Source organism: Rhipicephalus microplus, chromosome X, assembly GCF_043290135.1.
Source record: "Rhipicephalus microplus isolate Deutch F79 chromosome X, USDA_Rmic, whole genome shotgun sequence".
Lineage (NCBI taxonomy): Eukaryota > Metazoa > Arthropoda > Arachnida > Ixodida > Ixodidae > Rhipicephalus > Rhipicephalus microplus.
Window position 1 is genome coordinate 54,673,415 of NC_134710.1, and position 64,365 is coordinate 54,737,779.

The 64,365-nt window shown below is 45.9% G+C and overlaps 1 protein-coding gene and 1 long non-coding RNA gene across 5 annotated transcripts; both read left to right on the top strand.

Moving 5' to 3' along the window:
- Window positions 1-1,089: 1,089 nt before the first annotated feature.
- Window positions 1,090-60,159, top strand: LOC142775313 (uncharacterized). 4 transcript variants are annotated; one of them, XM_075876658.1, is made up of 4 exons: window positions 21,341-21,485; window positions 31,409-31,609; window positions 40,244-40,324; window positions 59,962-60,159. In XM_075876658.1, exons 1-3 carry the CDS (start codon window positions 21,423-21,425, stop codon window positions 40,265-40,267), a joined length of 288 nt encoding a protein of 95 aa, XP_075732773.1. In that variant the 5' UTR covers window positions 21,341-21,422; the 3' UTR covers window positions 40,268-40,324; window positions 59,962-60,159. The 4 variants fall into 4 exon arrangements, 3 of the variants coding, with proteins under 3 accessions (XP_075732773.1, XP_075732772.1, XP_075732774.1); XR_012886734.1 differs by lacking the exons at window positions 21,341-21,485; window positions 40,244-40,324 and adding an exon at window positions 1,090-1,181 and having other exon boundaries at window positions 31,409-31,800; XM_075876659.1 differs by lacking the exons at window positions 40,244-40,324; window positions 59,962-60,159 and adding an exon at window positions 22,750-22,879 and having other exon boundaries at window positions 21,397-21,485; window positions 31,409-31,778.
- LOC142776843 (uncharacterized) lies at window positions 16,797-17,503 on the top strand. Its single transcript, XR_012887835.1, has 2 exons — window positions 16,797-16,863; window positions 17,114-17,503. It is a non-coding gene; the product is annotated as an uncharacterized LOC142776843 (long non-coding RNA).
- Window positions 60,160-64,365: the final 4,206 nt, after the last annotated feature.

Here is a 64,365-nt window from a genome sequence, read left to right on the forward strand (position 1 = left end):
CTTCATAATCCTAAGGCAATCACAGCTCGTTGTCATAACGCTGTTGTATCGGCGGCCGCACCTGGATATGGCCTTGCATTCTTCGTAGCCCCAGTGCATATCCTTCTACACTTCCGTGGTAGAGCACATGTCTATAGACAGAAATAACCACGACGCGAAGTGCGAAGAGAACAACCAGAGGGAGGGTAAGATTTGGTTCATTACATGTGCAATACAACTGATCAGTGCAATCCTTGCAAAGAGCCTACTCATGTGATGGATGAATCCAGTCAACGGTCCAGAAACATCTCTTCCGGCAGAAGCTGGTTGTCCAACTGACTGAGCCCAACTATGAGCAAATGTGTCGGCGTACGCTGTACCATGAGCACTGCGTTAAAATAGGATGAGCAGTTACCTCATCGCAGCAGACAAAGTATTGTCCATCCCTGTAAGTTGAGCACGCCACGCGCAGGCGCAATCAACGCATGCAACATGGTTCCATCTCCTCGGCGCCAAAGGGTTTAAGGATGGCAATGAAAGAATGGAAGGAAAGGAAAGGTAGGGAGGTCAACCATACCAAGATAACCGGTTTGCTACCATGGACGTGGGAAAGGGATGCGGGAGATGGAAAGAAGAAGACGAAAGAGAGCAAAGAAACACAAAGCACAGGACGTGCTCAAGCACCTAGTCAGTAAGAGTACAATAATCTGACGTCGAACATGACATCGCTCTCACAGCCGCTTGACCAGGTCCGTCTTCTTCAAAAACCACAGCAGTCCTTTGTTCGACGACATGCTAGAACAGATTCAACAGACATTTGTCTATTGTCAAGGTGCGCTGTAATGAACGCCAGTGATTGTCTCTGCACATTGTAGACAGGAAAGTCACACAGCCCGTGGCGTATCGTCTCCTCATAGTTGCAGGCATCAAAGAGAGCATTGTCAGCTATTCCAATGCGGAAAGAATCCGATTTCATAAATGCTACACCTAACCATAAACGATAAAGCAGTGTAGCCTCACTCCTGTGGAGTCCACTTGACATATAGAGATACGTCAAAACGCGCAGGCGCTGTTGATGAGTGGACCGGTTGATCTGACCGCTTGGTGGGCATTATAAAGAGAGCGTTATCTCCTGTACAAGCCCTCGAAGGCTGCTGGCCGCGTCAGGCCTTGAAAGTGGTACGGCATCCTCATGTGTGCTGGTATGGCATCCTCAGTTATTTTTGTAATAGATAGCAGGCTGTTTATGTTCGCTCTACTTTATCGGATTTTTGGCTAGTAATCAGGGTGTTCCTCAAGGGTCCATTCTTGGCCCTCTTTATTTTTGATTTACATGAATGACCTTCCCCTTTCAGTTACTAACTCCAAGCCTTTTTTTTTATGCCGATGACACTACCCACTGATAAATCAATTGAATTTTTAACGCTAAAATTACAAAAAGATCTAAATAACATCTTAAGCTGGTGTCTCACGAATTCCCTCAGTATTGAACCTAAGAAAACTAAGTTCATGATATTCCACTCAACCAACAAAGTTCTTCCTTCCCAAATTTCTATTAAACTAAATGGCTCACTCATTAACCCTGACACTGAATGCTCTTTGTTAGGAATCATTCTCGACAGCAACCTAAAATACTCTAACCATGTTACTCATTTACGCAAAAAACTAGCGTTTGGTGTCCGGATTCTATTCAGAGCACGTAACTACTTTACCACTTCAAATCTAATCAAGTTATATTATGCTTTTATTCATAGCCATGATAATTATTGCATCACCACTTAGGAAAACACATACATCACCCACTTATCTCCTATTCAGCACATTGAAAACCAAGCCATTAGACTAAAGACTTTCAGTTCATAACATTCTAGTGCATCATCATTACTTCGCAAGTTCGAGATACTTTCTACTGTTAGTTTATTTAAATACCACCTCATTATCATGCTGTTCAAGTCATTGCACCAGTCCCATCAACCATCTTTTATCCTAATGCTTTGTCTAACTTTAACCGTATACTAGATTCGCTTCAAATAGAATTTTTTTACTACCTACTATCCGCACTAATCTTGGTCTCCCCACTGCATATTTCTCAGCATTAATATTATGAAATTCATTGCCATCTCAGATTAACAACTTTCGACGATTGGCTTATTTAAAAACAACTGTATCCGTATTTGATAAACTACTAGACGTTTTTATCCTCCTATATTGTTTATTCCACTCTTCTTTTTATTTGTTTCTTAATTAGTGTTGGATTTATGAATTTACTAGTCTCTCTGTTTTCACTGTTACTGCTAATTAAGTAATCCCATTTTGAACAGGAGGTCCCCCTGAAGCCTCGTGCTTTCGGACCTCCTCCTGTATATATACTTTGTATGCTGTTCCTTTTTAGGGTCGAAGCTTCTTATAGCGGCACCCGCTCGTCCCTCGTAGTCGTTGTAGTAGTGTGTAACAAGTATAACATTTTGTCCTCCAAGGTGGTGCCGGAGAGAGATTTATTCTGTGCGTTGTTGAACAATAAAAGATTGTGCTCAATGTACATGCCGATGGCTGCTAAGGGGGAATGAGAGACAGGAGAATTCGGCTTTTAGTTAACGCACACGCTGCGAATTTTTTATTGCTCAACAACGCACAAAAGACAAGAAAGGGTTGCTACGTTATACTCTCTGGCCGTAACTTCCTAGGTTTTAGAAAGGTTCAGCGAGCGTTGGGCCGCAGTGCCATGAATACAGTGAACTAGTATATACCATGAACTTGAGGTGGTAAAGGTGGGAAGTAGACACGAAGCGCAAGCCGTAATAAAGTGCGTGTGCCTCCTTTCGTTCAGTCCTTGGAATGACCGCTGGATGGCGGTGCTTCTATATGAGGAATATATGATGAAAAGATGCGAGATGGTGGTACTTGGAGTGTTGAATAGGTGGACGAACGGACACACAGACAGATGCATGTACGGACGCATGGATGGCTGCACGGACGGATGGGCGCATGGACGGACGCAGGAGCGGATGCATGGACGACAGCAGGAACGGACGCACAGATGAACGTGCGGACGCACGAACAGACGCACGGACGGGCGGGTGGACGCACGGGCGGCCACACGGACGCACGCATGGATGGACGGAAGCAAGAACGAATAAACGCCCCTCCGCGGTGGTGTAGTGGCTAAGGTACTCGGCTGCTGACCCGCAGGGCGCGGGTTTGAATCCCGGCTGCGGCGGCTGCATTTCCGATGGAGGCGGAAATGTTGTAGGCCCGTGTGCTCATATTTGGGTGCACGTTAAAGAACCCCAGGTGGTCTAAATTTCCGGAGCCCTCCACTACGGCGTCTCTCATAAAATATAGTGGTTTTGGGACGTTAAACCACACATATAAATCAATCAAGAACGAATAAACGGACGGATGCTTCGCCCCACTATCCATCATTCACTCCGTGGATATGCTGCCATTTTTTCTGTACTGATAACTGAAAATAATCTTGAAACTTGAAACTTGAAAAAAAAAGAGCAGTCCGAAAGGCATTATCGGCATGTTCGTCCCCTATGACGCCGCAGTTACTTGGAAGCCACTGAAACGTCACGTGGTGCCCTTTCTCATGTGATGTGTGAATAAGATGCCAAATTTCAAATGCGAACTGTTCGTATGGCCCGCGACGCAGTGCTGATAACACAGATTGTAGGGCTGTCTTGGAGTCGGTGAAGATCGACCACTGTTGAGGTGGTTACCGATTGTTCAAACAAAGGGCAGCATGCACAACAGCTAGTTCCGCAGCTGTCGACGTCGTGGGTTGGTCAGTCCGGAGGCTGATGGTCATAGCGCTTCCTTGTGCAACCAGTCCATCGGATGAAGGCCGAAAGTTTGTGGAACCACCAGTATATATATGTACACTATCTGCATACCTCTCGTGCAGAAAGCAGCAGAGAGAGTTGCTTCAGCACAGGTGACATCTCAGATTTTTTTTTTTTCGGATTCCTGGCGCCGGGAAGTGAGCTGTGGGTCGAATAAGGCACCACGGGGGCATCGATGGTTTAGACTCCATGGTGAAGCCCGAAGGAAGTTTATCGTATCACTTGGCAACAGTTTTAGCGAACGATGTTTGGCGTCTGTCTGAAGGCAGTGTGGCAAGGTGATGACAGGAAGCACGTGCAGAATGTCTGATGTGCGTTCTCAAGACTTCGACCGTAATGTAAGTCTGCGTTGGATGGTCATGAGCAATCGCAATGGTTGCGTCTGTTGATGCACGTCTGGGTAAGTAAAGTCACACTCTGAGTGCTTGCGCTTGGACTGCCTGCAGAACCCTAATATTTGTTTTGCAAGTATTGCTCACCACAGGCAGGCTATAAATCAGAAAACCGAGAAACAGTGCTCTTCAGGGTTCCAGCATCACGTCCATTGACATCTTCTACGTCTCTTCTACCAAGAACTTGAACAGCTGAGATCTTCCAGATGATGTCGGAGCGGTCGTTTCCTCGAGGTGCCAGCAGATGAAAAGTTCTCGTCTTCGGCTTCCTTGGCGGCAGCAGCAAATGTCGCTCAACAAGCGAGAGGCGAGTGGAAAGAACCAAACGGAACGTAACTGGCGCAGTCGACAAGTGCTGCTTCATGTAGGCCACGTGCGGGCTCCAACAGAGGTCTCTGTCGATGACTACGCCAAGAAACCTGTGAGTTCTGGCGTAACAATGGACCGCCCGTTGATTGAAATGGCATAAGGTTTAATTGGTTTTGGAGTCAAGACCCCTAGTGCACGTTTTTCTGGTGATATGCTCAGGCCTTGTTTGCACAGATAGCTCCCTGTCAAAGTTGCTGCTCTTAGAAACCGCACACATATCTGAGGACGTGGGACTGCCCAAGTCCAGACACAAATGTCATCTGCATATATTGAAGTCTTGATGGTAGTCGGCAAGCATTCAGCTAGGCCAACAATTGCGAGATTGAATAGCATCGGGCTGAGGACTCCGCCTTGAGGGACGCCCCTGGACGTAAGGTCGTGTATAGTTGGGCCATCGTTTTTTGACACAACGAATGACCTTGCAGCCAGATAACTTGCGATCCACGAAAAAGCTCGGCCACTAAGGCCAACGGCCGCAAAAGAATCGCGAATGACCTCGTGTAAAACGTTATCGTATGCGCCATTGACATCAAGAAACAATGCTGCAGATAGGCTCTTAAGGAACTTTTTGTGTTGAACATGTGAAACGAGGTCAACTGCGTTGTCAATGAAAGAACAGTCACGTCGGAAACCGGCCGTATAGTTCGAATAGATCTTCTACTGCTCAATATATTACTCCGTGCGACCAAGGATTATACGTTCCATGACCTTTTCGGCACAGCTGGCCGGTGCTATTGGGCGATTGAAGGCGAGCTCGAGTGGGGATTTAACCTGCTTCAAGAGGGGTACCAAACAGCTTACTTTCCAGTCGCCAGGGACATTGCCATCGTGCATTGAGAAGTTGTGAAGGCTCGACATTTTTTTCCATACCCATTCTCCGAGGTTGCACAACGCTCGGTGTCCCGGAGAAGTAGAACGGCTGCAGCGCTAGAGCGAGTGCTGCCTCGAGCTCTACCATCGTAAAAATGAGATCGCGGCTGTCACAAGAATAGGGGTTGCCACCTCGGGCTGGACAATCCAGATGAGTCGCCTGATTGGCAATCTGCGACATCGTTGCCTTGCTGCCCTTGAAAAAGCGCGAGCGCTCTGAATGAAAACCGCTGTTCCGGAAGACAACGCAAACCTGTACCCCCCCCCCCTTTTTTTTTAATATGAGAAAGTGGCTGGCGGGGGTCTGGTGTCTGACAAAACGTTGTCCAACGTTCTGACGCTAATCAATTCATACGACGTTTGTTCTTCTTTTGCTTCAAATGTCTCAAACGTGGTCCAATCCATGCAGACATCGAAGTGCTATAGGTGCAATAGGCGGTACTTCTTTCGCACCATTCATCATTCGCAGAAGAACCAAGCTGCTAGGAAGATGAATAGAACTGTGCCACTAGTCTCGTTAATTAGATAGGCAATCGTCGGGCTTATTCTAAGGGTGAACGTATGCCCCCCCCCCCCCCCCCCCAAAAAAAAACGCACCACGAAAACACGGACAATTTAGAAATGGTCCCTTTGGCACCCCAGCGAACGCCGGCTGTGATCCAAAGAACGAGGCAGAGCCGAAAGTTCATAACTAAACAAAAATATATTCTCAGATACGGCAAAACAAACAACCCACAAGCATGCACCCTCGGTATTATTCCAATAAACTACGTCACCAATCACAAGATACTCAATACAACAGGCTACACAAGAGTACAAGATACGCTCAAAACAACGGGCACGAACAACAACACGCGCTACAATGCACTCTCATGCATGAACTAACCAAGGCACTTGTATACTGCAATGTGCGTCAAACGTATGCAGTCCAAAGTTCTTGGAACAAAATGCTTCTCTTCAAAGAAACACTCACTCAAAAGTCCAACGCTAGTTGTCGTCCAGCTACGTTCGAGGTTTCTCTTCCAGGAAACTCTCGCGTCGTCAAATGTCCGCACTTCAATAACAAAACTTCTTCACCGGTAACACGTTGGCCACCCACGTACTGCGACTGCAGAAAACGTCTTTCCCAACGGGTGGTAAACATACACTCTTCTCGTGCTTGTAAGACAAGCCTTCAACCGCAGGTGTAAAACACACTTCTTCGTCTCTGCTTGGTCACTGTAGAACAGGCCTCCACCTAGCGGCGGCAAACTCTCTTCATCTCCTCCTGCGACTCCCTCCGCTGCTGACTTATATGCACTATCCACCAGGTTCCCGAAATTTCTAGGCGTTTCGTCAGCGCGCAGCACAGCCGAAGACGGTGAATGGGCGGGATCCTTTCCGAACTATCCGCGACCCACGAAGCAACTAGGGAGTGACTCACTCCTTTCTTCTCGATGTTTCTGGAGTTCGCTCGGTGTTCGGTGTCAGATCTGAGGAGGTTATGTTGGTCGGCGTGGCTACGGCGCTTTTGAGGGGGAGAGGCGGCGTATGTAGAGCCCTTAGGCGCACGCGAGGAGTGTTCTGATGCTTGTTTCTTCTTTACGCCGGCTTCTGTCGCGTCTGCTCGGTGCCTCGATTTCACGTAGCGGTTAGAACTTGGAGGCGCGCATTTTGTTAAGCGCTCGTTTGTGACAAACTTCCAAGGCGAAGTGGCCGAACGAGGGCCGCTTGGAGGCGTCATAGCAGCCTTCGTGAGAGTGATAAGAGCTTAAAGGGGACCAGTGACCGAAAGAAGTCTGTCCGCTGCCTGTTACTCTAAATGATCAAAATGGCTCTGCGCTTTCTTTTGTCAGTGAATTTCGATCATCACTGCTTTCTTTGGGAACGGGCTGCAATGGGTTCTGTATTTCCCGGAAATGTGGTAATTTCGAATAACCATTTTGGTGCGCTCGGGCTGTCTCTTTTAATTCTGGTTGTTTTTCTAAGCTGTGCGACAAGCTATCTTGAGAATATATGAATGGTGGAGAGGAGACTGTAAGGAGTGAGTGCTTACTACATACATTGTACATCGCTCTTATCATAGCCACTCGTGTTGTAGGCTCGTGTGCTCAGATTTGGGTGTAAAGAACCCCAGGTGGTCAAAATTTACGGAGCCATCCACTACGGCGTCTCTCATAATCATATGGTGGTTTTGGGACGTTAAACCCCACATACCAACCACTCGTGCAGCCCCGTATAGCATGCAGAAATTTCATTAAGCGTTTCGTTGTCTGCGTCGTATAAACGTCGCGTTAGGCGCCACAGGTAGACAACAGTGTCCTTCGTCGGTGCTTTCCTGTCGACAAGGGCTGGGAAGCCACGCAACGCCCGCAGCTACGGCACGCATGCGAAGTAATCACATAATGGATTTACCAGTGTTGCCGACATATGCGCAGTCAAGGCTCCCTAGTATTTTCACTCCTTTTTCACAGGGCAAAGTGGCCCGCAATAACATTTCATGTAAATTCACTTCTTTTTCTATTTTCACACGCGTCTTCCACAACAGACTGTAATTTTAGCCTGTGAACTCGATGAATCGTGTTACATAAATTAGAAAGGTCCTTCCTATAACGTCATGCTCTGCTACAAGTGGTCTATTAGGAAAGTTTCAACAGTCGTGAACAACCTAGCATGCCCGATGAGACGTCGAATGCTAAAGCCAAATTAAGGATGTTAGAAACTTAAGACTGCAGGGGTAAAAAAAACCACAGTTGCTTGCTGAACACTATCACCAAGCTTCATTTCCCGTTGGTACTCTACTATGTGCATAACTTGCTGATGACAGACTTAAAAATTGATGACATCGCGCCTCGCAATTTGCCAGTAGTCACACACACACACACACACACACACACACACACACACACACACACACACACACACACACACACACACACACACACACACACACACACACACACACACACACACACACACACACACACACACACACACACACACACACACACACACACACACACACACACACACACACACACACACACACACACACACACACACGCACACGCACACGCACACGCACACACACACACACACACACACACACACACACACACACACACACACACACACACATGCACGCACGCACGCACGCACGCACGCACGCACACGCACACACGAACGCGTGTGAGTAGCACTCAGAAAGAAAAAAAAGCACTCCCGTGACTATATATATGTTGGCCCACCAATGAGCACTAATGCCCTACTCAGGGACGGCAGTAGTTCGCGTGTGACAGGGCAGCCTACCATTATAGCAGTCATTTCTTAACGGAGCAAGAATTATACTCATTTGTTATAGACGTATACCAGAATGACTCAACAATTTATTGATCAATTCCGCATTATGAATCTGATTGATCCACGTATACGGTTGACAATAACGACGATGTCCTCAACATTTTGCGTTTCTATAGCAACTTAGCAAGATACCCCCCAAAAAACGCATTGTGCAAGGTGTGCGTGCACCTGCGGCTCAAACGACCGCCACAGGCTCGACGCAGACGCATGTGCCCAACGGTGTGCCATATACCGCCGCACTGCTTGAGCATATACACTGGTATAGTCCCGATGGAAGAGGCAGGCCCTCTTCCTTCCGTCTGCCTACAGGTGTCGTCCGCTGACTGCGCGATCGATAACGCGACGGCGAAGGGCTGCACGAGAAGCTTGTAACTCAGATACATGTCGGAGCCTGAGCGCGCGTCGCTATTTACGTCCAGTCTACAAAGCCAGCGAAGGGAAGAGAGATAAACAGTGTGGTTTTCGTTCTGATTCGATATGTGGAGTTTAACGTCCCAAAACCACCATATGATTATGAGGGACGCCGTAGTGGAGGGCTCCGGGAATTTCGACCACCTGGGGTTCTTTAACGTGCACCCAAATCTGAGCACACGGGCCTACATTTCCGCCTATCGGAAATGCAGCCGCCACAGTCGGGATTCAAACCCGCGACCTGCGGGTCAGCAGCCGAGTACCTTAGCCACTAGACCACTGCGGCGGGGCACGGTTTTCGTTTTTGAAATCGCGCCCTGGAACCTCGGTGCGGCCGCCCGTGCTGACGCAATCCACTTTCATAACGAGGCTCGCCTGGCTGCGCCGTACAATTGGCGCTGAGCCCACAGCGCTGCCGTTGCGCTGGGCTCCAGTAGCACAAGTCTGCACGTGGCGTGACGCGTAAGGGTTGATCTCTAGTCGACGGTGCTGACCACTAGAAATCTCATTAAAGCCTCACCCGTCTTGATACAGAGCCGTAATGGTGAATATTCTGTCCCATGTTAAACGCGCCTGTAAGGCAGGGCAACTATATATATATACACTCTCAACAACGGAGTATCGTATGACTCTCGCTAATCACTGCATAGGAAGCACTGCATTCTGTGGGTTCCTGAGAAGCACCTTAGAAACATCATATCAATCCTTCATGTAGCTTCAATCAGAAACAGCTTCAATCCTTCATGTAGCTGCACGTGGGTGCTTTATGAAGTATACTCGAGTATTTTGTGGGTACTTTATATATACTGGCGCTTTGCGTTACTTGTAGTGAATTTACTTCAGCCTTGGCCTGTGGTGCTACCCTTTTTGTCTCACCTATTTTCCTGCCTGCAACTTCAATTTTTCTATCTCCTTCCTCCTAAAAAGTAGGCTGACGTTGCGCACCCTATCGGTGGCAGTTGCGAGCACGCTCACAGTCTATTTCCATTCTTGCCTGTCGCAGACGTTCGTTTTCTTATGCAATAATCACACTATTAAATAATCGAAGCGCGGCCGCGCTCGCCCTCGGGGCCCCACGTGACCCGTGTTCTGCTCACTTTGTTCACTGCCATAAGCGGTCGTCAGTTGGCGGCGAGCGAAGGCAAGCCGACACACGAAACGCGAGACTTATTTGCACGCTTCCCTGACGCCGACACGAGGCGTGCTTGCTTGTTTAGGACTCCGGGTTGAGCCCAGATGGTTGGCGGCGGTGGGTACGTGCATTCGCCCGGCCGGCGGCGCCATGAAAGGAGAAAAAAAGAAAAGCAAAAGCGAGCGATAGGGCTAGTTAGCCGCGCGGCTGTTGCGTCAGGGCGTGCCTTGGCCGCGTCAGTGGACGTCTTATTTTAGAAGTGGAGCTTGCACATCGTGAGTATTGCGCGCAGACGCCAGCACAGCAACCCCGCTGTTCGGCAGCAGAAGCATTGAATATACTTATTCTTTTTTTTTTTCTAGGCAGCACTTAAAAATAAAAATAAACATATGGTGCCGCGCTTTTCGGGGCAGTACTCATGGTCACGCAAACCTAATAATTCAAAATTAGGTGGAGGAGCGTGCACTTTTATGGATTCGCCTTGACTCCGTCGAGGAATGTACGTGGTGCAAGGCGGCAAAGAAAAACAGTATATATTGGTTACAGATTGTCGGAGTAAGCATGCGGGTATAATGGTATGTGCGTAGATTCCTTTAACAAAACGCCCCGTGTGCGATTAATGATTCCGTATGTATCTTTATGGGATTCGTATGTTTTCCGTATTTATGCCATGCATTCCCGTAACAATCGTTCGGAAACATATGGAATGACTGGAATGGTAACGCAACGTTGCAAATTGAAAGTGGTGGGGTTTTACGTCCCAAAAACCACAATAAGATCCATAGTATCAAGCTGGTCGAAAAGGCAAGATGGAAACGGAGGAAGAAATGTCGAGAACGGGCGCTGATTTTCAACTAAGATTGTTTATTCAGAAGTGAAACATATATAATCACCAAATATCACATGACATGGGTTGTGGTAGGCTATGCTCTTCCACAACCAAGGCAGAGCAGAGACGACCAGCCGAATAACTACAGCAGTATTGAAACCCCCTTACCATACCCTATTCTCCTAAACCTAGTGTACCTAATGAACTGCAACAAGGAATACAATCACTATTAGCTATCGAACGCTCTAAACACCATGGTATGAGTATGTGAGGGCACCGTACAGCGCTTCAATGAACGCTGATTCTGAGGACTACTGTTCTTTAAATAAATTCTATTGAAAAGCTTCTAACTGCAAGATAGAGTTAGTAATGTTACCATGTATATACGTCTTGTACCCGGCATCTTAGACTGAGGGCACCAGCCACCTTGATCAAATATGCTGCTCGCACCTAATTATGTCATGACCAACAGAACGCTTGGTTAAAAAAATAAAAAAGAGGAAAACGATTCATTTGTGTAAAAGTACCTTGCAGGAGTAGTGCCCTTGAGGCTAGTCATTGAAGCAACAACCAGTGCTGCGGAAGGCTTCGGGAAAACGGCTGTTTTCCTCGTCCACTACGTTCGGTAAAACACACTCTTCCATGAAAATTTCGGAAGGGGAAGGGCACCAATTCCTAGCTGCGAGCCTGAGTCCGTGCACTGTCCTATGTCAGTGCACGTCAAAGAACACCAATGGTCGAAATTTCCGGAGCCCTCCGCTACGGCATATGCCTCAAAAGTTAACCGTATCGTGGTCTTGGCCCGTAAAACCCTCAACACTACCACATTTTGGCTTAATGTCCATCTTGATGAGTGCATCATGTACTTCCTAATGACGTCACATGTAGATCATACCCATATGCAGTGACCAAGATATTCGCGTATCTCTGGAACCACGTGATGTTTCGAAAACGTACTTTTTCGAACGCGCGTTGGGACGATAAAGCTAATGGCATAACATGCTTGAAAATATCATCATCAGAGAAATGTGCGTATGAAATATGAATGCTATATGTATGAGATATCGTCAAGTCGCGAGCTTTAGTGCGCGATTAAAAAATCACAGCATATCCACGGAGTGAATGATGATGAGTGGGGCGAAGCGTCCGTCCATCCATCTGTCCGTGTGTCCGTCCGTCCGTGCATGCATCCATGCGTCCGATCGCGTTCGAGAATCCAGGCGGCCCGCGGGTAACATTGACGAGACGCGAGCCAAGGAAGCCGAGCGCAAGTGTTTCAACGCGCCCGCCGCTGTGCTTCGTCCATGCCCCGCCTACGATCCGCCACGTACGACGACTATCCAGGAGACTGAGAAAGGCACTCGTTCTCCGCGTACTCAGGCACAGCCCGCGCAGCAGCCAATCGGTGAGCAGCGGTACAGCGCCATCTAGAATATTCTCACCCAACTGTAGCTAGTATATACTTCTGTGAGACCACGCTGTCTATATACTGTTCAGGAGATACTGCCTTCTTTTTTTTTCTCGTCTCTTCTTCTCTCGGTTACGCGTGACGCATGGCAAGGTTAGACTAAAGAGAGCTTCGCCCGTAAAAAAAACAAAACATGTTTATGCAGGGGAGCTAACGTGTTCACGAGGTACTTCTAGAAAGCTAGCGTTCCAGTAAATGGGTATATAGTTTGAAGCTTCGCATAGCAGTCACTTAACCATCAGATGGACAGTGTGAAAGATCTCAACGAGTGCAAACCAGTACATTTCCAATTGATCTGCTGATGCACGTTTGGTACCTCGTGTTTGTGCCGTTGTTCTATTTCTATCATTCCGTTGTTCTATGCCAAAACTGACTCGGCCATAGCTGTGGCCAGGGGCAGGAAGTGGCACACCGAACCTGAGCCCCTCCCCCTTCCCCCGAAAAAAAAAATATTTATGCCATGATATATATAAACCAAAATGACACTGAACCACATCTGTCTGTCAGGCTCCACATCAATACCAAGGTGCCCCCGCCCCCAAGAATAAAGAAAAAATTTCTGCCTATATACCTCTTGCTGTGGCGCTATATTGCTGAGCTCAAAGGTTGAGGTGAGCAATAATACGGAAAGACGGGCTAGTTGGTACTGCTGCATAATTGAAGTTTTTGCGCACACACACAAGGACACAGAAGAAGGGAACACAAGGACCAGCGCAGTCCTTGTGTTCCCTTCTTCTGTGTCCTTGTGTGTGTGCGCAAAAACTTCAATTATGTTGAGGTGAGGGTTCTATTTCCGGCCGCACGTGCCGGCTACCTTTCGACAGACGCTGAATGCGAGAACGCTCTAGTAGGCACAAGCTGCAAGCGCAAAAGGTCAAAGTTCAAGTTTTAGCCCCAGTATATCGCACGTCCCTCAGCCTCTGGGGTTGCTTCTGGATCAGCCAATCAAGTTAGCGCGTAAAAGTGAAAATTCACACAACACACTTAGACAGCGGTGGTACAGAAGGCGTTGCAAATTTCCCGCTCGTTGAACCAGGCTGGATGGCCAAAGTGTGTTGTGTGTGCGAGGTCACATTGGATTTATTAATCATCGTAACTTAAGCAAACCACATCACCTCAATTATGACGTTTGAGAGCGTGAAACTTGGTCTGTCCCTTTTTCACAAACCGATCATGGAAAAGGCCGGTTACTGTACTGTATATCACTTGCTTAACGATCTTGAGGGGGAAAACATTATCCCTTCCCGTCGGATGCTAAAGCAGTACTTAGCCGTGCGGTTATATGTGAGTAATTGCATGACATATGAGTGTTTGTTTGTTCTTGCTTGTTTCCTAGGTATGGTGCATCTTTTATTTCGGTTGTTTGTTAAAGTCATCTTGCATGCTCTTATGTGCCAGGAAATCTGTATGGTGTCACTATGCTACAGGTTTTTTTATGAATGTGTTTGGAAAAGTTCTGTATTGTCCGCAAAAAAAGCGTGTCTTCTATGTAAAAAGACATTTTGTTCTGCGGTAAATTTGCAAAACACAAGTCAGCGTTCTATTCGCTTGTTTGTTTGTTTTCTTTTTTTATAGATAATCTGTATACCGATGCACTGCAGTTTTGTGTGTGTGTGTGTGTGTGTGTGTGTGTGTGTGTGTGTGTGTGTGTGTGTGTGTGTGTGTGTGTCGTCTCCTGCCAAATTTTGTAGGGGCTGTGGCCTTTGTCAAGCCGCTATGATAGCCGCTTCTAACTCCTGTTCTATAGCATTTGTTTCAAATGCATGCTGAAATAAAGAATCTGGATCTCGTTCGATTTAAGCTTTACAGCGTCTAATACAACCGTGGGAACTTTTTTTATATCTAACGTGGATACCACAAAAAAGGCTTTTTTCACTTCGTGTAGTTTTTTTTTTCTAAATGATGCGGTCACACTCCATGCCTTGACTGCTAATCTGTAATAATTGGCCTAATCGACCTGGAGCTAATATTACTTTAAAACTTCATACTTTTGGTTGATTGTTAATATTAGCGACTCCTCGTTGGTGTCGTAGGAAATAAGGGTTAAGTGCAGAGTGTATAAGCTATAAGTTCGAATACCAAGGGCGAGGTGCTGCACATGCGCTCAGACACGACAAACCACATTTGGTGCTCGTGAAGGCGTTCAAGCGTTTTCTTCAAGTTTATTGAAAAGGAACACAGCACGACTGTGTAAAAGTACGAGCGTGGTGCGACAGGGCAAGAGCCAGCGGGAGGACTCAATCTTCTTCAAGTCAACTTCTTCGTCATTGTCATCTTGTTTACGATGTTTTCTTAAAGATATGAAGATTTTATTTTATATTTGGTTGTTTCCTTGTTAAACAGGAAAGAATTTTCAATAAAATCACTACTGACAGTGTTACCACAGACCTTGAGCTTGCATTGCTCCTAACTCTAAAAACATATCTAAAAGGAAAACATATCTAAACATATCTAAAAAGGAAAACATGCGAAAAAAATTAAAATCTCAGCCTTCAAACAGCTCTCTAAAAACGCGCTTAAAAAGATATTCAAATCTACTTTCAATGCTGCTCAAGAGGGCCAAACGCGAGTATTATGAAAAACAAATAGATAAGAACGGTAATGATACCAGGAAAAACTGGCAGTTAATAAAATAATTCTTGAACAGCCGCGAGACCACATGCTTATCAAAAATAACGGTTGATGGACGTTCCCTTACCGAGCCACTCGATATCGCTAATGCCTTCAGTGATACTTTTGCATCAAATTCCCCCGATTCACTAGTTGACCTTCATTTTCCCATTCTATCTCGTTCACCTCAGTCTTTTTACTTACGTCCTACATCTGCAGACGAAGTCTTTCAAATCATGTCATCTCTTAAAACCAAAGGGCCAGGCTTAGATTCCATTCACCCGTCTAAGATAAAGCTCGTGGCACGTGAACTGTCTCCTATTTTAGCTGAAATAATTAACAAATTGTTCAAAGCAGGTGCATTTCCTGATGCTTTAAAGGTAGGAAAGATAACACCTGTTTTCAAAAAGGGCGATCGTTTGACAACTAATAATTACCGTCCGATTTGTGTACTTCCTTTCTTTAGCAAAATAATCGAAAAGCTTTTTTACTTGCGTTTGATGTGCTATCTGCTTAAGTTTAACCTACTCTCTCCCCACCAATTTGGTTTTCGACCTGGCTACTCGACAGAGCTCGCCTTGCTCAGCTTTACTGACCGAATTAAACAAGCCATAGACGATGGATTACTTACTGGGGCAGTTTTTATTGACCTCACGAGGGCTTTCGACACAATTAACCACCGGATCCTTCTGTGTAAACTTGAATCTTTCGGAATTGTGGGTCCCGCTTTGCAGTTCATTCGCAATTACTTAACAAATCGCTCACAGCTAGTTTATGTCAATAACATTGCGTCATCTGCTAAGCCAGTTACCATGGGCGTCCCTCAAGGTTCAATCTTAGGCCCTCTTCTATTCCTACTTTTTATTAACGACCTACCTAGTTCCCTTAACCATACTAACTGTCTTCTTTACGCCGATGACACTACTATTTTTACATCCCAAAAAACAACTGCTGAACTTGAAAGTAGCTTAAACTCCGATCTCTGTAATATTTATCAATGGTGTGTTCACAATTATCTTTATATGAATCCCTCTAAAACTACATTTGTGGTGTTTTCATCCGCACAGAACACATTTCCCTCACCAGTTTCCGTATCTCTTAACAACCATATTATTTCCGTATCGGATCACGTGAAGTTATTAGGCGTAATACTAGACAAGCATTTGTACTCTCAGTATTAAAAAAAAAAGCTTCTTTTGGCATTCATGTTCTCATTAAAGACCGCCCTTATTTTCAGTCACGCATTATTTTATCATTATACTATGCATATATTCATAGCCATCTTTCCTATTGCATTTCATCCTGGGGTAATACATATGCCAGTCACCTGGAGCCCCTTCTACATCTTCAGAAACGGGCACTACGTCTGATCGCCTTCGCTCCATTTTACTCGCCTTCTACGCCACTCTTTATTTATTTTTCCGTGCTTCCAATTAATCTTTTATTCATTCTAAAGTTAGCTATATCGATGTACCGCCTCATTTATCATTGTCTATGTGTTTCAGGGCTATCCACACAACATCTTGTCAATACTAATAACACCAGGTTTTTAGCCTGTCACAATTTCCTTCTCCCTAAAGTGCGTAGCAATTATGGAAAACTAACTCTTAAATTTACAGGTGTATTGATTGATTTGTGGGGTTTAACGTCCCAAAACCACCATATGATTATGAGAGACGCCGTAGTGGAGGGCTCCGGAAATTTTGACCACCTGGGGTTCTTTAACGTGCACCCAAATCTGAGCACACGGGCCTACAACATTTCCGCCTCCATCGGAAATGCAGCCGCCACAGCCGGGATTTGGTCCCGCGACCTGCGGGTCAGCAGCCGAGTACCTTAGCCACTAGACCACCGTGGCGGGGCTTACAGGTGTATCCGTATGGAACAACATACCACTTGAAATAAAGTTATGTCCCACATTCTATTCGTTTCGCAAAATGTTTAAAGAGTACCTAATCACAAAACGTGTTTTCTAAACTCTGCCGTCGTGCCTTACTCCTAATTTTAGTATTTCTTTTACTCACTATACCACTTGCTGTTACACAGAACTTTTCTTGCCTTGTTGTTATGAAATTTTAATCATTCTTTGTTTAATTCGTACAAAGTGTTTTTCACTGCTTGCTGCATTGTTATCGCACTTGACTTATTCTCTAACGGAGGTCCCCCCGACAGTTTTCTAACTTCGGGACCTCCTCTGTACTGTAGAATTTTATTCATGTAAATGTATGCATTCCTGAAATAAAGTTTGATTTGATTTGATTTGATTTGAACTGCGGACATTACTAGTACAAGAAACGGTAACGCATGTTTGGCCGATTAACAAAGAATCACTTACATTTTTTTTTTCAAATGATTACTTTTGGGCAAGTACTTTCGAATTGTAGCTGGTGATATGGGCTATCGAACTTCCACTCACTAGATACCTTCTTGCCAAGCTCTCGCTAAAGATGACCTGTCGTTTGAGCTACTTTTCTTTTTTTTTTCTTGTTAACAAATTGCTGTTCTGTGCAATGAAGCATGAAAGTAATTGAAATGCTTACGTATTTTATCGCACCGTTTGGGCATGCATGTCTCCTAACTAACGTCACCCCAAATATTCGGTAAACTGAATATGCCTAGGCAACTCCCAGACTGAAATTTGTAAATTGAAGTATGTGCCGTAATGTATTGAATTGGAAGCTACGCTGTGAATTCTTACAAATTAGGTATTTATTTATTTATTTATTTATTTATTTATTTATTTATTTATTTATTTATTTATTTATTATACATGACTGGAGGCCTGACAGGCCCAAACAGGGGTGAAAATTAAAAGGATTAGATGTAATTTGGGCTCGGAAAACAAATAATGCCTAGATGGAAAAGCGTATATATATATATATATATATATATATATATATATATATATATATATATATATATATATATATATATATATATATATATATATATATATATATATATATATATATATATAACGAAGGTGTAAAACTTCATTTACATAGAACAAAATCAAAGCTTGGGACCTCTCGTACAAGTTGTGCAACGCTTGGAGTAATCAAACTGAATTGTTATAATTACGCGATTTGTCAAGGACGTTTTAAAAAAAAGTTATCTAAAAACAGAGAAACATGTGGTATATTTATTCAATCGGCCTTCCCAACAGGCCCCGCAACACAGCTTCAAGTCAATGTCTGTACCTCTACAGGTGCCAACTGGCCTCCTCATTGGTTCAGCTACGAATGCAGAAACGGGGACGAGGAGTTTATGAATGAACAGCGGAGCATAAAACACTAATCCAGGAATGAGGCTCATCGTCGAGGTCACGGGGCGGAAAATGCAACAAAACAAGATAAGCCCGTGTAGGCGCAAGCTGTCTCGTAACGTGTCTGTTGTTCGTTATCAAGGTCGTCGATCCCGCGTTCGGAACCCAGTCAGCGACGCGATCCGCACTCTCACGAGGGCTTGCAGAAAGCTGCGCCGCGGTAAACAGCGGACGAGTCACACGCACGTGCCCCAGCGTCAGCGGAAAAGCAACGACTAGGTCAGGTCCCTGCTGTTGGGCTTAGCACTTTTCTTTTCTATGCCACGCAAGGGAGAAACACGAAAAAATAAAAGACGGGTTGTTTGTTCGGCTCTAAAAGGGAAGGTGCGTGCGCTGCGACTATGTAATGGATTTCTCTCCTCACGGTGAAACTATAGGGGGGCGTGTAAGCTCACCGGACTACCTTAATTGCTTCACTGTTTAGACGTCTCTTGTTTTTATTGCTTATGTAGGGAATGCACCAGGGGCTGCTGTATTTGCCACCTTGTCAGCTCCGAATGGATCACAAGACCTCTTGATTGGCTCAAAGTGCTGGCCTTGGTGAATATGAGAAATAGAATACGCTCTCCTCCTTTCGGAAGCTCCCTGGACGCATATACAATAAAAACTTGTTAATTTAGATTTCACGGGGCCGGAAAGACCGTCCGAATGAAATGAATGCCGAATTATCGAAAATATCCAGAAGTCAGTCAATAAATGTTTCTAACATCAGTGCTCTTTCACTTTCTGGACAAAATACGTAAATCCGGCCATTTTTTTGCTTGAGCAGTACGACAGAAGACACGATTTCCTTCATGTGCTCTTATTGAAACGGAAATGTCGTAGGCCCGTGTACTCATATTTGGGTGCACATTAAAGAACCACAGGTGGTCGAAATTTCCGGAGCCCTCCACTACGGCGTCTGTCATAATCATATGATGCTTGGGGACGTTAAACCCCACAAATCAATCAATCCTTCATGTACGAGCGCGTTCACAGTGTGAACGTGATTAAGACCGCCATTTCTTAAGCCAAATTATGTTCTGCGCCCATCCGTTACTGGGGATCGATTCAATAATGCGGCTGTGGAATCTGTGGATGGCGACCTCTCTTGGCTTAAAGCGTGCGGCCGTTCCGATTGTCTGCGATCGCCGTTGTCAATTGTTTGCGTCGCACATCTGCGCCACTTCGCACTTGGCGCGTTACGAGTATCAGCCGAATTAACCGGGTTCCGGCGAAATATGGCTGAATTAGCAGTTTCATGCCATAAGGCAATGCGTATGCCGACCGCGACCGGAAAACACGTCCGAATACCTGATTTTTCGAATTAACAGCACTCGTTCATAACTTTCTCCTGTAAGGCGCTAGGCTATCTACGTAAAGATAGGTGAATATGCAAAATGCGTGTAATGACGATGTTTCAAAGCAATGTTGCCTGTCTATGTGGTTCCCTGCTTTCATACTAAACTTTGTTGCAAATCAGCGCGCGTGTGTGTCACGTATCTCTTTGTCCGTGCTTTTTTCGCGTGATATCAAACTTCAGTATGATATACCAACACGCCCCAAACGCTACGTTACAAATTAACAAGCTTTTATTGTATACACTTTAGCGAGAGTCTGCAGTTTTTGTTGATTTCGTGAGCACCAAAATCGCAGTTTATGTAGATGCCTTGAGGCATTACAGAAGCGTCGATATCATGTTTCTCTATTCCCTCTCCCATAGTTTCTTCCCTCTGTATGGTCCCTCATCTGCACTGATTCATTCCTGCACGTTAGTCTTTTCATTAGAGTGTCTGACGTTATGTCCCTCTTTTGTTCGAATTCCGGCCACGGCGGCTGCATTTTCGATAGAGGCAGAAATGTTGTAGGCCCGTGTGCTCAGATTTGGGTGCACGTTAAAGAAACCCCATACAGTCGAAATTTCTGGAGCCCTCCACTGCGGCGTCTCTCATATCGTATTTTTGAGATCCTACAACCCATCAATTATTATTATATTCCTTTTTTTCTCAGTTGAGATTAGCATTTTTTGCGGCCTGCCATATGCCCTCACGAAGCGGCTCTTTCTAAAAGTAAGGACCATTTGCGGATGGCATCTAACGTATAGGGAGGGCATCGTTGACCTCAGCGTGCGACTGCGCAGAAAATGTGGGCGTAAATAAATACCACCCTCTCAAAGAAGCTTCAACCTTTAGTGGGGACGGCAGGGTAACTGACATGGTATTGTTGACCGCATTTCTCAGCAACGACGTCACCGCGAGCAGCTGACACCGAGCGCTTTCGCAAACTTTCGGAGCGGCGGAGAGAAGGAGTGGTGGTGGCTTTCCGCTTATCGCCTGTTGATCCCGTCTTGGATGCCGGCGTGCTTCTGATTCCGCGAGTCTCTCTTGCTGCGTTTGTCTTTCGTTTGTGGCAATAATGTGTCGTGACCGGGGGGGTGACTCGAGCATCTCGCCTGCTGAGCATTCTAGCCCTTTCTGCCTCAATCGCTACTGCAGCCTCCGTATGGCCTCGTGTGGTGACTACTTTCTAAATACTAAGGCACAGTCAAGCCACAAAGCTAGCTCTTCCGTCACAACTGAGCTTGTGCTCGACGTTCTTGGGAATATAGTATGCAGGTGAATGTATCTCTTATTGCGTGTCGTAACATTGCGGTTCGTTGTCGTGCCGCCCACACTCGCACCTCTTGATGGTCCTCGCTTTCACTGGCACCACTGCAGCGCTTCGCAACGCAGCGCAGCAGCGATGTCCTCGAGCGGACCGCGAGCGCCGTGCCCTTCCGCTACGCGGTGCACCACTGGGGCAATCATTCCCGATAAACGTGCCTTTTTAAAGAAACGGGCTGCAGTCACGGCGCGTCTTCGCCGGCGCCCTGCGATGAGCTACGAGGCGGTCGAGAGAACGGCGTCGCACCACTGCCGACTTATGTCCGTTCGGCACGTAAGTGGCGCTCTATCAGGGTGCGCGGTTTGCCTCACCTCGTCGTGGCCTTGTTAATACACTGCGATCATCGGGAATGCGCAGTGCCGCGGCACAAACAAGATGGGGCAGTACATACGGGGGGTTGGCAACCGAGACAATCGAGCTTCGGACAACGGGCATTCGAAGCTTGATATCTTGGCCTGTCAAGTTTGCGGTCCAAATTAATGGCAATGTGTGAATACATAATCGTTCGAATAAGTGAAGTTGACGAAACAGTTTGAAACTTGAAATTTGGCCAAAAAAGGGGAGTAGCGGGAAACGTCCTCGTGATGTGCGATGAGTCAAAACAGTATACTTTAGTTTGAGAAAAGCTACTGCGACATTAGATCTTTAGGCTTCTGTCCTCTTATTACGTAACATTACCAGTCAATAGAAATGTGCATTCGTATATAGCGAATGTGACAAGCCTTTGTATTTATGAAAGATGCATAGCAGAGTCCTACAATTACCGTGGAAATGAAACGTGTGTAAACATCTACGTGATTTCACAGCCTCCGGGACTTGTTTGGCTCATACTGTTAGAACGACGAACGCTGCTTAAGCGAAGTCACTTCTATTTCTATTCTTACAAAGGCCGGAAAACTAAGATCGTTGAAGCAAAGATACACCACAATCTTAGGGCTGTTGCGTTCAAGTTCTTTGTTTATCAGAGGAGGAAAGTAAAAAGGGAGAGCTTTTGGATTCTCCAGAAGGCGAAGATCGTGTTTGCGCATGCTCCTTTGCTTGTTGTTAATAGTTCCTACTCTTGGCTGCTCCTGCGTTGGTGCGCTTGCTCCAGCGTGGCTTTGCTGACTCTCGAAAGATATGACAATGGTTGGAGACGAGCCTCCCAATCAAAACTGTATACCATGGAGGGAGTTGACGGGGACATATTGGGTTGCTACTGGGAAGCTTGGAATTACTTTAGCTGACACATTAAACGTCACCCACTCTGAATTATTAATACAAGGTCAGATAAACCAGTGAAATTTTTTCTTACAAAACTGTGTAACTGTGGCTGCTTCAGTGTTCATTTTTTTTCTTAACATATTTACATTACTGCTCTTTGTGGGTCTTACAGACTGAAGCAGGTTACGGCGTCTTGTCAAGAATTGAATGGCCTTTTTGGCGACCGTGCCCCTTATATGTCTTCACTGTACCATTGTACTGATCGATTGCATAAAGGTTAAAACAAGGTTGTTCAAATGAATCTTCTTTAGCCTTATCGTGCCTTATCGTCCAGCGCTGGGATTAAAATCTACAACGAAACCGGCAGAACCACGATGGTATTGATGGCTGAGGATGCAACATTTACCTGCGCACAATCGCCAAACAGAAACCGGGTGAACTTGGTCCACGGCCTGATAAAAGAGGTACGTGCAAACACAGAGAAATATATATATTGCTGTGACATATTCGTTGAGAAGACAACGCAGACACTCCACAGCTTGCTATGGTCCATGATTTGTGACAATGCTGTGTGGTTCCTTAGTATTTCTCAAGACCCAGCAAGTTTCCCACAATCAAATGTTCCAGTAATATTTGACGTCAACTTGTAGGAACGAACAAAATAGAAGAGGCACTGAGCCTGACGTCAAATTTCATAAGCAAGAGATGAAAGGAGAGACCTGCAAGAACAAGATGGTCTCCTTGCGTCCGCGCAAAGTGCTAACATTCGAAAACTGGGACCTGCTAATACATCAACATCCTCTCTGCTTGCGACATTCCACTTGAAAATATTAAGGCAGGCTTAAGATGTGCTTAAAACATTTTTAATTGATCCTCTAAGAAGCCTCGAGTTAGCCTTGTACTAGTTTTATGCACACAAAATTACAATCTGCACTTGCTGTGGTTCCACATAGCAACAGTAGCCACAAAGGCAATGCTCAACATTTCAAGTGTAAGGGCACAGCTGAGGTCTCCTATAGAGAAACCGCAGCTATACGCCCTCACCATTTTCGGCACCCACGTTGCGTTGCACAAACCTTGTGGACTCCGAGCTTTTCAGGTACAATCGTGCGAATTGTAGTGCTTCCAACAAAAAGAAACTTATCTAAGAGATTGTTGTCAGTCATCGATCTAATCACAAAGCGCTGTCCCCTTCTTGAACAGTTTCGCTGGTACGTCTTCACGATGGGCCTTCCACTCCGCTCTCCAACATGCACATTGTCCGGTCATTTGCGAAGTCTCAAGAGCATTTTCTGACCTTTCCTTCATCCATCACTGTAGGTCCGTAAACTAGGCTAAGGTCCCCATGAATTTGAGAAGCAGACGATCCTTTTGGATTCAAAAATCAAATTACAGCTCGCACTGCGTTGCTCCGGCACACTGACCGGCCGGGCGACCATCGCCGTATCTTGAGAGGGATTTTGCGCATATGAACAATGCACTAAAGATGCTGAACCTGTGAGGCCTGGCTTTGCCGAGCTTAGGGTTACCAAGCAAAACTTTCTTTATATTTTTTTATTCAGCATGATTCATTTGCATGGTAACCACCATTTTTTCACACATAGAGTTTTTTTTTTTTACTCACTTCTCTATAGGTAAATAATTCATCAAGGTATTCGTCCCATTGCACCCGCCATGATGGTCTACTGGCTAAGGCCTCGGCTGCTGAACCGCAGGTCGCGGGATCGAATCCTGGCCTCGGCAGCCGCATTTTCTATAGAGAGGAAAATGCTTGAGGTCCGTGTGCTTAGCTTTAGGTCCACGTTAAAGAATCCCAGGTGATCAAAATTTGCGGAGCGCTTCACTAAGGCGTCCCTCATAATCAGATGGTGGTTTTAAGGATTATTACATAAATAATAAATAATTATTTAATTATTCGTATCACTGCGAATAAAAGGGTGACCTGTCACCCAGTATGTTTCCAAACTTCCCCCATCTCCCCGCGCTTCGATTCAAAAGATAAAGGTCCTTTAGCTTCGGTGCGCGTCCGTCAAAATAACTACGAGAAAAAATTCTAATGATGAGCTACAGTCTGGTCAGCTCAAATGACGCCCCCACCTACAACGCCAGCCTCCACTGGCGCGTCCGGTGCACGTGGTCACTGCCAAGTGACGGAACCCAAGGGGGTCATCGTGGTCGCTTGGTAGTCCAGCGCCGCGGCTATAACAAGCAACTCGCCGGCCTGGTCTAGAGGCAGCGGGGTTCGACCCCGCGAGCGCGAAGGTGTCGGGAAGAGCCAAGGTCAGCAGGCGAGCGGGCTAATCTTGGCGACGACGGCCGCGATGAGGGGCAACCGGCATCGATTGGGCTTTCCTCTCGGGCGCGCGGAAAGAGTGGAAAGATTTTTCAAGGGCAGCATCGATCGGCCCGCCGACACCGACGCTGCTGCTGCAGAGGGGCGTGCTCGCCGCCGGGCGAAAAACAAATACGTGCCACCTGAAAACTCGGCCGCTCCGTTGCTATTTCGCGCCTGACCAACATGCGCCCTGGCGGCGGGACCCCGGACCCCCGAGCGGGGACCCACAGGTCGCGTCTGGGAAACGTCTCGCGCCCTGCTGTGCGCGCGTCCCTCCCGTATCGATTGGGCGGCCGGAAAAGTGTCGTCACATCTGCACTTACCCCCAACCTTGCCCCCCGCGCACTCCTTACTACCGGTGGTACGCAACCCGCGCTATAGTCCTCCTAACCAGGTGACCAGCACCGCATGCGAGCGGCCCCACAAAGCTGCGCGCTTGCTTGCGAAAGTGCGCGGCCCTGCACAACTGCAATGGTTTTGCAACCTTCCCGTTGCCGGGTAGCTTGAGACTGCGGATGGTTGCAGCACCGTGGGGGACGGGAGGAAAATGGGATGACGTGCTTCCTCCCGGAGTGAAATGCTATATAGATAGCTGCCCTTGCACGAAATTCGCCGATTTCGCCACGTGGGGGCAAGTGGGCGAGCATGAATAGCGGATAGAAACTTTACGCCACTTCAAGAGACTATACTGGGATGATCTCTTTATGCTGCTAAGAGAAAAGGTTTCATCAGCAACCAAAAGTTCAATTTTTTTCTTTCTTTGTCGGCATCTCTAATGTCGGAACCACTGTGCCACTGATACTCTTTGTTGTCTTATGGTGCAACGAGTTGAGTGCCTATTCATTCGTGATTTTTTTTTAGAAATGATCATAGTATTTATGAAAGCAAGACAATTTTTATAGCACAATGTTGCGCCACATGGACCCGTGCATATAATCAAAATGGTCTCGCTACATGTCGTCCGCACATGCGTGGTTTTCCCCCATATCAGACCTTTGTACACAGTTGGACAGGTGAGTTTTGTTAGTTGACGTTCGTAACTTTCTTTTTTTATTTTTTTAAGCGCTACACGAATACAGGTCAAAGCACTTCAAAAAACTCTACCATGTTCATTTGTTTTCCTCGCTCGGAACTCAGTGCCAGACTTGTACATGTAATGTCGACTAATAGGATAGAATAGAACATTATAACCGACGCATTATTCTATTTATTTCATTTCCTTAGATTCGGTCACTAAAAGCCGTTGCACGTGAGCCCTTTCTTATAGGCGATCCTGGATCTGCAGCATTGAGCCTCAAGAGGTGCAGAATCACTAAATGTGCACGTGCATATCAATCCGCCATCACCATGCTTTGCTCGACAAGCACCTTACGTCATGGATACGTACACCAAGTGCATTTGCGTCATTTCATGTTTGTTCGTTAGGTATGGCTTATGAGGCATGTACATATGTCGCATAAACACAGGCTCATTGCATGAGAATAAAGTTCTGACATTTGTAGTGGATAAACTTAAGCTTTCCACTCGGATGTACTCGGAATGCGAGAGACGGTAAAACCGCGTGCGTTGCCGTTATCTTTGAATAACTTAGTTAGCGTGATTCTATCAAAGGTTAGATTCTCATGAATTTCGATATCTTTGTGGGTTTACTTTCGCATTTCCTATTTATTTGCATTCGTTATATTTTGAAATAATTTTTCGCTCTCTGCTGGAATCTCTTAATCTATTTTTTATCCCTGTACAGAGCAATATATACGTACAATCCGGTGAAAATATGTTATTTCTTTCAATAAAGAATACGTTGACGTTTTTCTGAATCTTCATCATTAAGCATTATTCATCATTAAGATTTATTTTTTATCAATAATTTTCGTATCATTTAAACCACCTGCACTTGTACAGCCATAGAAGCAGGCTTGCATATATAACAATGCTGACGTTATAAAATGCGCATTTCTGCTCTTTAGTGTAACCTCTTGGTGAAGTGACACATCACCTCGAGGAAAATTTAGTACAGACGTTTATATGATTGAAGCTCTCCAAACAAAAGTCCGCCAAAATTTACGCAGACGCAGACATAAGCTCACCCTCGTTTTTAAAGTTTGCGTGAAGAAATAAAGCTGAAAAGTTCGCCACCTATCGACAGACTCAAGCTAAATATCAACGTGTTGTTTCTGACACACACATACCTTAAGAAATAACAAAGCATCCGCTAAATAAAAAAAAAATCTAACATACTTAACGTAGTGTGGGATGAAATTTTTCTCATGCCGCAGCACTTTCCATCTCTCAGTGGCATCCTACTACTACTATCACTACAATAATAATAATAATAATAATAATAATAATAATAATAATAATAATAATAATAATAATAATAATAATAATAATAATAATAATAATAATATTATTATTATTATTATTATTATTATTATTATTATTATTATTATTATTATTATTATTATTATTATTATTATTATTATTATTATTATTATTATTATTATTATTATTATTATTATTATTATTATTATTATTATTATTATTATTATTATTCAACACTAACCAACAATACTTCAAGATTAGCGTCGTCAGTTTCACAATTTGATTTCATTGCTGTACAGTACTCGCGCACTCGGCTGCTAGCCACCCACTCTGGTATTTGTGTTTAGAAAAAAAAATCAAGCTAAACACGCCTGCTGTAGGCTAAGTTAACAAAATCAGTCCAGCCAAGCTTAGAAGGAAATTTGAAAGCTATCACATCCCCTGTCTCTTCCTTACATGATATTACTTCCTTTCATTGGACCTCTGATCAAGTGAGCGTGTTTGGCTGGGTTGACGATGCATCTTTCGAAGTGGTGTTAAAGCAGGCCCTGTTGAAATGAAACGGACGAGTCCAATTTCGAATCAATACTTTCAGAATGGTGGGTTTCTCTTCGTCTCCCCCCCCCCAAAATACCCATACGATTGAGGGTATAGACTAGGGTATGTTGTAAGTTAATGTTAAGAATGAGGACAGCGTGAGACGACAAACAAACGGATACACGCACAGCGCTGAAGTTATTGGTAGTCGTCGTCATGTGTGTCTTGCTTCGTTTGTGCCTGTCTCTCATGTTGTTGTTACTTTTAAAGTGACCGGCCATGGTGGTCAAGTGGTTATGGCACTCAACTGCTGACCCGAGAGTCCCGTATTTTTGATGGAGGCGAAAATGCTCCAGGCATGTGTACTTTGCTTTAGGTGCTCGTTAAAGAACCCTGAGTTGCCGAAATTTCCGTAGCCCTATCTTACGGTCTCACTCAACTATCATATCCTGGTTTTGTAAGTTGAAGCCCAGACATTTATTAATTTATTAATTAATTTATTTATTTATTTATTTACTTACTTATTTACTTATTTATTGTGACACAGGCACACAATATGCGCGCAACGCCAAAATACGCTGCTGTTCAGTGAGGCCTTGTCCGACTTCCCGATTCAAAGCCTTGTGTCAAAATTAGTCTGGTAGTCTGCCGACACTACAGTCACACGATCGACTGCGCAATGTTGCTGCTCTAAATCTTAGCGGACTGGCGACACTTCGCATGACTCCCACCTGAAAGTCGAGGGAGCCAACGCGAACATAGGGCGCTCCTACGCTGACATTCTGGCCCAACCGTTTTGTTTTGAAGAGAGAATGTCAGCAGATCTGTGACGTGCTAAATTTTCCATTTACATGACCTATACACCTTGAAGTATCGAACAATGAATCACTGTTTTTCAGCAGACACACTTTTCCATTTGTTATTGGGACGTGCGCCGCATCTGCTTGCCGCTGAGCCCTTCGAAGTAGACATTCTCGTGTCCTAAACTGACAGACGTGTCGAAAATTGAGAACAATCAAAGTTCTATAGTTACGAATAGCTTGCTGCCAAATGACGTGTGCCGAAGGTTAGCGGTGCTCGTGCATCATTGCCTCTGAACTTTTGCTTTGATCATAGTTCAGCAACATAGTAAGATTTAATTCGATTAAAAAATATACACATGCGGTTATTAATCATATCGAGTGTGAAGGGCACTGGTTATGATGCCCTTCGCACTCGCGATTCTCGAGTTGTGTGTTTCTTTCAGCGTTCGGCGAACATCGCATTATGACTCGCTGCTAACATTCCCTGGAATTTTCCGATCTTACGTAATATTCGCCTATCAGGCTGAACTACGTAATATATTTTATTCGCCTATCAGGCTAGACAAACGTATTTGCTGTACTTCAAAATGTTCTGTAATCTTTTCGACGCGTCCAACTCTGCAATTTTTCGCACAACTTTGTTTAAACTTCACTCTGCTCCAAATGGCTTTCCACCTCATATCTTTAACTAAATGCGATATCCGTGATTGCATAGAGGAAATAGTGACGGGAAACGCGAGAGATCATTGCATTTTGCTCAGTGATCCAGCTATCCCACTAGTAAAAAGCATAGTCATTAAAGCTAACATAGCTTGAAAGAGGTTGGCTGCTTCTTTTTCGCCTTCTTTTTTTTCTATTAGAGGCTAGGAGAGTCTGGCAATCAGCTCAGGCAATTTCTCTGTCTGGTGGCCTTTCACATTTTGTGAGCCTTTTTTCACCACAGCTAACTTTCGCGTTGGACACCACATTAGCTGTTGGTGATGAGTTCAAAAAGTGTCTGCGTATTTGTGTTGTTACGTTGAACAAGAAACAGATATAGGAAAGTTGGATAGCTCTGGCACGTGTAATTAAGCGAAGCGCTTCATTTGAATAAAGAGGTACCGACCGAGGATGCTCCGTGGTACTAAAGCACTTCCAGTGTGCCGCGAAAGTGAAGTCGCGGGATTCAGTGTCATGTAGCATGGAATTACTTTCGTACAGAGATGTATTCGCAAATATAATCTAGCCTAATTGTATTGATGCAAGACTCGCCGACTCCTTGGCTGTCATCACGTCCCTCCTCACGTTGACCGCGGAGGGAACGATGCCCATCGGGATTAAGCAGCATTTTTACGTAAAGATCGAAGCCCTCAATTATCGATGATCTGTTGATCGCTATTACGTGTCCTATTTTGTAGTGTGTAATTTACAACAACAACAACAACAACAACAACAACAACAACAACAACAACAACAACAACAACAACAACAACAACAACAATAACAATAATAATAATAATAATAATAATAATAATAATAATAATAATAGTAATAATAATAATAATAATAATAATAATAATAATAATAATAATAATAATAATAATAATAATAATAATAATAATAATAATAATAATAATAATGATAATGATAATAATAATAATAATAATAATAATAAAACATTTGAATCGTGTCTAGTAGAATATGTTTATCCATTCATAGCAGGCCCATTGCCAGGAGTTTTTTTTTCGGAGGGCGTCCAGCTGTTGAAGGCTTAGAAAAACACCTGTTTTTTAATATGTCCTAAGTGAAACACACACTTCTATTTAAATCGAACATAACGGGGGAGGCCTTGGCCTCTTCCTCCTCTCCCTCTCCCCTGATTACGAGCCTGATTTGTGGTGGGTCACTGTCTGCTTGTAACTGGGCTTTGTCTACCTATGAAACTTTGAAGAGCCGTCGCATATTTCACATTGCTCCTTTGTATATCCGCTTTTTGCCTTCATTTTTAAGGTTCATTGTTCCTTTGTACTGTTATTAAAAGAAGTTGTAGTAATACCAGGAATATCGTGGTATTTCAGAATTTCGCTTATGTACCTGTTTGTCGCGTTCACTTCTTGTTCATCGTTTCATTTTCACCCCTTCGTTTTGTTAGCAAACGTTTTCTTTTGTCACCTTCTCTTCTCCGTGCAGTCTAGAGAACCGGCTTCCCCTGGGAACATAGAGATTGATTGATGGATTGATTGATTGAATAATTTTCCAATAGCTCTGAAATGTCACTACTTCCACGCGCAGCGCAGCCCAGCTTGGCTGCGTTTTTTTTCTCCTCGGTGAAAAAGTCTATAGACGCACACGTAATACTAATGTTTCTTTTGGTACTCGCTGTTCCTGTAGTATTCGCTGTTCTACATGCCGATGACATGAAAACGTTCAACAGAAGTTCACGCTGTTAATGACTGTAGCATCCGGCAGTCCAACCTTTTTTGTTTTCTGAGTGGTTCAAACATGTGGGCCTCACCATTATTGCTTTTAATGACAATTGTTTTTTTGCATTCACCTACAGTATTTACACTGTTATTAGGTTCTATATCGTTGCGTAATGTATTTGACGCCAATGAATATGGAGTGCCTTTTCATGCAAGCTTGCACTTTTCAGCTCACTAAAAACATGTCGCAATGCCAGTTCAAACCTATCTCCACTCCGTTTGCTGGCTGTTGCAAAATTTGATCCTCCAGTGCCTTTCTGTAAGTAGTTCAGACATCTGCTTTCCTGAACCTAAATGCGTGTAGCTAGAATGGCGCTTCTAACCATTGTTATGATTCGGGTTTTGATGACATCTCACTGCTGCCACCACTGTTAGGAATTCTCTGTGTTGCGATGGTAGCTGTAGCCGAGAGCGGTGAGCAGCCGAGCCGACATAGCTGAAGCCTTCGCCTAGAGGTGGAATAGGGAGCAATCGTTTTCAAAACAGCAACAGGTAGCAACGTTTACTATAGCAACTTATCGTTTTTTTTTACAGAGCCGGCCAGCACGACGACGTCGGATGGGGCAAAGTCTCTCAAACATGAGGCCGGCACAGCCTTATACAACGTTTTTGGTCTTTTCTGAGACCACTTACCAGTGCTCGGCGGAGGATACGCAGCTTTGCTCGGAACTGCACGGTGGCTCGGCGGAGGAGGCGACGCTTTCCCTCAAACTGCACGGTGGCCCGGCGGAGGAGGCGAGGCTTTCCCCCAAACTGCACGGTGGCTCGCCGCCGTCGCCGCGTTAGGTGGCGCTGGGAGGGGGGAGAGTTCGCCAGAACGGCCTCGTTCTCGTGGGAAGAAGCGCTCCCGAATGAGAACCATGCCCGTGGCATTACACCATAATAAAACTGGCAACGAAAAGTTCTCTAAGCTTATAGCATCGTAGGTACGGAAACTTGTCCTATAAGCAATGATAACTAAATAATTATTGTGATTTAACGTCCCAAAACCACCATATGATTATTAGAGATGCAGTAGTGGAGGGCTCCGGAAATTTCGACCAAATGGGTTCTTTAACGTGTACCCAAATCTGAGCACACGGGTCTACAGCATTTTCGCCTCCATCGAAAATGCAGCTGCCTTAGCCGGGATTCGATCCCGCGACCTGCGGGTCAGCAGCCGAGTACCTTAGCCCCTAGACCACCATGGTGGGGCGGGGCCTTGTCCTAGTAGTCATGAATTGTTGTCGCTGCGATTATTTTGTATAGCTACCGTAACCCTGTTAACATTTTGTATCTTTTGATTCTCCTTCGTGATGTATTTCTGGCCCCGAACCTCTTAGATTGGACTTGTTTTTGAACGTTTGTTTCCATATTGCGGCTGGCCATAGCCAACACTCAGCTATCAACAGAATGCAGTCTTTGATCATCTAGTTATTTTTTCGAAAGCCAGTGTCACTATTTTTTATGATGGTGTTATATAGTGGTTATTTTCAAACGATGTCTCTTTCAGCGCTTTTCTTTTTTTAATGTCACATCCACTTTTATTTTGTTGAAATGTACTTTTCATAATTGTTCTTTTTTCGGTTTGTGTAACAATTTATCGCTGAGTTGAACCTGATAACATCGGCAGAGCGCCTCATAAAGAGGCTTAGAGGCAGTAAAATCAATTTTGCTTGAGCAAGCTGCGCTTTAAGAAATTATATTGTTTTAAAACTCTATTCCATGTTATAGTCTGATTGGGCTGTAGAAAACGAAGATAATTTTGAATCCTTTCGTAGATATATTTCACAAATCAGCAGATACTCATAGTTGTAACATCTAATCAGGTAGACTGAACTAATTGTGTGAGTAGTACTCAAGATACTAAATAGTTATAGAGTCTCCCAATCCTACTGAGTTTATTGCCATATTTTCATTCAACTAAGGTAGAAGTGAGTCTAAATAACTTTCTTGTTTTGCCTGACCACTTAGCATGCGAGTCTATGCACGTCTTCGGCAGCACAATCTCGTCGCTTCATTGTCGATAACAGACCCCTCTTAAGAGAAAATGTTTTCAGGATTCTTGGTTCATAATAGTCAATGGCAGAGTGCAAATTAGGTGCGGGACATAGAAGAACACACACTACACAGGACAGTTGCGAGATAGCACGTGGCCGGTAGTGCAGTTTACTATGTTTTGCTTTACACGCTTTACATGTAAGACAGTGTGATCGGTGCTGACAGACAGAACTTTATTGGCAAGTGTCTTTGAACAATCCCCCCCCCACCACCACCCCAATTAGTGGACTACCACGTGGTCCCACGTCCGGTCTACGCGGCCATGCCTCTCGCCGCGATCGGCAGCCGGAGTGACCGGTCCTCAGGCGAGAGAAGGCCCTTCATGTCCTTTGCTACCCATCATTCATGTATTTGTGAAGACGTAATACTCTGAATAAACAGCTGATAATTTTAGGCTGCACTTCCCCGTAACTGAGCGGCAATGAGTAACGTAACTACATTACGAAGGCGGACTCGGACGAGTGGCGTCACTGTGCCGGGCGTGTCCCTCCGGTGCACTTGCAAGAGCGGCGCGCTTGCTGGAGCGCGTCCGGCAAGGGAGCCACGCAGCGGGTGTAGCCCTGCTTTTGGGAACTGGGGGTCTCACGGGGGCCCGGCTGCCGGGAGTCCTTCGCGGCCGGAAGTGCGGCAGCGGCGGGCGTCCTTTGGCTGCGCGCCGAGGCGAGCTGCCGCAGGTACAGCGGCCTCGGCTCCCGGCGGGCCTTGAGGAGGTCGCCGCGAGGGTCACTGCTCCGTGTCAAGGTGGTCTCCGGCCGACGCTCCAAGGCTCGGTCGCCCCCCCATCACACCCCGACAGAGACGCGGGGTCCGAACCGCCCCATTCACGGATTACGCGCATGTGGAACCGAGCCTTGGTTACCGCGTGTAGTTGGGGCGCTGTGTTCGAATTTGTTTTCATATGGAGAGGGCAGAGAGCGAATGATCACATGGCAATATTTAATTTCATTAGGTAGGTGTAACAGGCGCCAGAGCGAAACAGAGGCCATGAAAGAAGCCAGAGGCTCAGTTCAAGAGGCCAGCGGAATTATTTTGATCACATGGGGTTTTTTTTAACGTGCACTCGGTGCCCCGTGCGGAGGAATACTCTTGCGTTCTATTTCGACCGGGAGTCGTGATCAGCCATAGCCACTTAGCCTGAGATCTGGCGATACACAGCAAACGTGTCGAGGGGAGGAACATCATGTGTCGTATGAGGCTTTGTGGCGTTTTCTTCTCCTTATATTTTCAAGCTTGGCCCTGATTTGCCTCCTCTCGCATAACCACTGAGCTAACCTATAATATCGATAATTATCTTCAGTGCTTTTTTACAAAACGTTTTTAAAACTTTTTTATTTCGGCTATTCAATTGCATTCAGGTCAAACTAAGTCATTTTGTTTCCCAGAAAAAAAAAACAGCTCTGGAGAGGTGTTTATGACGAATATCCCTGACTGACTAAAACACCACTATTCTAATCTTCATGATAGCTAATTAAAGCAAAAATCACCTAATGAAAAAAGTGGCCCATATTTTTACCGTTCTACAGAATAGTGGTTTGAATGGCGCCATATCGCTCGGGTCACTAGAATATATGCGTCATGCACTCCATCGATCGTCACGACGTGGAGGAGAGAGTACCTGAATCTCGAATAAACGAAGCCGTGTGAGGCTCACGCCGCCCGCATGTCGGATGACAGTTGCTTTATAGCAATGACTGAATGCAGATTCAAACTCCGTAGGGCACCATTGGATTACGGTGTAGCGGGGCCGACCCAACAGAGTGTTTTTGTTTCATTATTATCACCTATATACTGTAGACATATCTTGTTTGGAGTGGAGCCCTGGAACCACAACATGTGGCTCCGTAAACAAATGATCGTATATACGTTATACGCTAGACTACCTCATAAATTTTAAAATTCAACTGTTCAATTTAGGGGTCACGGAATTGTAATCTGATCACCTGGAATTTTTTTTTCAGCAAACCTCCCAAGCTTGCTACGCAATTTTTTTGGCGCTTCGCTACCATCAAAATGGGGCCACCGTCCCCAGGAATCAAACCCGTGCCGATGTTCTCAAATGAATAGCGCCTGCAAACTTCACATGCGCTTTTTTTATTTTTTACCCAACGAATATATTGTTTAATACAAGTCATGCAGTCGTATGTAGATGTCACACCTGTCCCGTTTATTAGGGAGGCGATCGCCGGGCTAATTCCAAGAGCCGAAGTATCGGCCCCCCGAACCGCACCACGAAAGCGTGGACAATTTAGAAGTGGTCCTTATTGGTGCGCCAGCGGACGCCGGCTGTGGCCCAAAGAGCAAGACAGAGCCGAGAGTTGATAAACAAACAAAATTATATTCTCATTAACGGCAGATCAAAAACAATACACACGTATGCACACTCCACAATAGTTACATACAATACGTCATCAAACAGACAATGTACTACACAGTACAATCAACCACACTTGAAACAACGGACACAGACAACAATACGCTCTACAATGCAGTCACATGCATTGAACAACCAAGACACTTAAGGACTAAAGAGATAGAAAACCTATTCAGTCCAAAGTCCTTGGAACAAAAGTCTGAATGGTACTCTTCCGAGAATCACTCACTCAAAGTCCAGCGTTGTTGTCGTTCCGTAGTTCTCGAAGTTTCTCTTCCAGGAAACCTCGCGTCCTCAAATGGCCACTCTCCAAGCTTCAAACTTCTTCGCCGGAAATCCGTCGGCTTCACACACGCAGCTGTTGCCCGCGTCTTCGCTCGATAGCGGTAAACCCACGCTCTTGCCTGTAGCTCGAGCCGTCCCTACGGACCAAAACTTCGCCGACTACACGGCGGACTCTCTACGCACTCTGGCGCTCACTTCCGTCTCCTCCTGTTCTGTCACTACGGGCAGAACCTTCGCCGACTACACGGCGGAATTCCTACGCGCTCTGGCGTTAACTTCCGTCACCTCCTGCTTTCTCGTCTCGGCTGCTCGATTAAATACGTTCCGCGCCACCTTCCAGAACGTTCTCCTCATTTCGTCGGCGGGACGCGCAGCGAAGGCTGGGGAGAGGCACGAGACGGTTCGACTGCCCTCTCCGGAGAATGATTCACTCGGTCTGACCCCGCCTCCTTCGTTCTAGAAAAATCGCGGCCTTGCTGGGCCGCCGATGTGGGGTGAGGAGGTTCGTCTGTGAAGCCATGCTTCTGCGGGGAGAGCGCGTGCCCGGGAGCCTTGGATGTCTGCCCTCTTTCTTTTTTTCTTTTTACCTCGCGGCGCCTCTGCCGCCCGTTGTCGCAAGGATTTGGCGGCGCGCTCTTTTTTTAGCGCTCGTTCTGTGACACTGCCCCCCACTTTAAGAATATTATCTCATAATATTCAGCCCACACAAACGAGCGCGAAAAGTCACCACACACTCTCACAGACTGTAACATCATCAGTCGCTCATGACACTTCACATTCACAATAGATCACTTAATACAATTGTACATTGTAATTCAATTACACGACACGCGAAAACACAACCACAAGCACATGAGTACAACACTGCACCACACATTCCCAATGATACAAATGTACAAAGTTCTCTCATCACGACAATGGTCCAATACTATACATCACATCACAGCACAACACTTTGACACTTGTGACACAGGATAACACAACGTTAACACAACATATGGCACTCAACACTGCCAACCACATTCTGCTCTGACCTCAGCACTTATCCTGTGTATTTTGAGCTGCGCTTGCGCCCCTTTTTGCGGTGCTCGCTTGATCTCTTCTTGTGCTTCCACGTTCTTTTTCGGCGAGCCCTTTCCAACGACGATATCTGAGGCGTCGTCTCAGCCATCGTTGTCTCTTCCGACACCGTTAATGCGTCATTACATTCGACGGGTCCTGTCTGTTTATTTACCCGCTTGATAATGCCTCTACATTTTGCCCGGCTGGCCAACTCCGTCTCCTTTACCCTGTCGGTCGGTTGAGGTCGTGCCGACGTAAGTCCGGTTGCTCGGCCCGTGAACTTATTCGACACGATCGTCTTCTCCTTCGCTGTCTCTTGCGCCGCAGCTTCACCTTGGGCTCTAGTGAGACCCGTCACGGGATGTTCCTCCACTGTATCTCGCGGCCGCTGTGTTGGCGAGGGCTCTATCTTCGGGTCTTCTCCCAAACATTCTGGATCACTTGGCCCTCGCGCCCCGTCGATGTTTCCGATGACAAGGTCATACAGGGGGGTCTTCATGCATAAAGCAGTAACCTTCCCGCTGAAGTACGGGGTTTCAACCTCAATTTCTGCTTCGGGAAGCATCCGAACCGTACGGTCAATTAGGCAAACCGGTTTCGTTCTGCCTGTCAACTCACTTTCCCGTACCAAATTTCTCCGAACGATAACAGTGGAGCTGCCGGTATCTCTTAACACCGTAACTTTTTTGCCCGCAACTTTTCCAGGCCGCGCTGGCATTCCTTTCGTAACACCGGTTGGCTGTTTTGACATTACAGCACCGACAATAGGAATTTTCTCCCCATTTTTCAATTCTACGAATCCGTCGGTGACGGCATTATTATCGGATTTCGGTGCCACTTGCACACAAGATACCTGGTGAGCTTGACTCACTCCGTTACGACAAGCGTCTGCTTTGTGCCCAGTCTGACCACATTTGAAACATTTGACTGCCGTAGGGCTCGTAAAGATCGTTCGACAGTTTTTCGCGCGATGACCCACTCGGTTGCACAGAAAACATCGCGGAATGCTCTCTGGTGCACGCTTCTTTTCTTCGGGAGCCAATTTCTTCGAATCATCAGAACACTCCTTCTTGACCCTGGCCAAATTAGTGCCACCTTGCGCTTCCAAGAATTGATCAGCCAATTCAAGCATGTTTTCAAGTGAGTCAGCCTTCCTCTCTTTTAAGTACAGTGACAGGCTTGGGTGGCAACTAGTAAGAAATTGTTCTCTAATTAGCAGCTCTCTAAGCTCATCGTACTCCTGCGCTGTCCCTGAAAGTTCAATCCATCTGTCGAAATAATGGCACAGTCGGGCGGCATACTGCGTAGCCGTCTCACCATCAGCTGGCTTTCCTGTCCGAAATCTGTCCCGGAATCCTTCCACGGTAAATCTAAATCGCTTCAGCAAAGCAGCTTTCACCTTTGTATAGTTGGCTGCATCGGTCGGCGTCAGCCTACCGTACACACTGAGCGCTTCACCACTCAAGCAAGTACTCAAAGCAGTTGCCCATTGCTGTTCCGGCCAATTCTGGCTCCTCGATATCGTCTCAAATCTGTGGAGGTACGCGTCTAGGTCGTCCTTCCTTTCGTCAAACGCTACGAGCAGCTTGCTTGGGTTCAAGCGGAAGCCGTGGTCCTCCCGTTCGCTGCTTTCAACTCTAGCTTGGACGGGAGTTTCACTTCGCTGTTGCAAACGGAGCCGCTCGAGTTCCATCTCGTGCTGTCGCTGCCGTTCCCTTTCCTCTCTTTCTTCTTTCGCCCTCTCAGCTGCCAGTCTTTCTTTCTCCAGCTCCAACTTTAATTGCAGCTCTCTTTCTTCTTTCAGCTGTCGCTCCCTTGCCTCTCTTTCTTCTCTCGCCCTTTCGGCTGCCAACCTATCTCGTTCCAACTCAGCTGCTTTTTCTTCCTTGGCTCTCTCAGCTGCCAACCTCTCTCGTTCCAACTCAGCTGCTTTTTCTTCCTTGGCTCTCTCTTTTTCTTCTTTTTCCTTCTGGGTGGCCCACTTCCGTAGTTCGGCGCCAGAAAGACCCATCTTCTCACCAAGCGCAACTAACTTTTCGAGATCCATTGTGTCTCGCAACTCGCAAATAAAACCTTGCCACGTGCAAAAAGTATCTGCCTAAATCAGTCTATCGGAACACTCTCCTGCACTCGTTAACGAGAACACTGAACAACACACAAAATCGTTCTGATAGCACTATCAACAACTCGAGGCTCTTTTTCACTACTTTGGACACACTGTGCACCAAAAGGTCCTGTCGCGGACGCCAGATTAATTGTCACACCTGTCCCGTTTATTAGGGAGGCGATCGCCGGGCTAATTCCAAGAGCCGAAGTATCGGCCCCCCGAACCGCACCACGAAAGCGTGGACAATTTAGAAGTGGTCCTTATTGGTGCGCCAGCGGACGCCGGCTGTGGCCCAAAGAGCAAGACAGAGCCGAGAGTTGATAAACAAACAAAATTATATTCTCATTAACGGCAGATCAAAAACAATACACACGTATGCACACTCCACAATAGTTACATACAATACGTCATCAAACAGACAATGTACTACACAGTACAATCAACCACACTTGAAACAACGGACACAGACAACAATACGCTCTACAATGCAGTCACATGCATTGAACAACCAAGACACTTAAGGACTAAAGAGATAGAAAACCTATTCAGTCCAAAGTCCTTGGAACAAAAGTCTGAATGGTACTCTTCCGAGAATCACTCACTCAAAGTCCAGCGTTGTTGTCGTTCCGTAGTTCTCGAAGTTTCTCTTCCAGGAAACCTCGCGTCCTCAAATGGCCACTCTCCAAGCTTCAAACTTCTTCGCCGGAAATCCGTCGGCTTCACACACGCAGCTGTTGCCCGCGTCTTCGCTCGATAGCGGTAAACCCACGCTCTTGCCTGTAGCTCGAGCCGTCCCTACGGACCAAAACTTCGCCGACTACACGGCGGACTCTCTACGCACTCTGGCGCTCACTTCCGTCTCCTCCTGTTCTGTCACTACGGGCAGAACCTTCGCCGACTACACGGCGGAATTCCTACGCGCTCTGGCGTTAACTTCCGTCACCTCCTGCTTTCTCGTCTCGGCTGCTCGATTAAATACGTTCCGCGCCACCTTCCAGAACGTTCTCCTCATTTCGTCGGCGGGACGCGCAGCGAAGGCTGGGGAGAGGCACGAGACGGTTCGACTGCCCTCTCCGGAGAATGATTCACTCGGTCTGACCCCGCCTCCTTCGTTCTAGAAAAATCGCGGCCTTGCTGGGCCGCCGATGTGGGGTGAGGAGGTTCGTCTGTGAAGCCATGCTTCTGCGGGGAGAGCGCGTGCCCGGGAGCCTTGGATGTCTGCCCTCTTTCTTTTTTTCTTTTTACCTCGCGGCGCCTCTGCCGCCCGTTGTCGCAAGGATTTGGCGGCGCGCTCTTTTTTTAGCGCTCGTTCTGTGACAGTAGACTAACTGAAACCACTTTTTTTTAATTCGAAGTAGTTAATTGGCTAATTTGGAAGACCAGTTAAGAAACGCACTCAGCTCCGCTAGCCGTGGTATATAACTATAGTAAACTTTTATGTTAGGCAACCTTCGAATGGGACTACGACCATGCGAGCCTTAATGTTGAGCTTTCTTTCCCTCAGAATGATTCTACCGTCGTGGGCTAGAAACGCACAGTCTAGGATAAGTTCTTTGCATCTGGGCCGTACTGCAGCATGGATGCGGTGAGTGTGGAGCTGTACAGTACACGTGCTCGCACGGCAACAAACCTCGCGATTGCAGCGACCTATTAACTTTTTCTTTACTCTTTTTTTAATCATATGCAGTGTTACACCGTGTGTTCAAATTGGAAAGAATCTTCCAAAGTGATCTCGCACATCCTTTTACGATAAGATTGGCAGGTGTCTTCAGTAAGACTGTTATAACCCCCAATGGTGGTCCAGTGGCTAAGGTACTCGGCTGCTGACCCGCAGGTAGCGGGATTGAATCCCGGCTGCGGCGGATGTATTTTCGACGGAGGCGAAAACGCTGTAAGCCAGTGTGCTCAAATTTGGGCGTATGTTAAAGAACCCCAGGTAGTCGAAATTTCCGGAGCCGTCCACTACGCCGTCTCTCATAATCACTTGATGGTTTTGGGACCTCATGGCCCAGATATTATTATTATTATTATTATTATTATTATTATTATTATTATTATTATTATTATTATTATTATTATTATTATTATCAGCCGCGGGACTTTATGAGTGCGCCAAGGTCACAGATTTGTACGGGTTGAAAGTAGCGGTTGTTAGGCCTTGATTTAATATCAAGGTTTTTTGTCTGCATTTTCCTTATTCATGGCCATTGTATCTCTTAGACAGAGAAAGAAGCAAGCGCTTGTATTTTTAACGCTCAACGTCAGAGCGTTGTACAGAGAGCTGCGTTAACAATGACGCCCGCATGTGCTGTTTTCAAAGTGAGTTAATCGTATCCGTTACCATATGGGCTCATCTTTTGAAAAAAGAGTTGTTTTAGAAGTATCCAGTTCAGCGCCTTCTATAAACACACTCCAGCTGAAAAGAGATGGATGGAAAACTTTTATTATCCGGATGAAAAACATCTACTCATTTTCCCTTTATTCCGCGAACGCCGTTAAATTTGGTGAAAGAGACCCGCATACACTATTTTTTTAGTCAAGCTACATCAACGTAAAACTTCTTTTCCAATGTAGAAACACGTGATATTTAATATTCCACGCACCGAAAGCACAGGATATTCGTGGTTTCTGAAAAAAAAAATAAAGGTATTGTTTCTTTCAAAATTTTAGTCATACCGAAATCACCATCATTTCTCTTATCTATCTAGAACATAACAAATGTACGTTTTATTCAACGATACTTTTATGTACAAAGGCCGCCTTTCCGGCCCGGAGACAAACAAAAAAGGCTTAATAACGCAGGCGTGCGCAGGCTTCGCCACATTGCCATGGTCGTGTCCGAAATAAAACAAGCCCCGCACTGAATGCAAAAATCAGAAGGAAGCTATGACGAGAGTATGAAGTTGGGCTGTTCGTAACACATAACTGATCTCGCAACGCAAAAAACAAACCAGAGGTATTTGACACAAGACAAGAAAAGCGATGAATGGGGGCTCTTTTGTCTTGTCCTGTGTCACATATTTTTTTGCGCTACGTGATCAGTGAAGCTATGACGTGCTTCTCGCAAAGACCTGCCATGGGTGCTCGGCTTTCGTGGGACGAAGAAGGAAGGAAGAGTTCGTCGAATTGGTCGCCATTATCATCAAAAAACGTGCGTGACGATATCTCTGCGCATAAAAAAAAAAACAAGAACAAAATGTGAAAGATATGGCTATGTAATTGTATGAAGGAATATTGGTGCCTCCTCTTTAAGGGGTAAATCGGGGGGGGGGGGGCTTTTTCTGCGCCCGCCTATATTGCGTAACACGCTGGTTGATTAGCAAAGTGAAAAGATTTTCGAAGTCTTATCTGCTCGGATGCTATAGTCGCTGAAAGAATAAAAATGTTTTCATCCGAAATATTTTGAAGGAGAACCCTTCTGGTGAAAGGAAGTAGCCACGCCTGTTTGTTCATTTGTCTGTTTCAGGTGTTCGACAAAGCAGTTTGTCCATTTTAGATGCATCAAAGAGTCTCAAAAGAAAAGAGAGAAAAAAAAAACACTAAATAAATTATGACTTTTCATCTGTGAGGGTCACAATAAGATTATGAGGCATGCAATGATATCACACTCAGATGAATTCTCACCACCCGAGGATTCTTAGACGTGTGCCTATAAACCTGTCATGTGGCAGGAGTGGTTTCTCATTCGGAGCCTCATCGCAACACGGTCATCAAACCAGTGACCTCGTGCCCAGCAGTGCAAAGCTGTAGCCACTGGAATACCGCAGCGCGGGTCCTTACCCGAAAAACCCTGAACCAATGCACGAAGGCTCGGACCTTGACGAGCAGTGAAAAACTATGCACGCAAACTTTTCAGTACGATACGCACACCATGCTCGTTTGTCACGTGCACTGTCGAAGGAGAAACAAAAACAACAAAATTTGTTGGCACAAGTAGGTAACTGTATGCAGCTCGACAGTATTTTCGGGTGCTCTGGGCTGACCTTCTCATTCGAGTTTTTCAAGGCTTCTCTGCACTCGGATGGCTTGAAACCAGTTCAGCTGGCCTGCTTTTCCCAATGGCCGTGCATGCATTGTGTTCCTCGCAAATCGGCGCATAGCGCTGCTGCCAGAGAAAGCAGCTATTTGCCGTGCGACGCTTGTCACTACCGTTGTCATTCGAAACGGTGGCCTCAGAATCTTTGCAACCGCTGTTAGAAAGTGGCGAACCGGAAGGCCTGAAACATACCTGCGTATGCGAAAGGACACGCGCTATATGTAGTATACGGCCGTCGCGCTGACACATTCTCATCTATATACAGCTTCAGAATTCTCTTCTTGAAACTAGAAATATAGAATGAACGAAGAATGCCAATTTGAAGGTTCGAAACACCTTCGAGAGACCGCGATTCCTCGGAAAAAAAAAAAGAGAGATAGAGGTGCAGGAACTAGGCATTTCTGGTTGAACTGAGGAGTGTATATCATATACACAGAAACAGACAAATGGATAGATAGATAGATAGATAGATAGATAGATAGATAGATAGATAGATAGATAGATAGATAGATAGATAGATAGATAGATAGATAGATAGATAGATAGATAGATAGATAGATAGATAGATAGATAGATAGATAGATAGATAGATAGATAGATAGATAGATAGATAGATAGATAGATAGACAGACAGACAGACAGACAGACAAGATAGATAGACAGATAGACAGACAGACAGACAGACAGACAGACAGACAGACAGACAGACAGACAGACAGACAGACAGACAGACAGACAGACAGACAGACAGATAGATAGATAGATAGATAGATAGATAGATAGATAGATAGATAGATAGATAGATAGATAGATAGATAGATAGATAGATAGATAGATAGATAGATACCAAATATTAAAAGCGGTACTCTTTAGCGAATCGCTCATTTTGTAGCCCGTACAAAAAAAAATGATGGCATCCTCATAAATGGGTATGCACAACAGTAATTGTGTGAATCCCATTAATCGCCATTGGTTCACTAAAAAGGAAGAGAGCAACAGTGAGCCCAACAATGAATAGCTGCTAAGCGACAGCGGTGAGCCGAAGACCCCGGGAACGCACGATGAGATAATAGTAGGGAATGGGGAAGGCAACAGCGGCTACGAAAAGACGCCGAAGCGATGGAAGGCCTGTAGCGCGCCAAAGACGACGTGCCCGCGTCGTGTTTGTGGCGAACCTCTTTGCGCTGAGAATCACGTATACAAACAACCTATAGCATCGCCCAGGATAGCAACGACCTATAGAAGCAACCTGCATCACACATCGCCTAGAAACAACCAGATTATTCCTTTCGAATAGTCCAGTTTCGCCTTTTCAAGGCTTGGGCGGCTTAGTGCGAACTTCACCATTTTTTTTTATTTTCTGGAAGTAAAGCATGTACGGTAAGCGGTATACGGTGAATTCGGCTTGCGTTTGTGCATACATATAGGTAATTAAAGAGTTATATTCTGAACATACAGCTTTCTTATACAGGTGAAAGCTGGCCGCTGGCGCTGATCGTCGTCCCGTGACGTCGGCGTCAACACGATATATATATATATATATATATATATATATATATATATATATATATATATATATATATATATATATATATATATATATATATATATATATATATATAAACACCAACATGTGATCACACCACAGATCACCAGTTTCCCCATGATGACTCCTAACATGACCGCCTCACATGAAATCGTCGCTTGGTTAAAGGCAGCCCGATCGTGGAGGCCATGCAAAAACAGGTGAATTGCAGAATGCTTGCAATGCTTCCGTTCCTGGAGGGAGTGTAAATACAGGCGTGATGCAGAACCCTTTCAGAGGGTCGTGGTGAAAGATCGGTTCATCGACTAGAAAGAGAAAGCAGACGCCGGCTTTCGCCTTCAACTCGTCCTCTTAGGCGTATCCACGGAGGAAGCAGACAGCTTTTTAGTCACGTGATGTGCGAAAAACAGTTCAATAGAGCGCAAATCGATGCTGGCCGAACTGGAAGTTGAAGACAAAACGGAGAACGAGAACGGACATGCACAAGATGGTGTGTTGTATATATATATATATATATATATATATATATATATATATATATATATATATATATATATATATATATATATATATATATATATATATATATATATATATATATATATGGCAGGCATGGTGGTTGAGTGGCCGCAGCGTTGCATATAGTCCAGTAGATCTTCCGTGAGTGGTCACAACGTGGTTTATTTCGACGTTTCGGCCTTCATCAGGATCGTGTTGAAGGCCAGACTATAGGCCGAAACGTCGAAATAAACCACGTTGTGACCGCTCACGGAAGATCTACTGGACTATATATATATATATATATATATATATATATATATATATATATATATATATATATATATATATATATATATATATATATATATATATATATATATATATATATATATATATATATATATATATATATACCTTACCCCCTTTTGTCTCGTATCACCTACGCGTTGTTTGTTCTGGCTGTACTGAAACTCCCATTCCGAAGGGCAGAGTTATTGTTAACGTTGCCAAGTTTCTCGGGTATTATTAGTGGTAAATAATTTGCTGGCCTTTCTCACTTTCCAACATGATAGAAAGGTGGGCTTGTTTGTTGTTCCTATCCGTTTAGCGAGACAAAGAGCCACACAGCACGAGCACTCGTGATTCGTGGCTGTTCTCTGTCCGCTGTGTGTTCCCGCGCTCACTTTGTTTTTGTTTTTCATTTTTGTATATTGCATTTCATATTTTGTGTGAACGTTGAGCGCACGGTTCCCTCTCGAAGTGGGAAGGAATAAATTCGGCGTCACATCTCAACTCGGGGGTGGTGCCAAAGCGTCGAACGTATTATCCGCGTTGTTGCCGTCTTCGCGTGTCCTATAATGGCGAAGGTACGGCGCAGTTACCCGAATCTGGCTTGCCCTTCCTTTTCCCCGCGGCCGATGTTAGCAGCGCGGCTACGACAACACCGTGACACGCCGAGCAAACTCCTATGCGACTGCTCGCACACACCGCAATCCTTTGTTGACTCGGGCGCCCTTGGGTGTTGCGATAGCGTCGGTCTCGCACCAACATGGTGTTTTCCCGCGTGTCTGCCGCGTAGTACACGTGTCGTGGGTGCGCCTCTCTGCATCTAATGTGGCCCCCTTGACGACGCGCGCATTCGCGACTCTCTGCCTCCATGCGATCGCGAGCGGAAGCGGCGCTGGGCCCCGCACTTGGGCTTCGTGCATTGTCTCGGCGCCGGCTGGGGGCTTCACCGGTGCGTCATCGGCGCACCCGGTCGCGGCAATCCGAGACGCTCGGCAACAGGCAGCGGCAGTCCAATGTCGAGCTCGGTCGACTATTCTTTATGTCGTGTGACCTTTCCGTGCGTACCATCGTACCTCGCACCACACCCAAACTCTCTCTCCAGGCGTCGAACCATCGCAAATGATATTTCTCTACACGCCAACCATGGGTAGAGTCATAAAAAAGAAAAAAAAACAAAAGGAAACGCGCTCACGCTTGTATATACGCGAAGATAAACAGAGGGTTGTTTGCGTAACACGGCAAACGTTACCGTTGCTTGTTTCTATGAATGACATTTTCCGCTAAGCTACACCGCGAACTCTTCAGGCGAAAAAAAAAAAAAAACGAAGGTTAATTACTGCTCGGGAAAAGCATCGTCAAACTCGCCTTCTACGCAGCATTCCTATTTGGTGCACGAACTGAACGCGGACAGAGAATCTATGAGATGTCGCATGCTTCAGTACGTTTTTCACGTCATTTGGCCTGTTATTTACGCAGGAACGGGTCCAAGAATGTTGCCAGCTTGGGGTTTGCTTATTCTTTAATGCAATATATATAGTGCCGAGTTGCCCAAACACAGAATATATGCACTTGCCTTTGAACAGAGGCAGTTGAATTATATGACGTCATAGTGACGATTACAGTGGAAACACCGGCGTGGCGTCATGTATACCACCTTAAGTGTTTTTATCGCTCCTGATTAACGTGCCTGAAACTATGCAGGCCTTCGCTGGCGTATTTAATACTCCACAAGTGTGTTGTATGAACAAATAGTTCAACTTCGTGTTTGTCAGAAGTGCCTTAAAGACAAATCTTGCTGAACCGCAAGCGTTAGGATAAAACCTCGTTACGAAAACAAATAACATCCGTCAATCATATTTTTGAAAGCTCAGCAGCTGCATGTGTTTACAACCATGTTAATGTTGAAATAGTGCTTCAATGACCAACCTATATTGACTGCTCCTGACTTAGCCCACACTTCGATTCCTGAATGTCTTATCTCGTTGTAATCTTTCTTTAAGAAGGTTGTTGTTGTCGTTCTTGTTGTCATTGTTGTTGTTGTCATCGTCGCCGTCGTCGTCGTCGCTGTTGTTGTTGTTGTTGTTGTTGTTGTTGTTTTCGTTGTTGTGGTGGTGGTGGTGGGTGAGAGTGTTGTTTGTGTTGTTTGAATACAGCTGCGGAAAAGTTAATGCAACGTCGGTGATGCGACAAAGTTGTTTTGCTCAGAACAGAAAGGCTTAGTAATTAAGGACACTGGTAAAGTTCAGATTGATGTTGACACTGAACATCGAGAAAAAAATACGAGCGCGCTTGTTTCCCACCGTTTTGTCACCGCATAGCTGCTTCTTGGCTCGTTCTCCCGCTTTACTTTTCTTTTTTCAGCGTGTCGCAAGTATCTGTGCCAAGCTTAAATTCTTTGCTTCTGATCTTTAATGAGCACGCTTGACAGTCGGCGCCGTCTGCGTCATTCTCAATATGGGTCTGCGCGCGTATCCGCCATAGCCTGATTATTCTTTCTCTCTCTTTCTCTTTTTCTCATGGTACGACGGCGCACGAAGTGCGCGCAGCTCCAAGGAACAATCATGCTTGAATGTCGCAGAAAATGAGGGACGCGTGACCCTTCATAGTCGACGGGGGTTCGAATCTCGATTCTCCAGCTTTGATTTGAAACGTATGCGTCACTTCATGCTCTCGATCGCCTGACTTGGTGACGTCTTCGAGAAATAATGTGCTCGCAGTGCCTCAGAGAGAATCGTCATTGACATATTCTTTCTCTCTCTTTCTTTGGACTGAAAGTAGTTGTTGCTTGTCTCATCAACTCGAGAGAATGCTGTTTTCGAACACCCACACTGATGAGCTCTCTAAAGTTCGTCATCAACAAACGTGCGTGAGCGCGGCCTTGCGTTTTAGAAAAGCTTGACTGGCAGCAAAGAAATGCAGAGAGATCTTGTTTTTTTTTTTTTTTGGTCAATGCGTAGGCGGGAAGCTAAGGAATTTGCGGCTTGAATTTCAGCGCCTAGCACAAGCACCGTGTTCACGTGCGGTTCCGGTTACACATTTTTGCCCACGCAGAGCCTTGGTGACTGCAGTCGAGAACTCACGGGGTTGGGGAATAAGAGTTAGGGTGTGGGCGGTCTTCTCAAGCACTTGCCAATGCACGTGCAACTCCGCGGTGTTTTTTTTTTCTTTCACCAAAATCATTCGATTCATTTGCTGAGCACTCGTAGTATAGTCCGAAATGGCGCGTACTGGGAATTTCGCAGTTAAAAGTGGGATTCGTATTCTGTGACAGCCATTGAAATGGTGCACTAGGTGGTCATGGTCGTTTGAAAAATTCTTGTTTGTTTGTTTCCATTTGTTAAATTGTTTTACTAGTTCTCATCTGCCTCATCTGTCTTATATATCAGCCTCAAGTGCGTAGTCCCAATTTTCGTCAACTACTGAGGAACGTAATTAAAGCGCAACCTTCCTTTACTGCTCCCCCCATTCCACTGTCTTCGGTAAATAAATGCCAGCACGTCGCAGTATAGTATTTCCCGCATGGCCATGCTTATTCGCTAGTGCGAAGAAGATTCCGCTTCGAATTCCAGCGATATTTACGGCTGAGACGTGTTCTCATGCGACGCATATTGCTTCTTGAAATAATCGTGCTATGAACTTTTGACAGGAATGTGCGAATCATTCGCGTATTGAGTGTTTTGGAAGAAGTGCAGCTGAGAGGTTTTGATAAGTAAGCACAAACATAATTCGCTTCACATCGCAACCTCAAGCTATTTAAGACATGCGGCGCATGACTGTGTAGTCGAGCCTGGCACTGCAAGATGTTCTTTTTTCATTTTTTCCACCAAAAACTTGTTTCCTTGTAGCGTAAATAAAACCTTTCATGTTGAAGATGTACGTTGTTTTCGCGCAAAACATGTAGCATGAAGTCTTATTTTTAAAGACATATTATTACTATGCTGATTATGCACTGAAGAATTCAAAAGAAGGTGCATTAGAAAACCACAGGCAATACCTATATTCATATAAGGTTTAAGGTAATTTCGGTTGTTCTCTTTTGAACGAGGTACAACATATCTGTACCATTATCGGTTCTCTATCGTAATGGTTTTACCTAACGTGAGTGTCCGAACATGCAAGGGGCATCTCCAGCTAAGATAGCAGATAACTTTAGTTTCCATTTATCATTCTGGGAAGCCGTTTACAAACAAAAACAGTCGAAAACTATATAATATACGTAAGGGTCCTCAATAATGGTTTCGTTGTTCTGAATGTTTCTCTAAAACACTGCCGCCGCTGTGGCTCACAAGTTACCTACGTGGCTCGGCTGCATGATCTGAAAGATGAGGGTTTCGTTCCCAGCCGGAGCCGTCGGATTTCCACGGAGAGGAAAATGCTGGACGTTCGTGTACCGCGCTATCTGAGTGAATGTTGGAGAACCCCACGTGGTCGAAATTCTCACCAGTCCTCCACTATGGCGTCTCTCATAATCATATCGTGGTTTTGTGACGTTAAACCCGGGAAATTATGTCGTGATTGTCCAAATTTTTCGTTAGTTGTTCCACTCATTGGTTAATAAGGATGCCGTTTTCAACTGGCACTAGGCAGGCTCCAATAAATAGCGACGCGTTGATCTGTTGATTATAGTCTCAGAAACGTTGTCTAACATTTATTCGCTAACGCTCGGCCCTCCTTCTTGAGGCACACTCGCAATACCCCTCGCGCGTTATCAGTCAAATACACACGCCTTTCGCGCTACGCAGCGCGAGAATAGCGTTGTAAAGCACCTCGCTCCGCGCCTCGAATTGTCGAAGGCATGCGCGCTGTTAGCGATCCCACCACGAGCTCAGAAATTCCCCAAATCAGCTCTCTCGCGCGCAGCGCATGATTGAGCTTCGAGTAAATCGGACCCGTGGAGAGAGTGATACGCCGGGAGTTGCGGTATCCGATTGCCTTCCTTTCCCGATGCCTGGCATAACTGCGTTGCGCACTCTTACCGGCGGCCTTGTCCTTTCGACGCTGCTTGTTGATCGCGTATAGCGTGCCGGGCCTTGCTTGGGCGCACATTTTTTCGCTCACATTGCTGCCGCCTTTTCACGCACTTGACCTCCGTCTCACCCTGGCCATCTAGAACCGAAGCTCAGCCATACCCCCCCCCCCCCCCCTTCACAGCGTAAGCAGGCGGATGTGGACGCTTGCTTATCTGTCTGCAACCATGCACTGCGCGACCAGGCTGTACCGCGAAACGCCGGCGCTGTAATTTGCTTTTGAATGTTCTTTTCCGCTGCTTACTAACGTAACTTATAGGAAGTGTGGTTAGCAAACGTGCCGTCGGTACGCTGGCTCGAGTGCTCCGTGGACTACAGCGCGAGACGGACGCACTGCCGCAATTTGTAAACAAGGCAACCTTCTCTCCTTGCTCGTCATTTCCCGCAGCGAGGTGCGGCTACATCCCAGGGCAGCGCGTGCCTGTTTGCGTTCATGGGAGGGCGCACGGGCTTCCTCAACACGACTCTAATCAACAATGAGGTCTTGTCTGCCGAAATCTAATGATTACGAGGCAGGCTGTACTCGGGGCATGCTGCAGACCATCATAATGAGACTGCTGCAGCGGCAATCGTACCCACTACCTCGTTCTGGGCAGCGTAAAGCCATAACCACTGAAACACGCGCCAATCAACCGCCACGACTACCGAACTAAAACACCATAACTATCCCACGCGTAGTCTGGTTGAATGCAATTCAATGAATAACTGTTTCTTGAAGCACTTCCTGTGCGACGCCGAATAATTCTTCCGTCGAATTGCGGCGCTATGCGCTTGACGCGGCTGTGTATAGTATGTCTTCATAATCTGTCATCCAAACAAACTGAATGAAAGAAAAATCTGCAATCTGAAGGCAATAATTATCATCAAAAAAACTTGTCTTGCACCTATTTAGTTTCTCCACATCTGCTGCAGCTTTCATAAAGAACAAGTGTTTGTGACATCTCTCTTGGAACTACGAACAACCAATCGATCGAGTAGATATCCTCGACCAGCACGACGCACAAAGGCACCACCTAACCCGAAGCTAGACCGACAGCGCCAGTCCAGGGACTGGTGCCGACTGGAGACAAGCAACACAGACGATACACCCCGCGGAATACCGAGAAAAATATTCCCCTAGTGCGTGGGGATGCCAACGCTGATACACATTACGTGCCAGTGTCCCTCACGGCACGGAGAGGCAAACTCCTCGCTAATGCAGACAAACGCAGTACTGCGCTAATCGTGGAAGGCGCGGCTCTCCGAATTGGACCTGGGAAGCCATCTGCAAATCTTACTAAGAGCCCGAACCCACTTAAATATAAGGAACATTTGGTTAAACAAACGCTTTCTCTCGCTCTATCTTCTGTGTGTTCCAAACTTTTGAACTTTTATTGAAACACTAGTCCTTGCGTCAAGCTAGAAGCAGTAGCCAGCACCATTGGAGGCGCGCTGCACATCTTCAAAAAGCGTACCGAGGAAAAAAAAATGTGGACTGCTAACAAAAAAGCGATGTCTTTTTTTTTCATTACAGGTAGTCAATACAGCCTTAATATTACGTTAGTTATGAACCGTGTTTTGATTTTTTTTTGCTGTTTTGCACTACAGAGTCCTAATGGAATAACGTTGGTGTAATGAGCTCACTGTCGGGCAGTGAAACTGTCGGTTCTGCTTTGAATGTATCTTCGTATACCGTGAACTTCGATGTGGCCTCGGCTGGTCGCAACACGCTCACAAGGCCCGAACCTCGTTCTATCACCTAACCAGCAGTATCGCCCCCCCCCCCCCCCCCCCGCCACCCCTTTTTTGTTTTCGTTTTTGTCTGGCTTTAAGAACACGTTACTGAAGGAGAGTGCTGAAGGAGAGCAGTATGCGATTCTCTCTCCATGCAATAAGACGTGGTGCGGCGCCCGAAGTGTCACCCTAATGATTCCAGCATTTGTGTTGCAGTACATTCCTTGTCATTCCGTGTAATTACAAGAAGAAAGAACTCACACGGTCTCTTGTGCACTTACGTAAGACGACTCGGAGTCCAAAGCCATCTTTTTTTTTCTTCTTCTCAGTCGATGGTGTTGATCCTTGCCGCTCCTTCTGAAAACTGTGCACCCATATGCCAATTTGCACTACCTCCGTGATCGGAGGCATTGAAGTTTTCTGCAAATCACGTGGTATTGCAGTGCCTCCGTGATCGGTAACCTTTAACCAAGCGACAATGTCATGTCACGGTGTTATCGTACGTACGTGAGGTTACGTGTTGTTATGATGACGACACGATGACTTCACCGTCAGAGGGCGACGTCATAACATGGTGATGATTTTCAGCATCACTCACCGTGATGGGTGCACTTTTAGGGGGACTTTTCGTGTTTGCTGAGGCATCTGAGACTTTGGACTTAATAAGGGAGACGTAGCTCACCACTGCTAGCCTCGCCAACGTTTGGTAGCTCGACGCCGTCCAGCAAAGGGCAGGAGCAATAAAAAAAAAGGGGGGGGGGGCTGCAGTACAGGGCAAAAAAAAAGCCCAGCGAGAGTAAATATTCTAACTTGTGGGGTTTAACGCCCCAAAACCACGATATGACTATGAGAGACACCGTAGTAAAGGGCTCCGGAAATTTCGACCACCTGGGGTTCTTTGACATGCACTGACTTTGCACAGTGGATGGGCCTCTACCAATTCACCTCCATCAAAATGCCACCGCCATGGCCGTTATCGAACCCGTGATCTTTGGGTCAGCGGTGGAGCACCTTAACCACTGCTCTACCGCGGCGACAGCGAGAGTAATTATCAAGGCTCCTGAAGATTAATTTAAAAAATTAGAGCAAAGAAATTAAAGCAGTTGCCGCTATAAATGTCCCTCATCAACCCACGGCTAAAAACAACCAAACTTTTAGACACCAAACATGATGTGATTTTTTTATTTATTTAAAATGATGGGGCACCTTCACGTGTCACAAAAAGCGGTGTCACGCGACGCTGTCTAATTACTTGCACGTTCATGAAACGTCACAACGCTTGTTAAAATTAGTACACAGGACCTATTAAGGTTGTTTTTTGACTCTTCTTTTCTTCGTTTGAACTTTTGCATCTATTTTAAAAAAAATAGCACTCTATAAGTTGTATCTTTGCGCTTAATCAAAACGCTTTGTGAGGCAATAGCATGGTGCCATGACGTTATTAACTTCGATACCTTTGAAAATTTCAAACCATGCTAGACGCCATGATTCCTTATGACATCGACTAGCACGAGCAGTTAACTCTTGGCGTCAAGGACTACATTCAGCGTGGAGAAGAAGCGCATCAACTGGCTCGCATGCATATGATCGCAGCTATGTGCAGATGCACGATGGTACAATATCGACCATCGTCAAGTTTACGTATAAACCTATTATGGCTTCTACGCAGGGCTGGCAGGTCCAGTCTACGCTGCGTATAGAGCCTTGGCTGCTGTCGTTATTTTGGTTCTCCGTGGATTCGGTGCGTTGGCCTTAGTATGCGGGACAAAATCCTCAGCCGGGGCCCGGCTTATCGAAGCCAGGCTCGCCACCGTGTCTGCCTGCCACGCGTTTAGCTTTCTCGGCTTGCGTAAACACGTCTGCCACACTTCCGATGCGAGCATAGATGCGTCGTCGTGTACACGCGCGCGCACCTCGCCCTTCGGCGTCCTGGCCGGATCGCGTTTCGCGAGGCCTCGTGGCGCGTTCCCACTCACGCACCTGCAGGCACACGGGCCGACGCGCGACTGACGAGCCCGCTCGACTGCACTACGGCAGGCCACGGAAACAACAGGGCAGGGATGTTAACCGCAAGAGGCTCGCTACCTTCCACGGGAGGAAGGAATAAGTGGGATGAAGAATAAGCGAAGGAGCCATGGGTACACGATGCTCAGCTAGTGCGAGCAGTTTCCCGCAGTCGAACCCTCTCGCGGTGGTGATGTGGAAGTGCGTGTGCATATCGTTCTGCTCAACACTAGGCCTCGGTTACGATTCCCTGCCGCACTCCGGTCTCATTTGTTCTGGTGGCGGCAGTACCCAGGCACACTCCAGTTATGAGCTTCTCAAGCGTGTTGCAAAAGCGAGCGACGAAAACTAATTGGGGAACATCCCGCTTCACGTCATCACACTCTCACAGCAAGAGTCCCGACTGAGACTTTGGGAGCCAGACGGGGGGGGGGGGGGGGGGGGGGGGGGGGAGTGGCCATAGAGCTAACTATGTTTAACAGAGGTCATCGCAGAATTATCAACGACTGTAGATCAGCGATTAGAAACTACACAAGAGAATAGATCTCAAGCGAACTGTTTATGATCCGTAATAGCAAGACAGAGGGCTTCAAGAAATGATTCGTTACACCCAGTTACCTAAAATGGATCGTGACGTATACAAAAACATGACAACACCCCCCCCCCCCCCCGCTACCTGATGAGAAGGTGCACCTTGCCGCACGCGATCTCACCATGCACGGCTGAGAAAACCCGTCTCACGATTCCGGGGAGGGGGGGGGGGGTACCTCAAGATTATAAGAACAGGCTACTCACGTATACGTTCCACGAAATATTAGTGTACTACAAGAAAAAAAAAATGCGCCCGAAAGACCTCCAGATGTAGACTGAAGACGTCTGCAAACGTAAACGTTTCAAAACCTTGTACACCTCAACCGCATTTGCCCCAGGCCATTCCCCGACGCATATTGTGTGGCCGATGTATACACACGAAAAGAAGACGTGTTATGAAAATGCACACATACTACACTGATTTTCACTCATAAAAACCCTGACCTCCCTGAGACGTGTTGGCGTGAAGCTCTGACTATAGCAGAGAATTAGAAAAGCAAGCGTGAGTCATTAATTAAAGAGACCCGGGAAGCAAAGGAACGCCTAACCCTGGCCGTGAGCAACCGAATAGCCTATAGGCTTGGCCGCCAATCTGCACGTTCTGAGTAAAGATTTGTCCAGCTCAGTCTAGACTGCAGTCGGTCGTGCGGATGCTTTCTAGAGACTTTGGAAGTCAAATCGAGAGCAGTACCATTAATAGAGCAAACTGTTGGGTGAAGAGGCATAGGCAGAATTTTTTCGGGGGGGGGGGGGGGAGCACAAGTTTGGAGTTCCACCCCCTGGCTACACCACTGGTTGGGCGTGCAGTCTTTTTGAACCTTTCTCTACCGAAATTCTTGTGATCGCCTTTCATCATAACGTTAAAATATTCCGTGTGTGGGCATGTGTTCATAAAACCACCGCTTTTTGTCTCACCTTTTTTTTTTTCGTATACCCCTCCCGTCCCCGTTCAGCTCTTAATTTTTCAATGATGTTCCCTCCCCTTTGTGTGTGCGTGTTTCCGAGTGGGCGGGGCAGCTAACTGTGAATGCAAACTTTTCTGCTTTCTTCTATTCATATTCCTCCTCCGTATTTAGTAATTGAATATACTCATAGTTATGGTTATTTATTTAGAATGTAGGGCATGGAGATATTGATTGTGATAACTCACATTGGTTTAGCTTGATACGGAAAGAGCAGCGATGGTCCGCAGCTTGCAAAGGCACCGGGCACTTGAAGATGTCATTTTTCCTGAAGAGCCCTCGGTAATGAGGAAGAGCGTGCCACGAATTTTATTGTCTTCCTGAGAGGCACTAGTGGTGCCAGACATTGACAATTAAAAAGATGTCCAGGTGGAACAATTGCCGGTCACGTAGGCCTGGCTAGCCTCTTTTGCTGCCGTAACACAACCACCACCACCACCTAAACCGCTTGGTCGCGCCATCTTGGTGGCCTGTGCGTACTTTGCTTTTAAAAAGATGAGTATTTTTAACCATAAACTGAAAGAAGGAGACACGGCGGGGTATTTGACTGCACACCTTGCAAGCAGTTTACCTGCAGTCTACAACATCATCCTCCTTCCCTCGTAGAACATTAATGCTGTTGGGTGAAGTCACTAAAGTCGAATGACAGCTATTGACCAATTAAAGTGTGTTGCTTCGAATATAAGAGTCATGGCACAAAATAAAATCCTACAGCTCCAACTTTTGATAGGTGAGAAAATATATACGCATTGACCGAGGCATCACTGCTACTTAAAACGACAGAAGCTATATTTAATCAGTCTATAGGTGGCAAAGTGGCCCTTCTAACCACTCATCGACAGATGTCAGCTAAAAGATTTTAATTCCCATTTTACTGGAGCCAAATTCATCTACCACTTCCTTCGCAAGAAATCTGCTGTCATTTTCACACAAGTGGGGGTCGAGCGGCGAGGTAGACTTGAAGCACTTGACTACGGCGGACGTTATTACTGGTACAGAAATACCTCGAGTCTTTTCTCTCGCCTGTAGAAAGCGTACATTGGCCTTCAGTAGCTTTGTTTGTTACAAAAAAATAGACGAACGAACTTAATCTTAATCTATAGTTTCTAAGACTAAGTTTCTGAGCCTTAGTCACTTATTTTTTTAATTTACCTCCATGCTGCACATGAGACATTGATATGATGTGAAGTGACAATGTATTTCAAACCTTGTATCCACCTGTACCGTGGTGCTGAATGTCAACAGTGGCCTTTCTCTGACGTCTGTCACCTTTTGCTTCTGCTTCTCGCTTCTGTAATGGAATCGCATAAACTCGAATGATCGACCACCAAAAAGTAACGCAAGGATAAGATGCGTGAAATGCCGCCATATAGGCTGCATATTAAAGCTTCGAAATGCAAGCTTCGCGACAGCTTCAATGGCCACTTTAATGGAGTGCAAAGAAACAATAAGACACAACCACCCACGGTGACTTACATCCCCGCGACCACTTTGCTCACAGCACAGCGAACAATATATATAGCGAAGAGGGCCGGCATGTACTCGTTTCATGGAACTGCAACGCCGCACAAGGCACTTCTCGGGTGTATACTGCAGCGATGAGCAAGGAGCACATATCGGCCGTCCGTTTCATTATAGCCCGACTATGGTTCGATCGTCGAGTGACCGTGTCTTTTTTCCCTTCCCTGGTGGCGCTACTTGCTCCTCCGATTCATGGTCGTAAAAATGCATCAGCCCCAATTCGTTCCCTCAATCTCTTCATGAGCTGCGGTCGGTAGCACTCTTGGTCACCAGGCACGCAATGCTTCGCGCCATGTGTCCGTCCCGCAAATTAGCCATGTGTCGACAACATATTCCTCTCAGCCAGCATCCAACGCATGCGAACCAAAGAAATGCAGCGTATATGTACGCGATCACAATGAGGCAGTATGAGGCAGCATGATCTTTGTAATCCCTCGGGTGACAAACTCATTCTATACTGTGACAGCGTAATGCTTACGCAACTGGAAGAAGCATTTTATGATGACGCTGTCAGACCATCACACATATTCACTAAGATGGATGAATCGTGTGGCGCAGGAAAAATGCGCCGCCAACATCGGGAGAAGTCATTTTCTGGGCAGCTTCTTTGGCGTTCCACACAAGTACGTGGCCTCCGAAATTTACCTAATTGGTATACCCCTCTGGGAGTCTATATAGTTAAAATTAATTATGAAGGGGTACCGCTTCAATAATTCATTCTACAGTTCAATTGTAAAATCAGGTGGCAAATCTTAGAGACACGTTTGAGTGTTCGGGCAATGCGTACCTCTCTTCAATTCACTGCTGTGATCGGAAGTCGGCCAAGCAGGGGCCAAATTTGCGATAAGCGTTATCATTTATTACATTGAAAAATGGCCATGATATCTAGGGTTTTACATGCGAGAACTGCAATATGATAGCGGGACACGTCGTATTGGAGGGCTCCGGAAATTTCGACCACGTTGATTGATTTGTGGGGTTTAACGCCCCAAAACCACCATATGATTATGAGAGACGCGTAGTCTGAGTCTGCAGGAGTGGAACACCCCAAGCATAAGACATACGAGACTACACCAAATAAACCCTCGACTGGAACATCGACCTCCATCCGGACTTCGTCGACGTGAACCTTCACTTCTTTATCACCTTTGGTTCGGGGTTGCCTTTACAAAAGCATATAGAGCCCTCATCGGATTGACTGACAATGCGGAATGCGACGTCTGCTGCACCAAAGAAGACATCGACCATCTGATATGCCATTGCCCTCGATTTGCCTCTGAAAGACAGAAGCTTTCGGACGCATTGCGACAATTGGACGATCGGCCACTCTCTGTGCAGATGCTACTGGAACACCGTCATCGCCTTTCGTCGGCTCAAAAAGCAGTCAAAGCTGCCTTGTGCTTTTTGAGGACTACAGGCCTATGTGACCACCTTTAACTTTTGTGTAGTGCCACCGCTGCATACGCGCCAGCCGATTGACTGACAATCCTTCTTTTTTTTCTCTCTCTCTCTCTCTTTCTCTTCTCTTTCCTCTCTCTCTCATCTTTATGCCACCTTCCTATTCCCCCAGCGTAGGGTAGCAAACCGGGCATGGCATGTGCCTGGTTAACCTCCCTGCCTTCCCTCTTGTTGTTTATTCTCCCCCCCCCCCCCCCCGTAGTGGAGGGCTCCGGAAATTTCGACCACCTGGGGTTCTTTAACGTGCACCGAAATCTGAGTACACGGGCCTACAACATTTCCGCCTCCATCGGAAATGCAGCCGCCACAGCCGGGATTTGATCCCGCGACCTGCGGGTCAGCAGCCGAGTACCTTAGCCACTAGACCACCATGGCGGGGCATTTCGACCACGTTGAATTCCTTCAGGTGCACGGAAATTTCGACCACGTTGAGTTCCTTCAGGTGCACGAAAATCTCACAGCACACTGACTTTAGCGTCTCTCCACACCGTAATGCAACCGAGATGCAGCCCGCATTCTTCGGGTCGGTATAGCTGAGCACCGTGACACTGTGCCACCGTGCACGGCGGCCAGCATGGGAAAGTCAAGCCTAAAGCAGCATTGCTCCACATGAACCGGCTGTACACTGTTTTGCACATTTAGCACTTCGTGTGACCTTCAAGCTTCGTTTGTATGAGTGGTGGCAAGGAAGCAAGCAAATGTATACTAGAAGGTTGTGCAGAAACAAAAATTCCTAAACAGGAATTGGTGTGCTCGAGCTGACGCTTCGACAAATGAACCTGTCTTCTTTAAGGCGGGAACTGATTCAGGGGTGTAGTCAGGGGGTAGCACACCGAACACGTGCCCCCCTCCTCCCACCAAAATTTTTTCGCCATGACATGGAGAGCGAAAAATAGCCATCTTAAGGGAGGTATCCCTCCCGAAATCAAAATACTGCCCCCCCCCCCAAAAAAAAAATTTCTGGATACGCACCTGAACTGATTTATCTGGAACTGATGTCACTTCCAGATAATCAAGTTATAGCTTTGGAGAATACAAGTTCATTCACTTGTCGAAATGTTCGTTCGAGCCCACTACTCTTATTTGAGATTTTTCTTCATTGCGTTTAGATGGATGTACTTTATGCGCATCCACTGCGAAATGGTGTGCTGGTTAGTGCGATCAAGCCCGTTCTTTTTTTTTCCCTCATGCAGGGCCCGGGCGTTGACTAGAAGCCACGGCTATACTTTTAATAAGGAAATCATTCACCTTTGAGCGAAGAAAGCGCCTGGTTGGTTGCAAAATAAAGTTTGTTTTCTCTCGCTTAATCTACCTTGCGTGACGTCTGTATAGGCTCCTAAGATATATTCTGTACTAATTAAAGAGTCAAGCATCAACACAATTCATGCTTTTTTCGTTTCTCCACCACTCTATCACTTTTTATTCTACTTGCGTGTTTCAACAGCGCAGGTTAACCAGCCGGTGCGAACACTATGTTATCTGGCTGCCTTTTCCTCTCTTCTGCCTCCTCCTTCTCTGTCACTGATTATTATTGCAGCTGCATTTCACTTTGCTCTCTGCCTTTCTCTCCTGCAGATCCGCTCGCCTTGTTTTCGGAAAGGCCAAGGCTTCGGGAAAGTACAATAGGCCTCATTTGTTTCTGGATGGACACAGCCATACGATGAAGAAAGCACACTCAGATGTTCCTGCTGTGCTTGCTCACTCACTGTTAGTATACACCATGAATGAAAATTGTGTTTCAGGTAACACGCAATATTATAACACACCACACAATGAGAGACTTCCGTTCCTTTTTTTCATTTAATAAAATTGCCTATGGGTGCGCTTCAGTGAAAAAGGTAAGCCTATACCTTCGGAAATCTTATATTTTTTTGATTTTATAGAATTCCGTTGCTTTTAACTGTGGAGCTGTTTAATCCGGCCGTAATATATTCAGCGTGAATAAAAATCGTGCGGCTAGTATGCGCCACAGTGATTGCGCAAGCCTCCGAGAACAGCGTGTATGAGCGTTAAACTAAACTCTCCTCGGTGAAGTGGAGCACGTGAAACACGTGAAGAGAGAGGGAGGAATAAAGAATTGAAAAAAAAAATAATTATAGGGAAAGAAATAAAGAGAGAGAAAAAACATGATTTTTTTTTCGCTTTTCTTTTTGCAATCACGAGTAGGAGCACACTGAGAACGAGGAGGTACGTTCGCGATCTTTTTTCTCTTTAGTGGCTCAATGGCCATCCAAGTTTTGATAGATTTGTTATAGGGTACTATAATTTCCTGTGCGCTCTAAAGTTGCTGTGTGCACCGTTGACTAAGTAGACTGTTGACTCGATGCCTTTCGAAACCCCCCGTTCAGCATATCACGCGTGACCGTTGAGTCGATGGACTATCTGTTGGAAAGCCTTCCACATGCGTGTGTCACTCCGGTACTAGCCAGTTTCTCGCCTGTAGAAAGGTAAAAATCAAAATAGCCATGGGTGCGTTTCTCACTGCGTACATCCAAGTGCCAGGGGGTTGGGTGGGGGATGTGAGATGAGACAATCCCACAACCCCCCCCCCCCCCTCTCCTCCGACCTGTTATCGCTAGACGATCGTTCTTGGAGCGCTGTGCTTGATAATATATCGTCCGATAAAGCTGAACTCTTTCTTTCTTTCTTTCTTTCTTTCTTTCTTTCTTTCTTTCTTTCTTTCTTTCTTTCTTTTTTTCTTTCTTTCTCTCTTTCTTTCTTTCTTTCTTTCTTTCACCTGCACGGCACTGTGGAGTACTCCGAAGGTATGAGGATGTCAGCTGACTCGGAAGGTTTGTATATAACGGCCTATAATCTCAGGAAACGTCTACGGGTACGTGTACTGAAAGGGCGCCATTTCCTTTCTGCCTTGTAAAATGTCGCTTAAAGAGATGCAAACAGGATGTGCCCCGTAGTTATATAGCAGAGCGTGGCTCGCATGGGAGGAAAAAGAAGGTCACCGCAGTGTATTTTTACGTTCGCGGCATACTTCGAAATTACGGCTCGAAAAGCACAATGTTTTGAGCACCTTGTGCTCATTCAGTTGCTTGTGATCTCATAGAGAAATTGTGGATATTATCAACGATGGATTGATATCAGTTTTGGACGTAACACAAATTTCAGGATGTTCTTTTTTTTTTTTTTGGAACTTGTTGAATGATTTGGGAAGCTTATTTGTGAGGTTGGGTTGGCCGAACGCTTTCGCTAATATCATCTCCGAAATTACGATTGGTTGGCGCGATCTCTTTCGAATTGTTGTATATGTGAAGTACTTCTCTGTGAATACGGACTTCTTGGCATGTATAGGTGGCAACTGCCGCTGCTCGTCTCAGGGCAACTGATGGCGTTGTATTTGCTGGCTTTCCTGCGTATCTGCTCTCAATCAAAAAGCAGCATGACCGAGCTTTGCTCTCTGCGACTATGAAAATCCAGGCAACGTCCAGAAACTCGTGACAGCGCCATTCCTCACGCCTGGCTGATGTTGGTGATAACGTGGGTATATCACCTCTCGGTCTTCTAACGAACAAACACTGATACCTAGTATTAAAAAAAATCACCATATTATCTCGTTATATATCTGTCGAGACCATATCAATGAATTATTATAAGGTCCTAACTGAAACCAGTTATAAGTATTTGAGCACCTAAACCACTATGTGTATAAAAACTAGCTGATCTTATCAGATGACAGGCTTGGATCCTGCTTTCGAAGGTGCTGACTCCATTGTGTGCAGAGCTGGCAGCACACCAAACGGGTAGGTTTACTTCATCCTAAAAGTCGCAACCGAACGCCTACATTTATGTTCGTATATGAAATTCGAAGACGGGCAATAAGATACGAACGTTCAAGACTCCAAGCATTTCGTTAAATGAAAACACATCGGAGACGAGGAGAGGCTCCCCTTTCTAATACTCGACCGATTAGAAACAAACTAAGACGTTGTACATGATCCTTATTGACCTCCAGGGGGCGTAAGAAGTGTACGTACGCACTGAGAAAATTGATAGCCACGAATAAAAGGCATAAATTAGTAGCGGTAATCGCTTACCCGTGGACAACAATTTGAGCCAAGAGGCGGCGATATGCTCCCTGAAGGTAGCATATACAGTAACTCTGGTTTCTTGTTTTTGCCAACAGCTAGATTAGCTTCATAGAGTCAACACGCTTGGGGAAGGATAAGGGTCCTTGACGGGTTTTCTACTATACGATGCCGAAATCGCATTTTTATTCCGATATATGCGATATTTCAGCCATCCTTCTGAACTTAAGGAAACCGCGTCTATAGTCGGGTACGAAAGAATCCCGGAGGGGCCCTGCCCAGACGACCGAAGCACAGCAGCCGACTGCCTCCGCCGTTTAAAGAAGTAGTCCCGATGATGCACTATCGACAATGCTCTCCACAGGAGCTGGGTGGCCGACCATCAAGCTCGTGGCATCACCCCGGAGGCCTCGCTCAGTGTTGTAGACTTGTGTGCGTCCGCTTTTGAAGAGGAAATACCGCAGACTTCTAAAGTTGTATTCGACTATATTTAGGTATAGTTACACCCACGACGCCAATTGAAAAATTAGTGTTCGTGCTCATTCGCCTATAGTTTGAAACCACGGGTGTTGTCTCGTATTATTTCTTAAAGCATTTAGGTAGGTGTTAAGGGCTTTTTGCTCTCCGCACTTTGGCCACGATGTTTTACTGTGCAATCCGCGAGCTCCCTGGGATAAGGCAGCCCCCCCCCCCAACCTTATTTTATTTTATCTCTCTCATGCGTGCGGTTTCCTAATTGGTTCTAAGAGAGAAAGGAAGAGAAAAGTGAGCCCCGTAACTATCTGCTTCAGGGAGCGACACCTCAACAGTAGCTCACAAGGGAAGGGGGTGAGGAGGGATTAAAAGGATAGGAATAAAGGTGTAGAGAGAGAGAGAAACATTATGCCAGAGAGCGACGACATATCGAGGGGATAGGAGAGATAGGAAAGATGGAAACACGGTCACAGGAGTCCGAGGACGGCGCACCGCATTCCAGCTGAAGGGACGCGAAAGAAGAATTCAGTGGCTTTCCTTTTCTGCTCGGCGCCCTTCCCTCGGGGAGCTTGCAAACGGTCTTCCTTTCTGACGCATTCCCCTTCTCAGCCCACCCTCCTCAGGTCTGCGCGGTCGCTGCTTGCTCTTTCGGCCCCTGCGAGCACCGTTCGCACAGAAGCCCGTCGAACCACTCAGGCTGGGGGGTCCGCTTTGTGCAAAGGTAATTGGAAAGGCGACAGGTCGATCCCTATTCAGAGCGTCACCTAGAGTTTGCCCTGCAAGAAGCAGTGCACCAGAGATCTTTCCTGATAGTCTGTGCATATTTAACGCCGGGCTATCCTCGGGACCTACGTGACCCGATGGAGTATATGCACAACCTGGAGGCCTTATTTCAAAGCGAAGGTGAAAAACAGTAGTTTTGTATGTGCACCCAGAATGAAGTAAAAGATACATTGTCCCATTTTTTTTGCGTTCTGTAATGGAACAGAAGCTGCTTCCTACGAGTCACAATTTTCTGGCCCCCCGCACATCGTTGCAGGCATCATCGTGTCGCCGGTAATTTAATTCTGACCTAAAATATTCGCCATGGAGGGCGTACGCTCTATTCATTCGTATAATTGTCGACCCACCGCGGTCTTCTAGTAGCTACGGGGCTCGAATGCTCACCCGAAGGTCGTGGGATCGAATCTCGCGGCTGCAGAGGTGGCATTTTCGATGGAGGTGGAAATGTGTGATGCCTGTGTACTTAGATTTAGGCGCCCGTTAAAGAGCCCCAGGTGGTCGAAATTTCCGGAGCCATCAACTACGAGGTCCCTCACAATACCGTTGTTTTTTCGGACGTTAAATCCCTACATTTATATTATGGATGTCATACACGACCAGTCGACAATTTTCTGGCGGCCCGCACGACGTTGCTGACGCCGCTTCATCATCACCTCATTTTTCCTGTAATGAAAACTGTAAT

What these genes read in the sequence shown, in the direction of transcription:
- LOC142775313 (XM_075876659.1), top strand. Translation starts at nt 22,790, where the DNA reads ATGGTATTGATGGCTGAGGATGCAACATTTACCTGCGCACAATCGCCA. An exon ending in TCCACGGCCTGATAAAAGAG is followed by an intron (nt 22,880 to 31,408) that starts GTACGTGCAAAC and finishes TTTTTTTTACAG; the next exon opens with AGCCGGCCAGCACGACGACG.